This window comes from Vitis riparia, chromosome 3 (assembly GCF_004353265.1).
Source record: "Vitis riparia cultivar Riparia Gloire de Montpellier isolate 1030 chromosome 3, EGFV_Vit.rip_1.0, whole genome shotgun sequence".
Classification (NCBI taxonomy): domain Eukaryota; kingdom Viridiplantae; phylum Streptophyta; class Magnoliopsida; order Vitales; family Vitaceae; genus Vitis; species Vitis riparia.
In genome coordinates, this window is record NC_048433.1 from 14,750,252 (window position 1) to 14,802,915 (window position 52,664).

The 52,664-nt window shown below is 37.9% G+C and overlaps 4 protein-coding genes across 4 annotated transcripts in view; all 4 read right to left on the reverse strand.

The window, feature by feature from the left end:
* The window catches only part of LOC117910977 (disease resistance protein RPV1-like), a 13,783-nt gene extending 8,110 nt beyond the window's left edge, over nt 1-5,673 (reverse strand). The window contains exon 1 of the mRNA XM_034825149.1: nt 5,520-5,673. Within this exon, the coding sequence (XP_034681040.1) occupies nt 5,520-5,673 (154 nt within the window). The remainder of the gene's footprint in view (nt 1-5,519) is intronic.
* A 10,246-nt stretch (nt 5,674-15,919) lies between these two features.
* On the reverse strand, nt 15,920-22,280 carry LOC117911287. Its single transcript, XM_034825592.1, has 2 exons — nt 22,236-22,280; nt 15,920-17,869 (listed from the first exon to the last, which is right to left on the reverse strand). Exon 2 carries the CDS (start codon nt 17,760-17,762, stop codon nt 16,284-16,286), a length of 1,479 nt encoding a protein of 492 aa, XP_034681483.1. The 5' UTR covers nt 17,763-17,869; nt 22,236-22,280; the 3' UTR covers nt 15,920-16,283.
* A 620-nt stretch (nt 22,281-22,900) lies between these two features.
* Nucleotides 22,901-23,656, reverse strand: LOC117911288 (disease resistance protein RPV1-like). Its single transcript, XM_034825593.1, has one exon. The coding sequence runs from the start codon at nt 23,559-23,561 to the stop codon at nt 23,058-23,060; it is 504 nt and encodes a 167-aa protein (XP_034681484.1). The 5' UTR covers nt 23,562-23,656; the 3' UTR covers nt 22,901-23,057.
* A 24,254-nt stretch (nt 23,657-47,910) lies between these two features.
* Nucleotides 47,911-48,803, reverse strand: LOC117910978 (putative 12-oxophytodienoate reductase 11; the record flags this gene model as incomplete). Its single annotated transcript, XM_034825150.1, has 3 exons — nt 47,911-48,083; nt 48,328-48,458; nt 48,637-48,803. Coding segments are annotated over 3 exons (471 nt in total), but the record flags the coding sequence as incomplete, so codon positions are not given.
* Between the last annotated feature and the right edge of the window lie 3,861 nt (nt 48,804-52,664).

A 52,664-nucleotide genomic window follows, 5' to 3' on the forward strand; every position in this document is an offset into this window, starting at 1 on the left:
GGCCATAGCCTCGATCGGTTGAGCCTTTTGGCGTCGAAAACCTATCTTTTTCAATTCCTTTCTTTTCTAACACTTAGGCAAGGTCTTTAGGTGAATTATTATGTCAATTTTAAAACATTTTGCCTAAGGTATTTTTGTTAAAACTCGGGTTTTAATGAAATTGAAGTTTTAAAGGATAAACCAAGTTTTCTAAGTTGCATGAAACGGTATGAAAATCCTAAGTGCACTCATGCATTCATCTCACATTCATTTCCTATGATCACAAGTCTTCCAAAAGTCTCGATTTTGTATCAATTTTGTCATTCGATGAATTTTCGAGTTTATGCCTGAGATTCTTAACCATTAAATCAATTAGTCACTTAACCATAGTTTGTTATCATCAAAACCCGATTAGGAGAACCCTTGGGCTAACGGACTTCAACATTACAATGAAACAAATTTAAAATCCAAAGACACTATAAAGAAAATCAAATAGCAATAAAAAAGGTTTTACATTTTCAATAATATATTGTTTAAATATTTCTATTTCTTTTTTTTTTATCATAAAAAAAAAATAAATTATGTCCTCTCTTGCCTTTATCCCAAAACTACTCCACTAGCAATGTCACTAGCATCACATATCAACTTGAAAGGCAACCTCTAGTTATGTAGGTGTGAAAGTGAGTTTCTCCATTAGAGTATCAAAAGTTTTCTAACATCCATTAAACCATTCAAATTTGACTTCTCTAAGTAGAAGTGCACATAAGGGTTGAGCGGCTTTAGAAAAATCTTTGATGCAAATTTTATAGAACTTTGCATGGCCAAGAAATTGATGAACTTCCTTCAATGTAAAGGGATTTGGAAACTTTAATATTAACTCACTTTTATCATGATCCACCTTAATTCCTCTTTTAGAAATTATCATGCCCCATTACAATTTCTCGATTCACCATGAAGTGACATCTATCCCAATAAAGTACTATGTCTTACTCAATACATCTATGAAACACTTGGTGTTAGGATATAACCTTTGAAACATAGCATAATGTAACTAAATAAGTTTTCATTAATACATTTATATATTGTGATTTTAGTTTCCACTGTCTATCAATGATTGCATTATTATTTATCTAAGCACTCATGTCTATATTAATTGCATTGTACATGACTTGAGTGTATTAGAAGTACTTGCATATAAGTTTTGAGTCATGTGTTCCTTATAAGATGATAAGTTGTTCACAGTTGGTTTGTGGAATTAGGCAATCCATATGGGTTGTAGTGCACTATCTTCTAATTAGACGGATGATTTGTCTTGGTCATAAAGATGAGATTCCCATGGTAACTACACTTGTGTGTATGGTTGCACATTGGACAATACCTATGGTGAGTCATGACATTGGCTATTGGATTGTAATGACTTTATGAAACTACTATATATGTTGTAGGAGCTATCAACTTCAAGAGAATATTGAGCTAGCTTTAAGGTCTTCTTTGGCTTAGACCTATGGTGAGACCTTAAGATGGTCATGTATTCCCTATAGATTGGGCCACGATTGATAAGACAGGTGGGAACAATAATTCTTAAGATACACACCATGATATCTTATGAGATTGAGATTGTGTGTCCCCTTAGGTGATTCTAATGACTTGTGAAGACGTAATTTGTGGCTAAAGTGATTCCATAAGTAGAAATTGAAATAAGCTCTTTGTGGACAAGAATATGTCAATTGATCACAAAATAGGAGGATTTGAGACTCAAGGATTATAGAGGTAATCTTGAGAGGTTGATAGCATCTATCTCGTTAGATTACGAACATCGGTCCATGTAGAGTCTACATGTTGCAGATAGGAGGATTTAAGACTTGAGGATTATTAGTTTCTTAATGATTGAGATTGTGATATTTCACATTGGATATGAGAAAAAATTATTGTAGCTCTATATATATGAGTTTCTCTTAACTACGCAAACTTATTTTAAAGTCATGAGGACCTATCAAGCCCTAGCGAAAAAGATTTACATAGTTGAGAGTTAGGTCATTACAAAGAATTTTTAAAATCTCATCATTAAGACACTAATAAGGTTCTTCCACATTATACATTAACACTCTTTACTAGTTGTAGACCCCTTTATGGGGGGGGGGCCGGGGGGAGAGTTTAGCTCTTCTGGGCATTTCTCTTTGAAACAAAGAGGGGACCAGCTGCAGAGGGCAGAGGAGAGGGATGGTCATAATTTCAGAGGGGCCATGCCTGCTGATGAAAGCCACAGGAGAGTGAGTAAGGGAGGGGGGAGCAGGTCCATGACTTGCGGGAGGAGTTTTGACCCAGTGAAGAGGTTGGTTTTGAGGAGGAGGAAGCAACGCCAGGAGAAAGGAAAGGAAACGGAGAGAGAGCTGGTGCAAGAAGGAGAGGGGACTCTTTTACTCGGAGAAAAAATAATTTTTGCTTGAGAGGATTCACGCAGGTTTAGCATTCTTACGTCTTAAGTTTCTCCATTATTACCGTTTTGCTATGCTTTTTTTGCTGATATCCAAATACCTGCTTTGATCATCTAAGATGTTAAACTCACTTTTCATGGTTACTTGTTGAGTCTCTGTTCTTCTTCTAAGTGTACTGTATGATGGTTGCGCTACTTATTCATGTGTTAGGATCCCCCACTAGCTTCTTTTGAAAGCTTCTTAATCTTCATTAAAATAGGTTTTGGAGTTAAAGGCATCATCCTCTCCCGCATGCTCTGTTTCTTCATTCTATTTTCCTCTGTTTCTATTCTCTTTCTTTTTTTGAGTGTTGGGCATCTCGTTTGAGTTTGGCTGTCTGGATTGGGGTGTTCTTTGAGGGGGTCCCATACCTATTAGCTCACTTCCAGATGCAACAACGGAACCTCCTCGGCAAGGTAGCAGAGAGCTATTACTTGACAGCGGCATCAATGGGTTGAGAGCAATTGAAAATCTGAAGAACAACCCATCAAGGTTGATGTGCTGGTGCCCCTGCAGTCAAGCCTGCAGTAGTGAAAGTGAAGCCTACTGTGAGTGCCCCCAGGAGATTGCATAATTTATATTAAAGAGTACAGTAAGTTCCCATACAAAATATTAGTTTTCTTCAAAGTTACTTATTCACTTTTTTTTACTTTGATTCTTTATTAAAGTTGATGCTGACATATAAATAATTTTTTATTGGTAAAAGGGCATTCACACTCTCAAACTTACCCAAAGCCATATGTTACATGTCATATAAATAAAAAAAGGCCCGGTTTTCACTAACCCAAAGCCATATGTCATTTTATTTATTTATTACTATTATTATCTTCTTCACTTTTTGATGCCAAAATTTAATTTTAAAAACTTTAGTATTCAAATAATTTTCCTAAACTCCAATTTCTTCTAAATTTAAATTCCAAATTCCCAAATTTTAATTTTCACACCAGTTTATTTAATCATTGTCATTTTATTCATTTATTTATTTGTTTATTTTTAAAATCCCATCTTTAAACAAATTCTTCAAAATTCCGGCTTTCGAATTTAATTTTCAATTTCGAAAATTCCAATATTCCCATTCATTTATTTAATCATTATTTTCGTCCTTATTATTATTATTCCATTTATTTATTTATTTTAAAATTTCATTTTTTTTAACATTTTTTTCAAAATTCCAATTTCCAAACTTAATTTCCGTTTTTCAAAATTCTAATTTCTTTCTAATTTAATATTCAAAATTCCAATTCTTAAATTTAATTCCCAAAACTTCAATTTTCAAATAATTTTCGAGACTTCAATTTCCAAATAAATTTCAAAATCTAATTTTCTCCCGAATAGTTTTAATTCCGCTCTAGCTTTCAAACAATCTTCTGCTCCTCTTGACTTTAATAAGCAAGAACGAATTTTCCGTAATTCCGAATAATGGAATTTATGGGATTAATTCATGCAATATAAATCGGGCTTTGGTGGGGGGCCCAACATATGTGATTTCCCTATGATTGATTGATTGTTTGTTTGATTTAATTGTCATGCATGATTGATTTTATTCTACTCTATGACATGCTCGAAATTATTCCTTAATTGTGCACTAACCTCACTTCTTGATAGCGCTTTATGGATCACTGCCCAGGTACGCATCCACACCCACTCGGGTCATTTTCTGTATGCATGTTTAGATTCTCATATGTGCATGATTGCTCTGGGTATTAATTGATTCCCTCATCAATTGCCATGATTGCTTCATTTTATTAGTAGAGACCCGACTTTAGGGACTTAAAGGGGTGCTACGGTCTGTACCGTACCTTCCCGATAAGTAACCTGACCCCCGAACCCGATCCGGTTTCTTGCAGACCGCCTTTTCCAAAATAAGGAGTCACACTTAGGGTTTTTATTTCTTATTTTGTTTACCCTTTTAAAAACAAAACAAAAATAAGTGGCGACTCCAAGTCATTTTCAAACAATAAATAAAATCAATTTTTCAAATAAAAATCGAGCTCGCCATCGAGTGGTGAAACGCATTGAGCTGAAATGCGGAGTCCACACTAGTCATGATCTACTTCATCCAAATCATTACCCATCACATTCTTGTGGTTTATAATATAATTCATAAAAATTTCTCTTTATTTTTTTTCTTGATAAGAAATTTTCTTCTATGTAATCTTGTGCTATTGATGATTTTTATGAGGTTAACTTTCACTCTCTTTCATTAAATTTTCCTTTGTACTTTTTATTTGTTATATTTATAGTGAAGGGAGGGATTATTCCTTTACTATAAATATAACAAATAAAATATTAATTTATCTATTTGCTTAAATTGATAAAAACTCAATAGAAATTTTGGGGAAAAAAAAAATAAAATAAAAAGATAAAACAAACAATACAACAGATATTGAAGAATTGTTTTATTAAAAAAGAACAACATGTATGATAAAATTTGTGATGGTAGATCATAATATTTCATAATTAAAAATTAAGTACATTTACTACTAAAATGATGATCTATTTATGTAGTTTGGATGTATTTAAGAATGTAAAAAATGGTGTTATATTTATGATAATTTTTTGTTTAAAAACGTCCATAATTTTATATACAAGTTTTATTTTTTGTATTATATTTTTTAAATATAAAACTAATGTTATGACATAAGTTAATATATATTTATATCGCTTCATACAAACAAGGCCAAAGATGGCTTGGTGGATGAGGTCATATATTTTGCCTTTCCCTGCTAGCCAAAAGACGAAATGTTCTCATCATCTGAACAACCCTTATGTTTCTCCCATTTCTTGCCTTGGGCAACTAACCATGGTGTTGCGGTTCAATGTTTCCTTCTCTCCAGTAGTGTCAAAACTGTGGATGTTGATCTTAGACTTTGGTAAAAAATTATGTAAGATAAAAATTTCTTTATTTACCGGAGAATTTTATACAGTTCTTGAAATATTATAGTTGAAGTAGTGAATTCACAAAATAATGGCACCCATTTTTATATCTTTCTCAACAAATTTTTTTTTTGGACTTTAAAAATTTGTCTTTAAAAAAAGAGTATAAAATAAAAACTTTCCTTTTACCTTTCCCCTCTTGTGCATGAGGAATCGTCTCGTCAGTGACCATGCCAGCCGGATGAGGATCCTGGCGAGAACTCTCTATCTGATCCAAGCGTCTACTGACTCCGGCCATGAACTCCTGAAAGGAAGCAAGTGTGGAAGCTAGCTCGTCCGACATCTCAACTGAACTGTCTGAACTCGGATATGAATCTGCTCTGATCAATCGTCCTCCAACTCTCCTCCAAGAATGTGACTCCAGACTCAAACGACTCCTAAACTGACTCCCTACAATGCAAACAAAACGGATGAAGGACACGAGATAAAACTCTAAAATACGACAATACAACATGCAAGTAGATGGTCCTGAGATGGCAATCTGAAATCTGGATGTATGACGAAAACTTTAGAGTCATAAAGGTGTCCATTGTGAGATGGCTACAAATGTGACCAGAGAATTCCTATCAATAATCCGAGATAAAAAAGGTGTGAAAAAAAAACACGCTATCACGAGATCAATACTCCATCTATAACCACATATCCTTGAATCAACCTTCAACTCGAGCTCCATAAGAGAAAAATAATAAGGTGATCAAGGCAATTCTCTCGAAAAAAGTGTGAATATCAAAACGTGTCTTTCACCTTTCTGTAATGAAAATATGAGCATCGAGTCGAAAATCGAACTAAGGATCAAACAAAGAATGAGGTATCGGGCTCGTGATAGGTGTACAGTGCAAAAACAAGACGATCATGATCGATGAACATATCCCGAAGCATCCAGTAAGTGACAACAAAGTGAAAGAATGTGTCCAATCAAGAAAGAAAGACGAAAGCCCTAGGGGGTAAGCATGACAAACTCATTGAGTGAAAAACGTAATCCAAGGTGACACAATAAAGGTGATCCGACTGATACTCAAACTCAAACCGATCTCTGAGCACTCTCGACTGGAGACTAAAAAGAAGGAGTGTCGAATCCGAACTATGACTATAGAGGCTATGAAGGCCCTCAGATGCACCCATGTGTAGGGAGGAAGTCCTAATAGAAGGATCTATAGCTCAACCTACGAGGTCAAGGCGGCTCTAAATGGATATGGGCGGACTTTAAAAGATCCCTAACAGAAGCGATCGTACCCTCCGGCGGTACGCAACCCTCTGCACGCCTCCGAAGAGACGGGGCGCTTCCATGCAAGGTGGTCATCACCTCCACACATGCACTACCTCGACATCCCAGGGGGGTTCCTATGGTGAAACCTCTCAAACTCTCAACACTCAACGGTCGACTAAAGTGCACAGTGAATGGTGTGGGTGCATCCGAAAACCCTAAGAAGCTAAAACAAGAGAGAAAACACACTGGTCGCACAATTATCCATGAAACCTAGCTCGGGGCTATACAGGTCTTCAATGATCGGACTCCAATCAGCATCAATATGTCGGTCTCCTCCAGAACGCTCCCAAACATCAGTATAGCCTGTCGCTAGACCCTATTCCTAACCTCTATCTCGGTCAGAGTACAAGCACACACGAGGCCTCACACTTGCAAAAGTGAGAACCGAAATGAAGGAAATGACCGAAACTAGAGGGTCGGAGATAAGGGGATAGATGTGCTACCCACACGGACAAGCAACACGCAATCACACAAAGGAAGGGTAGTCATGCACCATACAGTCAAGCAGAGTATAGGTATATCACTCAAGTCCACACAAACTATGATGATCAAGACGAATAGTGATACAGACATCATGCTCAAAAGACAATCAAGGCAATATACAAGCCAGAGAATCAACACATCAAGTCAAATGATATATACCAGTGAATCCATGCATGTGAGGTGAATAGAACAATCATGGCAAAATCAGAATGACTATGCTAAGCAAGGCAAGATGATCGATCAATATAATCAGCATGTCAATGTACTCAACAAACATGGCAATGAAGCACAGAAAAATTGCCACAATCGGAATGCTCAATCAAGATAAACAAGCATCATAATCAACAATGACCATGTCCCAAGTAAAAAAACAAACACCCCAAACATGCATCCAATAGTATCGGGAACTCTCAATGTGCAATCAAGAAATAGGTACTCACTGATCGACTCATCAAACGCCACATTTGCTTCATCTTAAGTTCAAGCTTGACCCTCTAGTGATCCCCAGCGGAGTCGCCATTTTGTGGACCCCGCATTTCAACTCATGCGTTTCCCACTCGATGGCGAGCTCGATTTTCATTTGAAAAATTGATTTTATTCATTGTTTGAAAAAATGACTTGGAGTCGCCACTTATTTTTGTTTTATTTTTAAAAGGGTAAACAAAATAAGAAAGAAAAACCCTAAGTGTGACTCCTTGTTTTGGAAAAGGTGGTCTGCAAAAAACCGGATCGGGTTCGGGGGTCAGGTTACTTATCGGGAAGGTACGGTACAGACCGTAGCACCCCTCTAAGTCCCTAAAGTCGGGTCTCTACTAATAAAATGAAGCAATCATGGCAATTGATGAGGAAATCAATGAATACTCAGAGTGATCATGCACACGTGAGAATCTAAACATGCATACCGAAAATGATCAGAGCGGATGTGGATGCGTACCTGGGCAGTGATCCGTGAAGCGCTATCAAGAAGTGAGGTTAGTGCACAATTAAGGAATAATTTCGAGCATGTCATAGAGCAGGATAAATCAATCATGTATCATATCAAGTCAACCAATCAATCAGTCAATCATAAAAATCACGTATGTGGGGCCCCCACCAAAGCCCGATTGATATTGCACGAATTAATCTCACAAATTCCATTATTCTGAAATTATGAAAATGACATTCATGCTTATATAAAGTCAAGAGGAACAAAAGATTATTTGAAAACCGGAATGGAATTAAAATTGTTCGAGTGAAGACCGGATTTTTGAAATTTGTTTGAAAATTGGAGTATTAGGAATTAAATTTAATAATTGAAATTTTGGAAATTAAATTTAAAAGAAATTAAAATTTTGGAAATCGGAAATTAAGTTCAGAAATTGGAATTTTGAAGAATTGTTTAAAATGGAATTTCAAAATAACTAAAATAATAATAATTAAATAGATTAATGGAAATATTGGAATTTTCAGAAATAGAAATTTAATTCGGAAATCGAAAGTTTTAATGAATTGTTTAAAATGGAATTTTTAGAATAAATAAATAGAATAAAATAATTAAATAGATTAATGGAAATATTGGAATTTTTGGAATTTAATTCGGTAATCAGAAATTTTAATGAATTGTTTAAAATGGAATTTTAGAATAAATAAATAGAATAAAATAATTAAATAGATTAATGGAAATATTGGAATTAGAAATTAAAATCGAAAAGTCGGAAATTTCAATAAATTGTTTTAAAATGGAATTTTGGAATGAATAAATAAAATAATAATAATAATTAAATAAATTAATGTGAATATTGAAATTTTGAAAATTAGAAATTAAATTTGAAAATCGGAATTTTAGAAAATTATTTGAAAATGGAACTTTTGATAATTAAATTTGAAAATAATTAAAATTTGGAAAGTTAAAGTTTTTTTTTTTTATAAAAAAAATAAAAAAATTAAACTTAAAAAAAATGGAGTTTTTGAAAAATTAAATTAAAAATTGAAGGTTTAGAAACTTATTTGAAAAAAGAATATTTAGAAAATTAAATTTGGACGTCAAAATATGAAGAATAATAAAAAAAAAATAGATTAGTAGTGGGTAGGTTTTGCTGGATGATGGAAATTAAAGTATGAAATGCAAGGAAAGTGACTTTTCATATCATGGCTTTTACGGGTAAAAGAAATAGAGAAAATAAAATAAAATAAAAAGCAATGATGAAAATTGGAAATTGAGACTTGATGGCATTCTCGTTAAATGCTATAATATTTCTTTTCCTCAATATATGCAAATGACATTGCCCCAATTCCTTCAGTGGCGTGTCCACCTGGAGAAAAACTCCCTAACACCATCACCCATGCCACTGCTCTCATTGGTGCCCGACTGATTAGCCCCACCACTGGCAAAGCCGCTGCCACCACCACCATGGGCGAGGCCGTCTGCTTCACCCTCAGCGCCTCGTACAGACTGGAAGGCTAAGGAGAGGAGAGTGATTAGGACCCAGCAATGGCGGCGCTGGAGGCGTGAGGACTGAGTCTGAGCGAAGAAAGACGAGAGAGAGGAAGATGAAGAAAAACTAAAAGAGCTTCCAAAGCTCCTTCTTTTGGAGGTTGACAACTCTTTTCTTCTCCAGGATTTTCTCGGAGTGGAGTTGGATGATGATATTAAGGGCTTGGAGGGATGTTTATTTTAGGATTATCTCAGCCATTGGAGGTGATCTGAGCGCTTTTAGAGAGATAAAAGACAATGGTAGAGAGTAGTGATGAGTGGTGGCCAAAGTGGTGAAGTTAGACCATGGGTATAGGATAGAAAAAAAAAGCTTGTGGGAAACGGGTAATAGAGTGAAATCATCTTTTAGCAAAATCCAAAGGAATAGCAGATATAAAACAATAACAAGCAGCCTATAATCACCTCAAATAGCAACAAGTAGATCAAAAGCATAGCCTCAAGTCCACACTCAACCCAGACAATGTAAAGAAGCTAGTGAAAAGCAAAGTAAAGTAATGAAGAAAATGGAGATGCCCCCGCTCACACTTACCTTTTGATCTGCCTCTTAAAAGAGTTTGTTTTTGCTTTGAGCTGGCTGTGTCTCCTTTGGAAACCAGTTCCCAAAAGCTCCGCCACCCCTAGGTCTCCTGCCTCGTTTTCTTTTTTTCTTCCTCCCCTCTACAAGGAGCTCCTCCCACCCGAAAAATCCGCACCTGTTCTTCTGTTCACCACCTTAGCAAGCATGGGCTCCTCAACAAACAGCATGGTCGCCCTTGCCTCTTGCCGTGTCCATGCGTCCAATGCAGCTTCTTCATGGCAAAAAAAGGGGGCCACCTCCTCACTTAAAAAAAAAACATCCGAGTGGCCCCTCAAACCAACTGGAAAAACCCTTAGTCTTTTAAGGGGTCTACAAATATGCCCCTCTTCGGTAGAGCTCACGAGTGTAAGGAATATGAACACTAGATTGAAAAGTAAGTGCAAATAATGAGTGGGATGAAGTGAGCTCTATCGAAGAACAAAGGAGACCCCCAAAAGGACACCCAGGGAAACACGGACTTACTCAGGTCAATGGATGAACATAGAGGTTCTAATCCTAGAAGAAAATGACGTCCCCAAAAATGACTCCAAAGCCACACTAAAGATCCAGACTCTCTCTAAAACGTCTCCATAAGTGACTCGAAAAACCATATCAAAGACGAGTAACGGTCGAACCACTCTGGAGTACAAGAAAGAATGTGCCCGAAGGAGACTGCCCTATGTGAACTGTATGAGAATGCCAAGTATAAGGTGCCCAACAACATGATCGAAACATGCGTCACGGACTCAAAGAACTATGTCATGTGTAGTGAAAGGGGAAATCTAGAAGAGCCTGATGAATAAGCAATAAGCTCCAGAGTAGCCAAGTGAGGAAAGTGACTCTAAATGTCATACTGAAACAAAGACCTGGTCGTCGAACTGACCTGATAGGAAGAATGAATGACCGATCTATATGGGTGCGGTCTCGACTCAAACTAAACACAAACTGATAGGAAAATGGCTGATCGATATGGGTGCGGCCCCGACTCAAACAGAACTCGAACTAACACGATGAATGAAAATGAACGATCGATATAAGTGCGGTCCCAGAAACTGCACTGACATGACAAGGAGATCGTCGATCGATATAGGTGCGTCCCCGACTCAAACTCAAACTGATAAGATGATGACCGATCGATATAGGTGCGGTCCCAGAAACACAAACTGACATGATAATGACATGGCCGATCGATATAGGTGCGGCCCCGACTCAAACTGACACGATAATGACCGATCGATATAGGTGCGGTCCCAAAAACACAAACTGACATGACAAGGAGATGGCCGATCGATATAGGTGCGACCTCGACTCAAACAGAACTCGATAATGACCGATCGATATAGGTGCGGTCCCAGAAACACAAACTGACATGACAAGGAGATGGCCGATCGATATAGGTGCGGCCCCGACTCAAACTGACCCGATAATGACCGATCGATATAGGTGCGGTCCCAAAAACACAAACTGACATGACAAGGAGATGGCCGATCGATATAGGTGCGACCCCGACTCAAACAGAACTCGATAATGACCGATCGATATAGGTGCGGTCCCAGAAACACAAACTGACATGACAGGGAGATGGCCGATCGATATAGGTGCGGCCCCGACTCAAACTGACCCGATAATGACCGATCGATATAGGTGCGGTCCCAGAAACTGAACTGTCATGACAAGGAGATCGTCGATCGATATAGGTGCGGTCCCAGAAACACAAACTGACATGACAAGGAGATGGCCGATCGATATAGGTGCAGCCCGACTCAAACTGACAACATAATGACCGATCGATATAGGTGCGGCCCCGACTCAAACAGAACTCGATAATGACCGATCGATATAGGTGCGGTCCCAGAAACTGAACTGTCATGACAAGGAGATGACCGATTGATATAGGTTCGGCCCCGACTCAAACTGACACGATAATGACCGATCGATATAGGTGCGGTCCCAGAAACTGAACTGTCATGACAAGGAGATGGCCGATTGATATAGGTGCGGCCCCGACTCAAACTGACACGATAATGACCGATCGATATAGGTGCGGTCCCAGAAACTGAACTGTCATGACAAGGAGATGGCCGATTGATATAGGTGCGGCCCCGACTCGAAGTGAACTGACATGATGGTGATCTGATCAAGTGGCCCAAAGCCAAAGGATATCCAAGATAACGATGCAAGCAAATTCAGAAGGAGGGGATATGCCCCAGTATGACAACTCATGAGGATCGACAACTAGGTCAAAAGATAGTGAAGCATGTGAAAGGTCCGATGATCCTAAGGAAGGCTAGAAAATGAGGGTATGCCCCAGTATGGAACTCACAGGGGTCAACAACTAGATCAAAAAGGTGAATGAAACCTGTGAAAGGTCCGGTGCTCTCGGAGAAAAGGGGATATGCCCTAGTATGCAATGATGAACAGACAGAGAGGCACAATGTCTCAAAACTACTGTACTCTGAAATATGCTCATCCATCATGTAATGAAAATGTCCAACCTCAGATAGGTAATGCCAAACAAGACCATGTATCGTGACACCATGCTGACAAAACAAAACTAACTGGTGAATAACAACAATAGTGATCAGTGTTCAAAATGCAAAGAGTAAGCAAAACAATACTCAACATGCCAACTGTCAAAGTGAAAACATCGTCACTAATAAATCAGCAATCTGTCAGGCCCTGCCATCATGGAAGATGTTGAACCTAAAGTCCGAAAGATGTATGAAAACACAACCAAAGCGATCAAGGACTGATCCACGTCTCCTCCTAATCAAGAAAAGGGTGAGGTCATGTGTCACGGTGGGATGTGTAGGATAAAAGAAGGTGATGATCAGACTCTGGTATGATAGAAAGCATGAGAGTATCAAGGGTGAAATGTCTGAGTATGAAATGAAAGGTAGGGAGATATCCAAGATCATCCAAGTATGCCAAGAAGACTAGACCCAAGGCGTCAATAACTCTATAATCCATCGGAAACAGCAATCACAAACAGAAAGTCAAATCTCGGTGTCGAAACATCCAACTAGGTGGCTATGCCCCAGTATGCAATGAGGACAATATGAAATAGTCCAATGTAAAGAACCAATCTGATCTCTCTCCAAAAGATGGATATCCCCCAGTGTATGGGATCCAATAGGGTGGCGATGCTCCAGTGTAAATCAGTGCATCCAAGTCAACAACTGCTGAAAATGACCGCGTATAGTGCATATCAATAAATCAATCGATCTCTACTCCTGACGCCAAAAATGGAAACATCTCATCATAATCCATATGAATAAGAACCCCCGGGCTCTATGAATGTGAATGAGGTGGCTATGCCTCAGTATAAACCACCTGAAGTGACTATGCTCCAATGAAAAAAATCAAAGTCCATCACTGATGAGAGGGCTATGCCTCAAAATAAATCGTCATCTCAAAAATCAACCATTAATGAGTAGAGTGTGTCCCAATGCAGAGTATCGAGTAGAGTGACTGTATCTCCAATAAAAGCGCTCTCTGAAATGGCTATGCCCCAGTGTAGGGTCATCCCACAACTCCTAATCCATCATAATCCACGCGAAGAAACGAACTGATTATGCCTCAGTGCAAAGCATCATCCCAAAAGAAAACGTCATCGATGAGTGGGGTATGCCCCAGTGTAGATAACCGCGCCTCTGAAAATCCATCACTGATAATAGGGGTATGCCCCAGTGTAAATCATCATCTCAACTCCCCATCCATCATGCTCTGAGAGATAATCTCCGACCAAGCTCGAGTATTGCCCACGTGGGAGCTGTCAAACATGATGTAAAGTAATGGCCTCAGGGTGGTCTTCAGACACGGGACGTAACGTAGGCTAAGGTAATAGGGTGAAAGAAATGAAAGGAAACTAGGCTCAAAGATCCCAATGATATAATCCCCCATACCCCTCGTGCATGAGATGCAATGCATAGAAAACGTCATAAGTCCCGGACCTAGGGGTCCCCACACGAAAAGTGATGATAAATGAATGGTCACATCGAATGAACAAATATGATGTGTGGATGCTGAACCCAAGTCAAACATCAAGCAAGATGAGAAAAGAAAGAAATCAGATGAGGTAGAGTGGAATGGAGGTGATAGAAGAAGACGAAGAGATAGAAAAGTGAGTGATGGTCAACCTGCATCAAAGCATGAAAAATAGTCACATCCGAAATAGACGGAATGATGGATAGAGCAAGGATCCAGAGATACTAAAGAAAGGTCACTCGACTCTCTCACAAAAATCGAATGGGTGACTCATACTCTCACCCAAAATATGCATCAAGATGAATCTCAGAAAGAAGCTCTCATACGAACTCTCTCTAACACAGGAACTCAATGAAGCAACCTGACACGTCCATACACATGCCCAATGAAGAATGATATAATGAACAATGCGCTCTTCTTCTTTTTTTTTCTTTTTTTTTTCTTTTTTATCTTTTTTTTTTTTTTTTTTTTTTTTTTTTTTTTTTTTGCGCATACCCTGATCAATAATGAATGAACTCCCATGAAAATGCATACCCAAATAACCAAACCCTCTCCACATACGAATGTAACATGAATCCTCACCAACAAGACAACCTCTCAAAATAACATCTCTGAACCACTGCCCATGGGGTGAATGATAGGAAAGAATGTGACAATCCTCCATGCAGTGACGTGTGAAAAACCACCACTCAAGGTGAAAACGAGGATAATGTGGAGTAAGCAATGATGAAAGAAAAGACAGAGAGCGAATATCACAAGAGGTGATATGTGATATCGGAAAAATAGTGATGAAATGATGTCCAAGTGGAAAATATCACAGCGAAGAGTGAAGAATGAGGCTCGAATATGTATGTCAGTTCTGGAACTCATGACGCATCCAAACATAGCATGCAAGCACTACAGGGTCCCCAACCCGGTGTAATAGGTAAATGAGGTGATGAAAGAAAAGGCTATGTGCTCGTGTGAGGCTCAAAGGGCTAGCAACGGGTAACTCTATATGTGAGGGTGATAAAGTAAATAGGCTTAATGAAATGATGGCCACCCATCCTTTGACCAAAACCTCGAACATTGTGCTTTCGAGATCTCACATGGCTAATACTAAAGACTGGCATCCATCCAACATAGTCATGGCGACTCCTCTGAAATCGTGCGAAAGCTCCCACTGATGCTTTATGATAACCATCAATGTACTCTGAAAATCAACTCACTCTGTCATCATAAGCCACTCACCATCATCTCATAAAATCACCATGTCTAATCATCCCGACTCTCTGAAGTCATGTGCAATGGCCCAAATCTGGATGCTCCATGATAACCCCTCTATCTCAACAACATCATCAAATAGTCAAGCCACTCTCTCATCACAATCCATCTATCATCGTGTAAAACTCACCTCGGGTCTAACCATCTCGGACTCTAGCTAGTCAGATCAAGGAAATGATGGAAAGGAAATGCAATAGTACTGTAGCGTGATAAGGCGAACAAAGGTAGCAAAGTCGTGTAATGGTACCAAGGGGTGGTGTCATGTCAGGCTCAAAATGGGTAGGTCGCCAAGTCCATAGAGCCAGGGTATGGATACGGATATGGATATGGTACTGCTCTAAGCAGAAGGTGAAATGGGTCACAATCTCAAACCCCCTAGGTCGATCTCCTGATCCTAGGTCAATAGGCTCAATATCCTCCATGATAGGTCAGGCCAAAGTGATCATGATGTATAAGTGAAAATGTCTCAAATCAAAAGCATAGCACACATCAACGCAAGATATGCAAAACATACTCATTAGAAAAGAGAATAACACATACTCAAAGTAAAAAGATCATATCACTAAATGAACCAAATGAGTACATCATGTGTGAAGCGATAGAGGACTACAAAAGACTAGACTCTCAACATGAACTACAAACAACGACTCTGAACCAAACTGGCCTCGACAAAACAACTCTGATGAGCTAAACACTGGACCCGACAGAATGGGAACGACTCTGATGACGACCAGAAATCAAAATGAAAGGTGCTCTGAGCTAAATCGCTGCAAAATGATGTGCCCATGCCGGCTGACCCAAGTCCTCAACCTGGAAGATCCCAGAACACCATATGCCATCAGTACCCTCAATATCCAAATCAATCTACTGATGACCAGGAGGAGGAGGAACTGCATGTGTAGAATGTGTAGGCAAGGGATTGGTGGTCACACTTGGCCTAGCCAAGTCAACCACCCCTGAATCGATCAAATCTTGTATCGCATGATGGAGTGCTGAACAACGCTCAGTATCGTGCCCTGGAATCTGATGATACAAGCAGTGCTCATGTGAACGGAAATGAGGAGGAATAGGATGGGGCAAAGGCCTCGGCACCAAAGGAACAATCACTCCAGCGTCCCTGAGCTTCTCAAAAACTCTAGTCAAAGTCATGCCTAACGGAGTGAACTGTCTCGTGGCTCTCTGTGCATATGGTCTAGGCGGTGGGTGAATAGCGACTCTCGGATGTGGTGGTCGCGGCTGCATGCTAGTCTGAGCAATGTAAGGCTCCTGAGCATAATCCAGCTGATACTGATACTGTGGAAGAGAGAAAGGAGCTCTGACTGGAGGAGGTCTGTAAGGCGAGTGATGTGCGGGCCTCCGATACTGATAGCTAATAGCGCCAACCTCTCCAGATCTACCAAATGATCCAATCGGCTTCTTCCCCTTACTGTCAGGGGAAGGAGTAACATCCGTCCATAATCCTCGAGCGATGGCCTCCTCAACACTGAAAGCTGCCTGAACCAGACTCTTGAGATCCTGAAATGGGACGCCCACAAGACGTCTCGCGAACCTCGGCTGTAGGTTCCGAAGAACCATATCAATCTGATCCTGCTCCTTAGGCCGGTCTATCATACCAGCCACCTTTGCCCTCCAACGAGTGACAAAGGAAGAAATAGACTCGTCTGGCCTCTGCCTGGTGGCCTCCAACTCTCGTCTAGATACGTCAATATCAGCACTGAAAGCAAACTGAGTCAAGAACTCATGAGCCACATCCCCCCAGGTGCGGAGTCTCGAAGGCTCAACCGAAGCAAACCACCTCTGAGCTGCTCCACTAAGTGACATAGGGAAGAGGGCCACCAACTGCGCATCATCGATACCATGTGCCCTCATGACCGTGCTGAACAGTCTCAAGTGGATCTTGGGACAACCAATCCCACTGTAACGCTCGATGTCTGGCATACGAAACTTGGCGGGCAAGCTAGCCGCCGGTATGCCGTCTCTGTCATCCCAAGTCAAACCTCCGTCCTGCAATCTGATCCGTCTCATCATGGACTCAAGCCTCTCAACCTTGGCCTCCTGCTCGGCTAATCGAGTATCCTCAATAGTGGGAACCATGGGAGGTGGCACTGTGACAGTAGGTGGTGGAATGGTCTCATAATGATCTGCCAGATGGAATGGAGTACCAAGTGAAACCCCAGGTGGACGAGTCTGTGCTGTCTGAGATGCATGAGGAATCGTCTCGTCAGTGACCATGCCAGCCGGATGAGGATCCTGGCGAGAACTCTCTATCTGATCCAAGCGTCTACTGACTCCGGCCATGAACTCCTGAAAGGAAGCAAGTGTGGAAGCTAGCTCGTCCGACATCTCAACTGAACTGTCTGAACTCGGATATGAATCTGCTCTGATCAATCGTCCTCCAACTCTCCTCCAAGAATGTGACTCCAGACTCAAACGACTCCTAAACTGACTCCCTACAATGTAAACAAAACGGATGAAGGACACGAGATAAAACTCTAAAATACGACAATACAACATGCAAGTAGATGGTCCTGAGATGGCAATCTGAAATCTGGATGTATGACGAAAACTTTAGAGTCATAAAGGTGTCCATTGTGAGATGGCTACAAATGTGACCAGAGAATTCCTATCAATAATCCGAGATAAAAAAGGTGTGAAAAAAAAACACGCTATCACGAGATCAATACTCCATTTATAACCACATATCCTTGAATCAACCTTCAACTCGAGCTCCATAAGAGAAAAATAATAAGGTGATCAAGGCAATTCTCTCGAAAAAAGTGTGAATATCAAAACGTGTCTTTCACCTTTCTGTAATGAAAATATGAGCATCGAGTCGAAAATCGAACTAAGGATCAAACAAAGAATGAGGTATCGGGCTCGTGATAGGTGTACAGTGCAAAAACAAGACGATCATGATCGATGAACATATCCCGAAGCATCCAGTAAGTGACAACAAAGTGAAAGAATGTGCCCAACCAAGAAAGAAAGACGAAAGCCCTAGGGGGTAAGCATGACAAACTCATTGAGTGAAAAACGTAATCCAAGGTGACACAATAAAGGTGATCCGACTGATACTCAAACTCAAACCGATCTCTGAGCACTCTCGACTGGAGACTAAAAAGAAGGAGTGTCGAATCCGAACTATGACTATAGAGGCTATGAAGGCCCTCAGATGCACCCATGTGTAGGGAGGAAGTCCTAATAGAAGGATCTATAACTCAACCTACGAGGTCAAGGCGGCTCTAAATGGATATGGGCGGACTTTAAAAGATCCCTAACAGAAGCGATCGTACCCTCCGGCGGTACGCAACCCTCTGCACGCCTCCGAAGAGACGGGGCGCTTCCATGCAAGGTGGTCATCACCTCCACACATGCACTACCTCGACATCCCAGGGGGTTCCTATGGTGAAACCTCTCAAACTCTCAACACTCAACGGTCGACTAAAGTGCACAGTGAATGGTGTGGGTGCATCCGAAAACCCTAAGAAGCTAAAACAAGAGAGAAAACACACTGGTCGCACAATTATCCATGAAACCTAGCTCGGGGCTATACAGGTCTTCAATGATCGGACTCCAATCAGCATCAATATGTCGGTCTCCTCCAGAACGCTCCCAAACATCAGTATAGCCTGTCGCTAGACCCTATTCCTAACCTCTATCTCGGTCAGAGTACAAGCACACACGAGGCCTCACACTTGCAAAAGTGAGAACCGAAATGAAGGAAATGACCGAAACTAGAGGGTCGGAGATAAGGGGATAGATGTGCTACCCACACGGACAAGCAACACGCAATCACACAAAGGAAGGGTAGTCATGCACCATACAGTCAAGCAGAGTATAGGTATATCACTCAAGTCCACACAAACTATGATGATCAAGACGAATAGTGATACAGACATCATGCTCAAAAGATAATCAAGGCAATATACAAGCCAGAGAATCAACACATCAAGTCAAATGATATATACCAGTGAATCCATGCATGTGAGGTGAATAGAACAATCATGGCAAAATCAGAATGACTATGCTAAGCAAGGCAAGATGATCGATCAATATAATCAGCATGTCAATGTACTCAACAAACATGGCAATGAAGCACAGAAAAATTGCCACAATCGGAATGCTCAATCAAGATAAACAAGCATCATAATCAACAATGACCATGTCCCAAGTAAAAAAAACAAACACCCCAAACATGCATCCAATAGTATCGGGAACTCTCAATGTGCAATCAAGAAATAGATACTCACTGATCGACTCATCAAACGCCACATTTGCTTCATCTTAAGTTCAAGCTTGACCCTCTAGTGATCCCCAGCGGAGTCGCCATTTTGTGGACCCCGCATTTCAACTCATGCGTTTCCCACTCGATGGCGAGCTCGATTTTCATTTGAAAAATTGATTTTATTCATTGTTTGAAAAAATGACTTGGAGTCGCCACTTATTTTTGTTTTATTTTTAAAAGGGTAAACAAAATAAGAAAGAAAAACCCTAAGTGTGACTCCTTGTTTTGGAAAAGGTGGTCTGCAAAAAACCGGATCGGGTTCGGGGGTCAGGTTACTTATCGGGAAGGTACGGTACAGACCGTAGCACCCCTCTAAGTCCCTAAAGTCGGGTCTCTACTAATAAAATGAAGCAATCATGGCAATTGATGAGGAAATCAATGAATACTCAGAGTGATCATGCACACGTGAGAATCTAAACATGCATACCGAAAATGATCAGAGCGGATGTGGATGCGTACCTGGGCAGTGATCCGTGAAGCGCTATCAAGAAGTGAGGTTAGTGCACAATTAAGGAATAATTTCGAGCATGTCATAGAGCAGGATAAATCAATCATGTATCATATCAAGTCAACCAATCAATCAGTCAATCATAAAAATCACGTATGTGGGGCCCCCACCAAAGCCCGATTGATATTGCACGAATTAATCTCACAAATTCCATTATTCTGAAATTATGAAAATGACATTCATGCTTATATAAAGTCAAGAGGAACAAAAGATTATTTGAAAACCGGAATGGAATTAAAATTGTTCGAGTGAAGACCGGATTTTTGAAATTTGTTTGAAAATTGGAGTATTAGGAATTAAATTTAATAATTGAAATTTTGGAAATTAAATTTAAAAGAAATTAAAATTTTGGAAATCGGAAATTAAGTTCAGAAATTGGAATTTTGAAGAATTGTTTAAAATGGAATTTCAAAATAACTAAAATAATAATAATTAAATAGATTAATGGAAATATTGGAATTTTCAGAAATAGAAATTTAATTCGGAAATCGAAAGTTTTAATGAATTGTTTAAAATGGAATTTTTAGAATAAATAAATAGAATAAAATAATTAAATAGATTAATGGAAATATTGGAATTTTTGGAATTTAATTCGGTAATCAGAAATTTTAATGAATTGTTTAAAATGGAATTTTAGAATAAATAAATAGAATAAAATAATTAAATAGATTAATGGAAATATTGGAATTAGAAATTAAAATCGAAAAGTCGAAAATTTCAATAAATTGTTTTAAAATGGAATTTTGGAATGAATAAATAAAATAATAATAATAATTAAATAAATTAATGTGAATATTGAAATTTTGAAAATTAGAAATTAAATTTGAAAATCGGAATTTTAGAAAATTATTTGAAAATGGAACTTTTGATAATTAAATTTGAAAATAATTAAAATTTGGAAAGTTAAAGTTTTTTTTTTTTTTATAAAAAAAATAAAAAAATTAAACTTAAAAAAAATGGTGTTTTTGAAAAATTAAATTAAAAATTGAAGGTTTAGAAACTTATTTGAAAAAAGAATATTTAGAAAATTAAATTTGGACGTCAAAATATGAAGAATAATAAAAAAAAAAATAGATTAGTAGTGGGTAGGTTTTGCTGGATGATGGAAATTAAAGTATGAAATGCAAGGAAAGTGACTTTTCATATCATGGCTTTTACGGGTAAAAGAAATAGAGAAAATAAAATAAAATAAAAAGCAATGATGAAAATTGGAAATTGAGACTTGATGGCATTCTCGTTAAATGCTATAATATTTCTTTTCCTCAATATATGCAAATGACATTGCCCCAATTCCTTCAGTGGCGTGTCCACCTGGAGAAAAACTCCCTAACACCATCACCCATGCCACTGCTCTCATTGGTGCCCGACTAATTAGCCCCACCACTGGCAAAGCCGCTGTCACCACCACCATGGGCGAGGCCGTCTGCTTCACCCTCAGTGCCTCGTACAGACTGGAAGGCTAAGGAGAGGAGAGTGATTAGGACCCAGCAATGGCGGCGCTGGAGGCGTGAGGACTGAGTCTAAGCGAAGAAAGACGAGAGAGAGGAAGATGAAGAAAAACTAAAAGAGCTTCCAAAGCTCCTTCTTTTGGAGGTTGACAACTCTTTTCTTCTCCAGGATTTTCTCGGAGTGGAGTTGGATGATGATATTAAGGGCTTGGAGGGATGTTTATTTTAGGATTATCTCAGCCATTGGAGGTGATCTGAGCGCTTTTAGAGAGATAAAAAGACAATGGTAGAGAGTAGTGATGAGTGGTGGCCAAAGTGGTGAAGTTAGACCATGGGTATAGGATAGAAAAAAAAAGCTTGTGGGAAATGGGTAATAGAGTGAAATCATCTTTTAGCAAAATCCAAAGGAATAGCAGATATAAAACAATAACAAGCAGCCTATAATCACCTCAAATAGCAACAAGTAGATCAAAAGCATAGCCTCAAGTCCACACTCAACCCAGACAATGTAAAGAAGCTAGTGAAAAGCAAAGTAAAGTAATGAAGAAAATGGAGATGCCCCCGCTCACACTTACCTTTTGATCTGCCTCTTAAAAGAGTTTGTTTTTGCTTTGAGCTGGCTGTGTCTCCTTTGGAAACCAGTTCCCAAAAGCTCCGCCACCCCTAGGTCTCCTGCCTCGTTTTCTTTTTTTCTTCCTCCCCTCTACAAGGAGCTCCTCCCACCCGAAAAATCCGCACCTGTTCTTCTGTTCACCACCTCAGCAAGCATGGGCTCCTCAACAAACAACATGGTCGCCCTTGCCTCTTGCCGTGTCCATGCATCCAATGCAGCTTCTTCATGGCAAAAAAAGGGGGCCACCTCCTCACTTAAAAAAAAACATCCGAGTGGCCCTCAAACCAACTGGAAAAACCCTTAGTCTTTTAAGGGGTCTACAATATCATTAAATGCTTTGAGGCTAAGCAATTGAGTAAGATGATTTAGTATCCCAATATTTAATTCACGTTGAAATTGAAATTGAAGTGCTGAGAAAAGGAAATGATGGTTGGTATTAAATAATATATTTTAGAATATTTATTGAAATTTTTGTCAAAATAATATAAATATTAAATTATTTTTTTATAAAAAAACCCTTTTATTTGTTTAGCATTAAAGGAAACAAAATAGAAGTAATTATAATAGGAAATCTTCAGACCATGTTCGGCAACAGGGACTGAAAATGCCAAATCCATTTATTTTTCATTCAATTGTTTATTAGATATGAGAATAAAAAATAAGGTGTCTAAATAAGGTGAATGGAAATTATGAAAACTTATTATTGATAACAGGAGGACGAGATCCATCTTCCTGGATGAATCAGCTTAATACATAGAAAGGAAAAGGATGCAGTAAGAAAGAATCACCTATTTCGTGAATCCCATCCAGAAATTGTGGCTGCTTCAGTCAAAGCATCTCTCCACTTCACCACCTGCTCCATCTTATCCTTGTAAACTTGTTCATGCTTTGCAAATGCTTTCGCAAAACTCCCTTCTTGCTTTCTTACATGGGAGGGATCCACATTGTGGAAAACCGGTAGAGCTGTTTGCCTCCTCATTTTGACACACTCAAGAATCTTTGTAAGTTCATCCAAACACCAACTTGAAGACGCATAGTTTTCGGAGAAAATGATGATGGAACACCTCGATTCTTCAATTGCCTGTAGGAGAGCTGGAGATATTTTGTCGCCTCTCCTGAGTTGGTTATCTTTGAAAGTGTTGATTCCCTTTTGACAAAGCGCCGCGTGAAGATGGGCAGTAAAGCTTTGGCGGGTGTCTTCACCTCTGAAACTAAGGAAGACATCGTACTTCCAGCGATGGGTGGAAGAGGAAGAAGGTACTGAGAGACTGGTTGAAGAAGAAGCCATTGCAAAATTCAAAGAAGGGTTTGGAAGACCGGTAGCTTGACTGAGAGAATTGTAACTTGAGAGGGTAGGGGTGGATGAAGACTAAACTAAAGCAAGAAACCACTGTATAACAGTAGATAAAAACATAAAGGAAAGGGAAAGTGAGAGGCCAGACCATGAAACAAATATATTTTTAGATCTTCACCGTGGCATTTGTAGGGTTTACGCGGTCCCAACGGAAAATCTACGCGGTTGAAATTTATCTATTAATTATATATTTAAATTTTTTATTGTAAAATGAATAACAATTAAAAAAAAGAAAAAAAAAAGAGAGAGAGAATAAATGAAAATAATGAATCTTGCTATTAATATATTGCTGATATTTTACTGATTGTTTGACAATTTTTCGTTAAAAACTGGCCACTAAAAAATTGAATAAAAAAATCCATAAGAACCTCAAATCGAACCTGAGCAATTTTTAAAGAATTAAAAATTTGCCCAAGTTTTTAGCTATGAATTTGCCTAAGAAAAACATCTAACGTTGCATGTTATTCAAAGAAAAAAAATTTGTAAGGAAACCTCTGTTGGTTTTTTTCTTTTTCTTTTATGGACATCATTTACTCTATGTGTTCCTTTTTGTCTCTGAAGAGTAAGAGGGAAACTATTTTAGTATTTCTTTGATAATACTTTTAAAAATAATTTCATAAATACTTTTATAAAAAGGCAATTTTTAGTTGTTTTAAAAAATTAGATTCTGAATACCCAAACGTAAAAAAACAATTTTAAAGATGGTCTAAATTTGTTCTAGAAAAAACAATTTAATTTCAAAATAAATTCTTTAAAAATTGTTTTCACAAAAAATAAAAATATCAACATTTTTTTTAGTTAATAAACTATTTTTCTATTCTAAAGTATAAAAAAAATTATTTTAATGAATAGTTTCGAATAGACCTTTAGATTATGTATGGTTCTTGAAAATTTTAAAAGAAAATGGGAGGAAAAGAAAATATTGAAAAAAAATAGAAGAAAAGAAAAAAAAAATTTTAACTCAATAAATTATTTTTATATGTTTTTATAAAAGCATTTCATTTGTTTCTCTCGATTGATTAATTTGAAAATACGTAAATTTTTTAGGAATTTTAATTGTATTTTATTTTTTTTTGTGTTTTTATGATAAAATTAAATATGAAAAAACTATTTTTTAAAACATTTTTTTTTCTCTTTAATATCTTTTGGGATCCGAATATAGTCTTAATCTTCTTTTATTTTTCCATTATTTTTCATGTTATTTTTCATTTTATTATGATACAAGCAAGTGATTTATCTCTCTTTCTTTCTCTTTTTTCTTTCATTTTTTTTAAGTTCCCAACATGCCTTAAGAAGGGCAATGGCAGGTTCAGGGTTGAGATGAACAGGAGTGAGAAAAGGAGAAGGCTACCAAACAAGAATTTTTGTGAAGCATAATTGCATATGGATACACGTTCGAAGCACCATTGCATTCTGGGGGGCCTCCACTGCTTTTCCTAAGAAAATTACTGTATCAACATTTGGCTTCACATGGATGAGGCAAGCATCTTCAACCATCGGCCTCGGTCAGTCGGAAATCATAAGGCCTGACCCCAGACCTGGACGAATCAAGAAGCCCATTGATTGGTCAACAGGTCCGGGAGCCTAGCAAAATGTAATGAGAAGAGAAAATATGTTAATTTATATTTTCATATATAGTTTAATGTGATTGAAAGAAATTAGAAGAAATTGGAAAATGAATTGAAACATTAATGATTTTAGAACACTAAATTTATTTGGAATTTCTATTTTCTACGATTTGATAACATTTTTAGTGTCATTCAATTGTTATATTTTAAGCATTGATGATAACATTTTTAGTTGGAATTGAAAAATATAGAGTAGAGAGTAAGGTCATGGCATTTAATGTTTATTTATTATCTTAATGAAAAATAAATAGAAAATTTTAATTTGAATGTTTGCAACCTTATTATCACTTTAGATAAAAATAAATAAAAATAAAAATAAAAATTTACCAGTCTCCTAGTATAAAATAGAAGCTTTCTAATCATTTTGGATTAAAATTTTCTTCATTTTTCTCCATTAATTATCTCTTCGTATGTACGAACGTGTGCATTTTCAACCTCTCTTATTCCAACATATACCATCTATTAAAACTAAACATTGTTCTACTTGTGAGTGTTTAGTTAGGTTGGCAATTCTTGATAAAATTCATAAGTGTCCCCTAACTCGGCTTTTCAATTCCTCTTCAAACAACTTGACTTTGAAGACTAAGACTTTGCTAAGAGGTTAAGGTATGTAGCCAAATGTGTGGTGATTGAATGTAAATCAACCCTGTTTTAATCTTTAAAAGTATTGGAAAGCGGACAACAATGGTTTTTGGTGCAAGACTTTTATTCTCCTTTTTCTGGATCGATCAAGGTGTAGGGGCAGATCGATCCAACTAACTTGTTTTTTTTTTTATTTTTTATCAAATCTCAGCCATTAGATTAAGGGCTTCTTTTTACACTTTAAAAGACAATCTTCTCTCATTAATAGGGTAGAGACTGCAGAAAACGTGGAGAAAGTTGCAACCACTCCATGTGTTCTTCATTTTCTCATATCTTTTCCTAATTTGGGGGTTTTTGGTTGCAAAGAAAATCCAATTCTCTTAATGTTTTCCAAACTAATTTTTAATGGATTTTCTTGAGTAATAAATGGGTTGATTCCTTCCTTCATTCATATCTCAATCTCTCATTCTATTTGGGTTTGAGTACAAACCCATTTTCTTCTTGTGTGGATTCAAGAAGAGGTTGAGATTGAACTTGGTACGAACTCCAAGTGTGCTTCGGCAGATGAAGGTGAGAAGCTAAAAGTGAAGGTACTAGTCAAGTGGTCCGGGAAGGATTGGTTGGTTTGAGATAGGTAAAACCTTGTACTCAGTTTTTATTTTTCATAGTGGAGTTTTTCAATCGGTGGTAGGCCTATGGTTTTTTTTTTATCTCTTTGGAGGTTTTCCACGTTAAAATCTGGTGTTAATTGTCTCTTTCTCGAACTCTACACTTTGATTTATTTTCTATTTTTGATATCATTGATTAATTGGGCATATATGTTGAATGGAAGAAATATGAGGTGATATAAATGTGATGATCCATGGAATATCCTTAATATTTTTTTTGCTCATTTTGGTTAATGATATCATGGAGTAAATTGATATGAGTTGAGGAGATAATTATTCTTTTGATTTATTTTTGAGGATTGTTGAAGCATTTGCATGTGTATTGCATTTATAAATTGTTGGGAGAGTGTTGGTGCATACATTATTGCTTGTGGATGTTGTGCTTTGTTGAAAAGTTGTTGGAAGAGAAGTTTCTTGACATTGATAAGGTCTAAGGTTAGGTAATCTTTGTTGGGAGAATTTTTAAATTGTTCTACAACACCTATTCACCCCCCCTCTAGGTGTAGTCCATTATTGAGATTCACATTTTCAATTGGTATTAGAGCAGGTTTTTAAAGAAAAAAAAATCATTTTCGGTCCTTGAATCTCAATCATGGAACCTCATCAAGAGGGAGCTTCCATTGGGAGACCACCATTTTCAACGGTGAAAATTATTCTCATTGGAAAGTGAGAATGCGATATTTTCTCAAAATGCAAAGTGAAAAAGTTTGGAACGCTATTGAATTTGGTTGGTCTCCACCTAAGGTGTTGGATAGAGAAGATAGACCAACTAATGTTATCAAGCTTAAGTTGGAATAGGATAGAGGTGATAATGAAGCTAGTGAGAACAATGCTAGAGCCATGTATTCTATCTTTAATGCCATTAGCAAGGATGAATTTCGTAGGATAGCCACATGTACTTCGGCTAAGGAGGCTTAGGATATCCTCCAAGAGACTCATGAAGGCACTAATGTTGTGAAAGTGTCCAAACTTCAAATGTTGACCTCTAGGTTTAAGACAATTAGGATGGAAGATCATGAGAATTTTGGAGAGTTTCATCCAAAATTGATGGACATTGTGAATTCTAGCTTTAATCTAGGTGAGTCCATCCCTAATTCTAGAGTGGTTAGAAAAATTCTAAGATCTCTACTAGAGAGATTTAGAGCAAAAGTCACCGCCATTGAAGAGTCCAAGGATGTAGATTCCTTGAAAGTGGATGAACTTGTAGGTTCACTCCAAACTTTTGAAATAACTCTTGGATCACCTAGGAAATCAAAGGGCATTGCCTTGAATGCCATTAAAGAAGAGTTCTTAGGTTTCGAAGGTGAGGGTGATGAGAAAATATCGGATGGAGAAGTTGCTATATTTGCTAGGAAATTAAAAAAATACATGAAGTTCAGGAAATATAAGAAGTCCAAGGAAGATGCTAAAAAATGGAATAATTCAATGGGAAAATCAAATGTGAAAGACAAAAAGAAAGACAAGAGTGTCAAAAAGGACCTTGAGGTTGAGTGCTTCAAGTGTGGGGGAAAAGGTCACTATGCCATTGAATGTCCCTCAAAGAAAAAAGGAAAGAAAGCCATGCAAGTCTCTTGAAGTGACACAGAATCATGTCAATCTAGTGAAAAAGAATCCAATGCCAATGAGGAATGCACTAATTTCACAACCTTTATGGCAAGTGTCATTGATGAACCACTAAAAAATGAGGCACTTAGTGAGTCTTGTGAGTCAAGTGACTCCAATGGTGATGAGATGAGTTTTGACTCTGCATATGAGACTTTGTACAAGGAGTGCTTAAGTCTCAAACAGGAACAAGTTAAGTGGAAGACTTCTAAAAGGAGTTTAATCAATGAGATTAAAACTTTAAAGGGAAAAAAAAGTCTTTGCTAGATAAAATTGCATTTCTTAAGGGTGAACACTTTGACATGAAGAAAATGTGTGATGAATTGAAGAGTGAAAATCAAGTGTTTAAGAATGAGTTGAGTCTTAGGAAAGAAGAGTCACATCCTAACTCTAAAAGACTTAGTGATTTGGTCAATTCAGGGAGAAAATCATTTGATAAAAGAGGCTTAGGTTTTGTTGATGAAACTAACACTCCAAGTAGTGGTAAAACAATTTTTGTCAAGCCTTGTGAAGGAGTGGTCCCTAAGAAAATTCCTCATAAACTGAAACTTCATTACACTAATTGCACTAAAATGGGACACACTGTTGATAGATGTTATACTAGGATGTTTGAGAGTTTCCAAAGAAAGTTGACCAACCTAATGAATGAATCATTCACTTTGAGAAATAGGTTGTTACAAGGAGGCAAGAAAGTGTTTAAGAGGGATTCAAATGTCCCTCATCATAGTGGCTTCCAAGGAAGCACTTCAAATGGAATGACTAAAGTCACAAATGTAAAACAAATATGGGTGAAAAAGAATGAGCTTAATTACTTTGTTGTTCACACTGCACTTAGAGTTAGTGAGTCACACTCATGGTACTTTGATAGTAGTTATTCACATCATATGACAGGTAATATATCACTCTTCACTAATTTCACTGAATTTGCAGGAGGAAATATGATTTTTAGTGATGACAATGTTGCCAGTGTGAAAAGGAAATGCAAAATTTGTGCTCTCCGGATCCCTAACCTTGAAAAGGTCTTGTATGTGGAAGGATTGAAAGCTAACTTGATTAACATTAGTCAAATATGTGACAAGAAGTTTAATGTTCAATTTTCACAAAATTTATGTAAAGTGTTTGATTTGAATGAAAATTGTGTGATGATTGGTTTGAAAACTTCTGATAATTGTTATGTCGTTTGTCAAAATTCTTTTACCTATTCTTCTTCTTCCCTTGTGTGTGGTAGTTCAAAAGTTGAATCAATCGATTTGTGGCACCGTAGGTTAGGTCATTTAAACTACCGTGACTGGATAAAGGTTGCTAATAATGAAGTCATCAAAAGGATTCCTAAGCTTGGAAAACCCTCTAATCCTATTTGTGGTCCTTGTCAAAAAGGAAAACAAATAAGGAGTACACATAAGAGATTTGATGAAATTTTGACCTCTAAACCTTTAGAACTCTTACATATGGACCTCATGGGACCAATGAGAATTGAGAGTTTAGGGGGCAAGAAATACATTTTAGTGATGGTTGATGACTATTCTAGGTATGCATAGGTTGCATTCCTAAGAGATAAGAATAAGGCATTCATAAATTTCAAGGACATTGGTTTGAAAATTCAAAATGAAAAAATGTATCCCATTGAAAGAATTAAAAGTGATAGGAGGAGAGAATTTGACAATTATGATTTTTTAGAATTTTGTCATTCTCTAGGAATCAAACATGAGTTTTCTGCTCTTAGAACACCTCAACAAAATGGGGTAGTTAAGAGAAAGAATCATGTCCTTCAAGAAATGGCCCAAACAATGCTAAATCAACATGAACTTCCTACACATTTTTTGGTTGAAGCCATCAACACCGCTTGCTATACTTCCAATAGAACTCACATGCATCCTCATACTAGGAAGACTTGTTATGAGCTGTGGAAAGGTAAGAAACCCAGTGTGAAGTTCTTTAGGGTGTTTGGAAGTAAATGTTATGTCTTGAAAGATCATGAAAATCTTGGAAAGTTTGAATCCAAGAGCGAAGAAGGGATATTCTTAGGATATTCCTCCAAAAGTTAGGCATATAGAGTATACATATTGAGTTCAAAATGTATGGTGCATTCAATCAATGTGATTGTGGATGATCTAGGATCAAGGTCAAGAGAGTGTGATGAGGATAGAATTGATGTGTTAAAAGATATTGAAGTAATTGAAGAAAAATCTTAAGATAAAAAATTAAGTGAAGAGGAAGAAAAGAAAGAAGAGTAAGGAAAGAAAGGAGATAAGGGGAGAATTGAGCCATCAAAGAAAAATAAGTCAAGGGTACCTAAGAACTATCCATTGAGCAATGTGATTGGGAACTATGAAGATAACATGGTAACAAGAAGACAATCCAAGCTAAATGAGGTAAGTTATGTTTGCTATACCTCCCAAATTGAACCAAAAAGTGTTGAAGAAGTCTTGAATGATGAAGCTTGGGTAGAGGCTCTTCATGAAGAGCTAAATTAATTTTCTAGAAATGAAGTTTGGTTCTTAGTGCTTAGACCAAAAGATGTGAATGTCATTGGAACAAAATGAATTTTCAAAAATAAGATGGATGAAAATGGTGTGATTGTGAGAAATAAAGCTAGGTTGGTTGCTCAAGGGTTCAAGAAAATTGAAGGAATTGATTTTGATGAAACCTTTGCTCCAGTTGCAAGACTTGAATCCATTCGAATACTCTTAGTTGTTGCTTGTGTATGGAAATTTAAATTGTTTCAAATGGATGTCAAGAGTGCCTTTTGAATGAGATCCTTAATGAAGAAGTGTATGTGGAGCAACCCAAAGAGTTTCAAGACCCTATGTATCCAAATCGTGTCTATAGACTTAGAAAAGCTCTCTATGGTTTAAAGCAAGCTCCTAGAGCTTGGATGAAAGACTCACATCCTATCTTCTTAAGAAAGAATTCATGAGAGGAGGAGCTAATCGAACATTGTTCACTAGAAGAAATGATGAAGTGTTCTTGGTAGCACAAATCTATGTGGATGACATAGTGTTTGACTCTATCTCCAGTGAGTGTGCTTTAGATTTTTCCAAAGAGATGAAAAGTGAGTTTGAGATGAGCAGGGTAGGAGAATGACCTATTTTCTTGGTTTCCAAGTGAAACAACTCAAGAATGGGATTTTCCTATCCCAATCCAAGTATGCAAAGGAACTTGTCAAAAAGTTTGGGCTTGAGTCAACTAAACATTTTAGGACACCAATGCCTACCAACCTAAAGCTAAGTAAGGATGATTTCGAGAAAGGGGTAGAGGAAACATTGTATAGAAGCATGATTGGTAGCCTCTTGTACCTCACTACTAGTAGACCAGACATAACTTTTAGTGTTGGAGTGTGTGCTAGGTATCAAGCATGTCTTAAGGAATCTCATCTCATAGCTCTTAAGCGTATCATTAGGTACATTGCTGGTACTTTAGAGCTAAGTCTTTGGTATCCATTTGACACTAATTCTGATGTAACTTGCTACATTGATGCTGATTGGGCAGGAAATGTGGATGATAGGAAAATCACTTCAGGTGGTTGTTTCTATATTGGAAATTGCTTGGTTGCTTGGATGAGTAAGAAGCAAAACTATGTTTCCCTTTCCACAGCTGAAGCGGAATACATTGCAACCGGTAGTTGTTGTTCTCAGCTTTTGTGGATCAAAAAAATGTTGAGAGACTATGGAATAGATCAAGGAACCATGGTAGTGTTTTGTGACAATACTAGTGCAATCAACATCTCAAAGAACCATGTTCTTCACTCTAAAACAAAACACATTGACATTAAACATCACTTCATTCGTGACTTAGTTGAAGACAAAGTGGTGTCATTGGAATATGTTCCAACTGAGGATTAAATTGATGATATTCTCACTAAACCTTTGGATGTGTCTAGGTTTGAATCACTTAGAAAGTCTATAGGTTTATGTATAGTCAATTAACTTCCTCTAGAATCTGTCTAGGACATCCTCTTGCATATTCTTGAGTCTTAGTTGTCTTCCTAAGTTCCTAAATTTCATCAAGTTGATGTTCTTTTTGTTTTGGTTCAATCTCTTCTTCACTTTTCATAAATTTTCAACATTTGCTGAGTTCATGAAAGTGACATGCTCACACTTTTGTTTAAGGGTTAGATTGACTCATAATGATCTTAAAAGCTTCAAGAAGTTTTTATCTCCATGGCTTGATTGATAAACATGATATTGAATCTTTGCTATTTTGATTTGTTTAGATAAGCCACAAAAGGTTAGTGATTCATGCCTAATTGGTGTCTCAGCTGATTCGTGTCCAGCTGGTGCTTCTTGATGGCAGGTGTAGTCAACAAAATTTTTAACCTATAACACCATGAACTAGGGTAGCAAATACAAAGCTACTATAGCATAGTGGCTCTAGGATCGTTCCACTGGGAAGGATACTCAAGAAAAAAATGATACCAATTCAAAGTGAATTGGTGTTGTTTCATTTCAAGATTAACTAAAGAAATAAAACACAAACTTTGGTAGAAAAAGGTTTGGACTTAGATCAACAACACAACAAGTGATGAAAATAACTTAAGAAGAAAAGCATTCCTTGGAGATTCAGGTATACAGGGGAGGTTTCTCATGCAAAATCATAGCTTCGGTCAGTTAGTTCACTTCCTCACATTAGAGAATTAACATTAAGTCAATTCTCTAACATGTGCTGCATAAATGCATCCCTCAATTGGATTTCAGCTCTAATTCTCTCACTGATGCAACTTGCAATGGTTTGAGCCTCTCACTTAGCTTTTACCATTCAAGGTGATCTTTAACCTTGGATTACCCGTCAAAAGCTCGCAAGAGGTAACTAATGGATGTCTCCTAGGAGTCCAAAAGCTTACCAAGTGTTGGCTATTCTAGAAAATCCTACCTTCAAGTCACCTACCAGAGGCTCGCAAGGGGTAAACTAGTGCATCTCCATGGTTAGAGATCACTTGCCTTACCAAGTGTTGGCCCAGGTGACTCCAAGGTGTTTTAAGTTAACTAAAAACATTAGAAACCATTCACGGGACACACTTACTCTTCATTCATAGCTGAAACCACAAAGCTTCTGATTGAAGCACTTGGAACCTTTCCCGGCAACCTTAACTCCAAGGAACTAAAAGATTTAGTTACTCATTCTCTGGGGAAAACTCCTCAGAGAGTGCATAACTTAGTAAAATAAGTAAAAACACAATCAAAGAGAGAAGGTAAGGTAAGGAAAGAGCTCAAGCTCTGCGTATTTCTGCCTTTTTCAGCTTACAAAAAGTTCAACAACCAGCCCCCCTTAATAGGCTCCTCGGGCTTCATTTTAAACCAAAATTACAATGACAGCTATCCCATGATATTTTGCCAAATTCCTAACTTAAAAGCTAAGGAAATCTATCATTGGTGACTTACAAGGAGAATTTGGCCATTTGGGCAACAAAAATCTAATGAAAAATATCTCCAAGCGTCGGTTACAAATATCGGGGAGCACTCAGGATCACTTCGCAGGCGACAAGTGAGGTCTGCGGAATTTCGCAGGTGCACAAGAGGAGTTGCGAAATTTCTTCATAGCAGCCAGCTGCTTCAACACTTCAACAAAAGGACTTCCATCTTGAGGTGTTTAGCTTTCATCGCGGCGTGAAGCTTCAGGGGGAGTCCATAGCACTGTGCTAAAGTGCTGCGAAATATCTTGCAACATAAGGCTGATTCCGCAGCACTACTCTGAAGCCTCCTTCAGCTTGGAGCAGTTGTCTTCCAAAGGCTGTAACTTCCTCATTTCAGCTCCAAATTGCACACGGTTTGAAGCATTGGATTGTTGACTTCCTAAGCTTTCAAATGACATATTGTATGTATAATTTGGACTTCAGGAAGTGCTCCAAAATTGGCTGCAGTGGCTGTCATCAAGAATGCTCCATGACTGATTCCTCTTTTGCTTTTCCTTGCATTCCCACTTTGCTTATGGCAAAAGTGCTTCAAAGCTTGGCTTCTTCATTCTTCTTAGCTTCCCATTGCTTGCCAAGGATTCCATATAACTCTCCTCAATTACATAATGCTTTGGTGGTCAAAATGCTATCAAAACACCAAAACTTAAGGCAATTTGATTATAATTGATTGCAAGGAGCCTTAACATGCTAATTGGGTTAAAAGGCTCTAACTACTACTCAAAAGTGTTTAAAAGGATTAATTATAAGCTATCAAATAGCACTTTTTGAGTAGTAATCACTCCCCCCAACCGACATATTGCTAGTTCCTTAGCAATGAAGGAGAGAAAAACAAAACAAAATACCATAATTTACAACATCATGCTGATCACTTCCAAAAAAATATTTAAGTGGCATGACTGACAAACTCTCACATGGAACATTAAAGGAATATAACCTCAAATTTCAACAAGAGAAATCAGCAATCTTGCTAAATACCACTGATCAAGGGAAAGCATTATGCAAATTGAAGTTTTAAAACCATTTTCACTTCCAAAGAACCAAACTTTATTCTTCCACAAAAATCTAAGTGTAAGATGATAGCTTCCGAATATAACATGCTAAACTAATCTCTCCCCCCAACCTATCTCTTTTCAACACTTTAGCAAACTGATCAAATTCAATAAACAGAGAACACACTTTTCTCCTTTTTTTTTTTTTTTAAGGTAACAGGCTTAAGGGGCATTCTTTTCTGTTTTGTCCATGTAACGGGGGGTCCATCGATGACTCCCAACCAATTAAGGTTTAGGGCATCAAGCTTTAAGGATCTTTCAACCACTAACTCCTCGGATTTCACCCCGGACTTTTTCATATACCCTTTTAGACCTTGCTCGGGTTTCAAGGCAAGCAAACACTTTGCTTTCTTTCTTCTTTTTTTTTTTTTTCAAAGGCTCATTGGCCTTTCTTAAGGTGTCTCAATATCATTAAAATGAGGTCAAAGATACCAAGTCCCAAAATTTTCTAAGTCAAGGGGGAAATAGTTTCTCATTTTATAAAAGGAATCTATTGTGCACAGTGTGTGAATAGCTTAAAGTGGAAGGACTAAACTTGATTTCAATAGAAGTTTCAACAATTGAACCACTTTAGCAAGCATAATCCAAACTCTAAGTTAGATGAAAAGCAACAGTTCAGTTTCTCCTATTTTAGTTCGAAAATTCTTCCTCAAAATCCATGGAGATTATAGTAATAAGCAAAAAACTACAACTACTTTACTAAACAAAACTAAAATATCAAAATAACTTAGCATACTTCCTTCAACTTAGCAAACTTCCTTCCTCATTTCTCCCCCCCAACCGAGCTGAGCATTGTCCTCAATGTGATATGGTTGATCGAAAATAAAGGGAGGAAGTGGTACCTCCTGATCGATTTCAATTTCGAATATTGAATGGAGAAATCACATGTTTCAAAAAGAATAAAAGGTGTGAGCAAAGGGAGAAAGAGTAAATTGATGCTAAAAGTTAACAAAAAATTAGATTTTGTATTACTTTACTCATTTGTGATCAGCTGGAAAAGAAGTAATACAAGCAATCCAAAGAATCTCCATATATATTATCAAAATGTAGGAGATTTCATAAAAGATTAACCAAAACAAAATACAAAAAAGTAATATATCAAAGATATAAAAATGTTCAGAGGAAGGTAGTGCTAGAGCTGATGGCCTATGAAGATGGCTCTGCCTCTGGAGTAGCTGACTGATGAGGGGCAGGAGGCTCTGTGGTGATAGGAGTGGCCTGCTCATCAGCTGCTTGGAGGCCAAGATGCTGCTGAAGCTGCCTCAGGATAAAAATATGCTGAGCCTGAGTAGCCATCATCTGCTGCTGGTGAGATCTCAAAGCTGCCATCTCTTGAGCAAGTCTGCTTTGAGAGGCTGTCAATGTCTCCAATGCCTGGCATAGATCCCTATACTCAGAAATAGGGATGGCCATCCTAGGCTCGGCTGATGTGGAAGGCTGTGCTGAAACAGGGGCTGCTGGAGGAACTGGAGATGCACTGGCCATGGAGGAGAGGCTGCAGGCATACCCTCAGGTATGAGGCGTGGGGATGCTCTCTTAGCAGGTAGAGCCTGAACTGGCTGTGGAAGTTCCGGTTGCTCCATCTTGTAAGCTGTCATGTTGCTCCATTTTTCAAAAGTAAAAACATCCCTACAGACCTTCTTTTGCTCCTGCTGAGGCTCTGCTGGATATCCCAGGCGCTCAAGGATTTGGCATAACAGTCGTGGGAAGAGAAGATGGATGGAATCAGCCCTTTGCAATTTTTTTCTATGCACCTTCTCTTCAAAATAGATAAGAGCTGCCAAGATCAAATGGTGAGGGCCAAATAATAGCCCTCTGACATTCTATACAGGGTCTCCAACATAATTCCCCTTCTCTGAGTCCAATGTTGAAGGGGATAGATACTATGCCTCAACAGAGCATCAATAAGGAACATCTTTGGGGGAAGTTCCCCTCTCAGCAGATACGGGTTTCTGGATGCTCCTCCAGACAAAATGTGCACCATCTCCAGCTGAGATGGATTGGCCCAAGCTTTAAAGTCATCGAAATGACTGGGCTCATATGGAATATTCAAAGCTTCAGCTATTTGCCGAGCTCCCAAGATGCCATGCCTACCATCAATAACGAAATGAATTAAGGTAGGATCCCTGACCTGTCGAGTAGTCATGGATTGATAGAAATCCATTGCTATTCTGGGGTAGAAGAAGTCTCGCGGGGTCAGAAACTGCTCCATTCGGTATCTTCGCAGCAATTGGAATGTTTCTTCAAGCTCCGGGCGCAGTTGGAAAGCAGCTATGTCAAAGTATAGCTCCGAATGGAATGGCCGGTCTCGGCAATCCAAATTGCCCTCAATTGGAGGCTGAGCTAGAATTGGCCGCCTGATTATCGCTTCCGAAGCTGGTTCGGATGGGATTTGGGGCTCAGCAGGCGGCGGCTGGATTGCTGGAAGCTTCGCAGGCGGTGCCGGAGATGGCATCGAAGATGGAATTGGAGATGGGGCAGGAGACGCAACAGGGGATGAAACAGGGGATTGCCCTGTTAAATCGATAGGCTCCGAGCTTTCCACCCTAGCTCGCTTTTGGAGGGGCCGGCCCCCTGACCTGGTAAGGTAGCGCCTCGCGCGGAGGGGTTTGCAATGCTGGCTTGGCCTGGCACTTTTTTGGCGAGGGCTTTGCCGGTGGCGGGACGGCTTCTGGCCGCGGCGGCTCAGAGACGAAGCTTGTACTGGTGCCTCGCGCGGCGTTCGCTTTCGGGTGGAAGGGGATGAAGACTTCGCGCCCCTGGTTCGTGCCATTGCGAGCAAATGAGGGCTAGGACGGCGGCGATAAACGGAGGGGGCAATCGGAGTTGCTAGCGGCGTCGGACTAGGGAGAGGAGACGAACGGTCTGCTGCTGCGATTTTTCCCCTTTTCTGAAATGGATTCGCAGCCCAAATGACCGGTATTTATAACGGTTACAAGAATATGAAGGTCATTTGGGGTTTGCAGAAGAAAAACGGCTTCGCAGCAAAATTGGGCGTTTCGAATTCAAAAATCGCTTTCGCAGCTCACTTCGCAGCTGCGAAATTGGAGTACTATGCTCGGAATGGCGCTCGTGTGCCAAAGACCGGTTTCGCAATTGCGGAACCGTCTTCGCAAGAGAGAAATCGCTGAGAAACGCTGCGGAATGGCGTTTTTTTACGCCTTAGTGGTTCGCAGAGCATTCGCAGCTGCGAAAGGGGTTCCTGTGCTGCGAAGTGGCACTCGTGTGCCAATACCGGTTTCGCAGTTGCGGAACGTTTCGCAGAGGGTTAAAAGTGTTGCGAAGTGGTTTCGCAACAAAAAACCATTTTCGCAGAGAAATCCTCTTTGGCTGCGAAATCTCGCAGAGCTCTGCTTCTCCCCTGTTTTTGCTCTGTTTCAGCTCTGTTTCGGCTCCAATTTCTTCTCGATTTTTTTCTTTTCATTTCTTCCCATCTGAAATCATTCAAAAAGATGAAATTACAAAAACATCAATTTAAGATCAAAAACTAAGATCAAAAGTAAAATTTTACTTTAAAATTTACAGAATTTACAAAATTTTGGACTTTGGTAAAACCAAGTCAGCAAACCTTCTTTGCTTAGGCTTTTTGAGGCTCAAGGAGGTTGATCTCCTCCTTGTCTAATTTGAATGGCTCCATATATGGTTGAGACGATATCCATTAACTTTAAAGGTTTCCTTGCCATCGGAATTCATAATTCCACTACTCCATGATTAAGTACTTGATGGATAATGAATGGACCAATCACCTGGACTTGAGCTTTCCAGGAAAAATATGAAGTCTTGTGTCATAGAGTAAAACTCTTTGGCCTTTTTGAAATTCCTTGGTAGAAATCAGTTGGTTCATGCCACTTCTTCATCCTTTGTTTTGCAACTTTGGAGTTGATATAAGCATCATTTCTCAATTCTCCATCTCATTAAGGTCTAAGCACCTTTTTGCCCCAGCCCTAATCAAATCCATATTCAGCTTTTTGATTGCCCACCAAGCCTTGTATTCAACTTCCACAGGGAGATGACAAGCTTTACCATAGACAAGACGATAGGGGGACATGCCAAGAATAGTCTTATAAGCTGTTCTATAGGCCCACAAGGAGTCATAGAGCTTAACAGACCAATCTTTCCTGCTTGTACTCACCACTTTCATCAGTATATTCTTTATCTCCCTGTTTGCTAGCTCAACTTGCCAGAAGTCTGTGGATGATAAGGTGATTACTACCCAAAAGTGCCATTTTACACCTTTAAGTCATTATGTTTTAAGCACTTTTGTGTAGTAATTCTTCACCTTTATTCCAATTGGCATGTTAAGGACCTAGCAATGACTTCTAATCATATTTGTGGCTAGTTTTAGTGTTTTGACATCTTTTTGGATCATTAAGACAAGCCAACCAAAGAAGAAAAGCAAAGAGAAGCAAAGAAAATCAAAAGAGAAGCAAGGAGGAAATCTGAAGTGAGCAGCTGCAGTGTTCTTTGGCACTTTTGGAGCACTTCCCGAAGTCCATTTTTTACATGCTATATACCGTTTCGAAGCTCAAGAAGTCAAGAATCCAACGCTTTAAACTGTACACGATTTGGAGCTGAAACAAGGAAGTTATGACTTTCGGAAGAGAACTGCTCCAGGTGTGCGAAAATTTCGCATACCTTCTGAAGGGTGTGCGAAATTCACACACCTGTGCGAAATCCCTCTTGAGGTGTGCGAAATTCGCACACCCCCTCCCCTGTTTTGCCGACTCCACTTTAGATATTTTCTTAAGTTCTTTTGATGTAATTTCCTTTCTTCTCCTTGTAGCAAGCCAATGAAAAGCTTTGCTTTTGTAAAAACTATATAAGGGGTGGAAATCACCTCTTGAAGACATGTAACACGAGTGTTGAGCTAAACACTTAGCAATATACAGAGCACTCTTATTTTCTATTCTCTCGTTACTATTTTCTCTTTCTTGGAAGCCAAACAACCTCTGAGGATGTTTTCTCAGAGGATGAGAGGCTAAACTCTTGGTTTCTTGGAGTGAAGGAAGCTAGGTGAAAAGTCCAGATGAAAAGTTGGAAAATGCTCGTGCATTAAATTCAGGTAGTTGAAGTTCATAAATGGCTTTTTAATCTAAAGTTTTGCTTTAAATCCCTTAGAATCACTTTGAATGGCCAATACATGGTAAGCTTCAGGTCTTTATGGATGCTTATTGCTAGATCCATATTAGTCCATTAGTTATCATGTACGAGCCATTGGAAAGTGGTTCAAGGTGAAGACCTATATAGTATCTAAAGCCATTAATGGACCTTGACTACCATTTCTATTGATTTTTATGGATTAAATCTTCATTGTCAAACCTACACCGGTTCGGGAAATAACTATAGGTTAAATCCCCAATGCGAGGAGAAAAATCCGGAATTTTCCACTTTGCATTTTAAACTTGATCCTAGCAATCCTTAGCTCCGAGAAACTTTCTTTCTTCCATTTTTAATTAGTTTATGTTAATTTAGTTTCAAATACTTTCAAAACAAATTTTATTTTCTTTTTAAGCTTTAAGTTTTTGATAAAGGAAATCATTAAATTTAATTTCTAATCATGAGTATATCACTGGTAGAATGAAAACCCATCCCAGAGTTCGACCCTAGAGCCACTATACTATAGTAGCTTTGCTACACTAGTATGAGGTCATAGGTTTTATAAATGTTTTTGATTAAATGACCCGACTGGGAATCCATGCGAATCATAAGGTGTAGCTACCTTATGCTTCACTCCATACTTGGCTAGCAAACTTTCAAAAGGCTTATTGCAAAAATGAGAACCTCCATCACTGATTATAGCTTTGGGCACCCCAAATCTTGCAAAATGTTCTCTTCAAAAACTTGAGAACCTCTCTATGATCATTTTGTTTACAGGGGACTGCTCAACCCACTTAGAAACATAATCTACCCCACCAGGATGTAAGAATTACCAAAAGACATTGGAAAAGGTCCCATAAAGTCAATACCCCATACATCAAATAATTCAACTATCAGTATAGGGTTCATGGGCATTTGATTTCTTTTTGTCAGCTTGCCAAGCCTTTGGCATCTATCACAATTTCTACACATGATGTGCGCATCTTTGAACAAAGATGGCCAAGTAAACCTGATTGCAACACCTTCATAGCTGTTTTCTGAGAGGCAAATGACCTCCACATGCATTCTCATGACAATGGGTTAGAATTCCTGTTGCTCTTCCTCAGGCACACACTTCCTTATAATCTGATCTGCACAATATTTAAAAAGGAAAGGCTCTTCCCAATAATAAGCATGATTTTTGCAAAGAAGTGCTTCTGTCCTGTGCATTCCACTCATTGGAATTTCACCAGTGACTAAATAATTAGCATATGAGCATACCAAGGAGTTTTGACTAGAACATAAGTGATTCCTCAGGAAATTCATCATTAATAGGCAAGGAATGAGAATTATGTGCTATAGCTAACCTTGAGAGGTGGTCAGCTACCAATTTTCCACTCCTTTCTTATCTCTGATTTGAAGATCGAATTCTTGTAACAAAAGAATCCATCTTATCAACCTTGCTTTTGCATCTTGCTTGTCAATAAATACTTCAAGCTGAATGATCAGTAAAACAATGATGAAAGACCCTACCAAATAAGCACGAATTTGTCCAAGGCAATACCACAGCTAACAATTCTTTTTCTGTAGTTGTGTAATTCCTTTGGGCTTCATTCAATGTTTTGCTTGCATAGTAGATCACATAGGCTTCCCATCTTCTCTTTGACCAAGCACAGCTCCTATAGCAAAGTCACTGGCATCACACATTAGTTCAAAAGGTAGTTGCCAGTTAGGGGCCCTCACTATTGGAGTTGTTGTCAAAAATTTCTTCAGTTGATCAAAGCTATCTTGACATCTTTCATCCATACAAACTTAGCATCCTTAGCTAACAGCTCACAAAGAGGTTTGAAAGCTTTGAAAGTCTTTTATAAACCTCCTGTAAAACCAGCATGGCCAAGGAACTGCCTTACTCCTTTACAGTTGTTGGGGATGGCAATTTGGAAATAAGCTCCACCTTTGCTTTATCAACTTCAATGCCCTTTTCAGATATGATATGACCAAGGACAATTCCTTGACGTACCATAAATGGCATTTTTCCCAATTAAGCACCAAGTCTTTTTCAATGCATCTGTGAAGAACTGCTTCCAAATTGCTAAACATCCTCAAATGTACCTCCATATACGGTGATGTCATCCATGAAAACCTCCATAATTCGCTCCACCATATCACTGAAGATACTCAACATACACTTTGAAAGTGGCAGGTGCATTACATAAACCAAAAGGCATTCTCCTATAAGCATAGGTTCCAAATGGACATGTAAAAGTAGTTTTTCCTGATCTTCCACAGCAATTTCAATCTGAAAATACCCTGAATACCCATCCAAAAAACAATAGAAAGGTGGCCAGAGACTCTCTCCAAAACTTGATCAATAAATGGCAATGGAAAATGATCTTTTCTGGTTACTGCATTCAACTTTCTATAATCAATACACACCTCCACCCTGAAGTGAGACGTGTAGTGATTTCTTCCCCCTCTTCATTCTGAACTACAGTGATCCCTGACTTCTTTGGTACCACTTGAGTAGGACTCACCCAAGAGCTGTCTGAAATAGGGTAGATAATACCTGCTTGAAGTAGCTTCAGCACCTCAGCTCGCACAACTCTTGTAAATGAGGATTCAATCTTCTTTGAAATTGACGAATTGGCTTAGCTTCCTCCTCCATATATATATGATGTGTGCAAACTAAAGGACTAATGCCTTTCAAATCAGATATTTGCCATCCTATTGCTTTCTTACACTTCTTGAGAATTTCTATTAAACACTTCTCTTGATGATTGGTCAGAGATGAAGATATTACAACAGGGCATTGGTTATCTTCTTCAAGATATGTGTATTTCAGCTCCACAGGTAGAGGCTTCAAATTGAGTTTTGGGATTTCTTTTTCAGCATCTGCTCCCTCTTCTTTATTGAACAAAGGTAGAATTTCTTCTATCCTCCTCCAACTTTGTAAAGTAGCAAGCTCCTTAGGAAGTTCAGACAAACCTTCCTCACAATCCTCAAAACTTTCATTCAGCTTGTCTTGCACATTCTGATTACATGTTCCTCAACCAGAGTATCAATAATACACACTTCTTCTGGACCTCTTCTTCTTCCGGAATGATTTGCTTTTTAGACATATAAAAGATATTGAGATCAAGTGTCATATTGCCAAAAGTGAGTTGCATGAGCCCATTCCTACAGTTGATGATTGCATTGAGGTAGCAGGAATGGCCTTCCCAGGATGATAGGAACTAAATTAGCTTCCTTAACAGTAGGATCCGTATCAAGAACAATAAAATCCACTGGATAGTAGAAATTATCAACTTGAACCAAGACATCCTCAATACTCCTCTGGGAATTTTTACTGACCTATCTGCTAGAGATAGAGTAATTGCTGTTGGCTTCAACTCACCAAGCCCATTGCTTATAGACAGTATATGGAAGCAAATTCACACTTGCTCCCAAGTCAATAAAGCTTTTTCCACTACCTTTCCTCCAATCATGACTGAAATGGTAGGACTTCCCGGATCTTTGTACTTCAAAGGAGATTACACTGTAAGATTGCACTTACTTGCTCAGTCAAGAAGGCTTTCTTATTACAGTCAACCCTCTTTTGATAGTACACAATCCTTTAGGAATTTGCATATGTTGGGACTTGCTTAATCATATCCAACAGTGGGATATTGACTTTAACTTGTCTCAATACTTCAAGATTTCAGCTGCATTTCTAACCCCCTTCTTCCATGCAATGCTTGAGGAAAAGGTGGAGAAGTTGATTTCTTCAGCCTTTCTTCCTTCAGAAGTTCCTTCTCTGGATTTGCATTCATTGTTGACTCAGAGTCCTCTTTCTATCACTGATCTCTCCTTCTTTGTCTTTCATTTCCTCCTCCTTCTTTGTCTCTTCTTCTTCAACAGTGCTTAGGTGGTGGCTGCTCAATTTTTTTACCACTCCTTAGAGTGATCAAGGCTTTGACATCTTTCATCTGTGATGATTCCCCCTCATGGCTTTCCACTTCTTGGACACCCTTGGGTTTTGGTGGGGTTGGGAAGGAAATCTTCCCTTTCTTGCACTGTATTCAAATTTGTGAGCCTTGATATTGAGTACTGGAGATTATCAAATCTTTGAGTCATATCATTTTGCATTCCATCCATCCTTTTGTTCAGATATTCTCTACTCTGTCAATTCTTTGATTAAGCTGATTATTGATGGCTTTTTGTTCTCCAACAAAGTCTCCCACTACCTTGCTGAGATTCCAATGGCTTGTTCAAGACTTGAAGATTGCTGAGATGGTTGATCCGGCTGTTGGTACTGAGGTGCTCTAGGCTTCCATGAAAAATTTGGATGATTCCTCCAACTTGAGTTGTAAGTATTTCCATAGGGTGCATTGTTATTGGGCTTAAATGTCCAACAACATTTGCTTGATCTCCAAAACATTTCCCTTCAGCTGAAACTATAGGGCATTCCTCCACCAAGTGTTCATAGGATTGACACTTAGGACAAAGCTTCACTTGCACTGGTGATTCAGCAACAACTTGTACTTCATGCATTTTTTTCAATTCCAGCTCCTCCAATCTTCTTGTCACAGCTGCAAACTTTGCTTTTGTATCATCCTCTTCTTTCAAAGTATACATCCCAGCCTTAGCATTGAAAACATTCAGTTGAGACTTCATCTTTCCCACTTCTCCTTTGGTTGGCTCATCCCATCCCCTTGAAACTTCAGCTACATAATTCAAGAAATCCATAGCTTCCTCCGGATTTTTGCTCATGAAATCTCCTCCACACATTGTCTCCAGGAGTTGCTTCATTGAGGATGACATCCCATCATAAAAATAACTCACCAATAGCCAAGTATCAAAACCATGGTGAGGGACATGCATTATAGCTTCCATATATCTTTCCCAACACTCATAGAATTTCTCATTCTCTTTAGCTGAGAATTTGAAATTTGCCTTTTCAAGCCATTTGTTCTATGAGTGGGGAAAATTTCTTAAGGAATCAGCTTGTAAGTCAGTCCAAGTACGGATACTCCTTGGCCTTAAAGAATTAAGCCAAATTTGGCTTTATCCTTTAAAGTAAAAGGAAATAACTTAAGCCTCATCAAATCAATTGAAGCTCCTCCCTCTTGGAATGTATTACAAACATCTTCAAATTCCTTAATATGTGCATAGGGATTCTCACTTTCCATTCCATGGAAAGTTGGTAGAAGTGGAACAATATATGGTCTGATCACTAGCTGCTCTGTAGGAGGTATTATACATGATGGTGCACTCATACGAGGTGGATGCATACGGTCCCTCATTGATCTAAATTCATTGAGATTGTCTTGACGAACTTGGTGACTATGCTGATCTTCAGGGTAGTTCCATGATATTCAAGCTCAATTCCAATTCCTTAGTATGAGGTGATTCAATTCTAACAAGCCTTCCTCACTCCTCGTATCCACTTTGGCATACACAACTAGCAACTATTGAAACTAAAATGAAATACAGGACAACAAAAGAAAACAAAGCTACCAAAACAAAATAAAACTAAGCTGAATTTAAAAGCTAAATTTAGATTATGAGTTAGTAAAACGAAAAATGAGAATTAATAAAGCTAAAGAAACTTTACCACACTTGTGATGAAAATCACAAGTACACTGAAATAGTATCACTGATTCTTGACACCTTCCCCGGCAACGGCGCCATTTGATTCATGCCTAATTGGTGTCTCAGCTGATGTATGTCCAGCTGGTGCTCCTTGATGGCAGGTGTAATCAACAAAATTTTTAACCTATAACACCATGAACTAGGGTAGCAAATACAAAGCTACTATAGCATAGTGGCTCTAGGATCGTTCCACTGGGAAGGGTACTCAAGTTGAAAATGATACCAATTCAAAGTGAATTGGTGCTGTTTCATTTCAAGATTAGCTTAAGAAATAAAACACAAACTTTGGTTGAAAAAGGTTTGGACTTAGATTAACAACACAACAAGTGATGAAAATAACTTAAGAAGAAAAGCATTCCTTGGAGATTCAGGTATACAGGGGAGGTTCCTCATGCAAAAGCATAGCTCCGGTCACTTGGTTCACTTCCTCACATTAGAGAATTAACATAAAGTCAATTCTCTAACAGGTGCTGCACAAATGCATCCCTCAATTGGATTTCAGCTCTAATTCTCTCACTGATGCAACTTGCAATGGTTTGAGCCTCTCACTTAGCCTTTACCATTCAAGGTGATCTTTAACCTTGGATTACCCGTCAAAAGCTCGCAAGAGGTAACTAATGGATGTTCTCCTAAGAGTCCAAAAGCTTACCAAGTGTTGGCTATTCTAGAAAATCCTACCTTCAAGTCACCTACCAGAGGCTCGCAAGGGGTAAACTAGTGCATCTCCATGGTTAGAGATCACTTGCCTTACCAAGTGTTGGCCCAGGTGACTCCAAGGTGTTTTAAGTTAACTAAAAACATTAGAAACCATTCACGGGACACACTTACTCTTCATTCATAGCTGAAACCACAAAGCTTCTGATTTTGCACTTGAACCTTTCCCGGCAACCTTAACTCCAAGGAACTAAAAAGTTTAGCTACTCATTCTCTGGGGAAAGCTCCTCAGAGAGTGCATAACTTAGTAAAATAAAAAATACAAAGAGAGAAGGTAATAGTAAGAGCTAAGCTCTTGTATTTCTTTTTTGAAACTTTACAAAAGGTTCAACTACACCTCAGAACAGGCTCCTCGGGCTCCCTTTTAACCAAAAATACAATTACAGCTATTACATGATATTTTGCCAAATTCCTAACTTAAAAGCTAAGGAAATCTATCATTGGTGACTTACAAGGAGAATTTGGGCATTTAGGCAACAAAAATCTAATGAAAAATATCTCCAAGTGTCGGTTACAAATATCGGGAAGCACTAAGGACCACTTCGCAGGTGAAAAGTGAGGTCTGCGAAATTTCGCAGGTGCACAGAAGAGGCTGCGAAATTTCTTCATGCAACAGCTGCTTCAACACCTTGCAAGTGACTTCCATCTTGGTGTTTGGCTTCCATCGCGGCGTGAAGCTTCAGGGGAATCCATAGCACTGTGCAAAAGGTTGCGAAATCATTCGCAACAAAAAGGGTGATTCGCAGCACTTTTCTGAATTTCCTTCCTTCAGCTTGGGAGCAGTTCTTCCAAAGGCTGTAACTTCCTCATTTCAGCTCCAAATTGCACACGGTTTGAAGCATTGGATTGTTGACTTCCTAAGCTTTCAAATGACATATTGTATGCATAAATTGGACTATCAGGAAGTGCTCCAAAATGCTGCAGTGACTGTCATCAAGAATGCTCCATGGCTGATTCTCTTTGCTTCCCCTTGCATTCCACTTTGTTATGGCAAAAGTGCTTCAAGGCTTGATTCTTCATTCCTCTAAGCTTCCCATTGCTTGCCAAGGATTCCATATAACTCTCCTCAATCTCATAATGCTTTGGTGATCAAAATACTAACAAAAAACACCAAAACTTACACAATTGATTAGAATTGATTGAAAGGGCCTTAACATGCTAATTGGGTTAAAAGGCTCTAACTACTACTCAAAAGTGTTTAAAAGGATTAATTATAAGCTATCAAATAGCACTTTTTGAGTAGTAATCACTCCCCCAACCGACATATTGCTAGTCCCTTAGCAATGAAGGAGAGAAAAACAAAACAAAATTACCATAATTTATAAATCATGCTAATCACTTCCAAAAAATATTTAAGTGGCACAATTGACAAACTCTCACATGGAACATTAAAGAACTATAACTTCAAATTTCAACAAGAGAAAACAAAAACTTTGCTAAATACCATTGATCAAGGGAATGCATTATGCAAATTGAAGTTTTAAAACCATTTTCACTTCCAAAGAACCAAACTTTAATCTTCCACAAAAATCTAAGTGTAATATGATAGGTTCCGAATATAACATGCTAAACTAATCTCTCCCCCCAACCTATCTCTTTTTAACACTTTAGCAAACTGACCAAATTCAATAAGCAGAGAACACACCTTTTTTTTTTCTTTTTTTTCTTTTTTTTTTTTTTAAAGAAGGTAACAGGCTTAAGGGGCATTCTTTTCTGTTTTGTCCATGTAACGGGGGTCCATCGATGACTCCCAACCAATTAAGGTTTAGGGCATCAAGCTTTAAGGATCTTTCAACCACTAACTCCTCGGATTTCACCCCGGACTTTTTCATATACCCTTTTTGCCTACCATATGCTAACTCCACCTATCCACCCTTGTAACGAGCATTGAGGCCGGTGACTCACCAGCTTTAATTGAAAATATCACATACCAGCTTCAATAGCGTTCCTTGCAGCAAGTCTAAAATCCTTTACAACTCGAGGGATTTCATCTGTTGTTAGCGACCGGGGAGGTGAGAACTGGTCAACATCAATGCCATTGCTTGTCAAGGGCTTGTCTGTACAAGAGATTGGAGCTTGCCCGTTTGGCTGGAAATCCGTGTTTGAAAAAGATGATAGGATGGATACATCAGAGGAGCTAGAACCAAACAGAAAATAAACCTTATTTCTCAATAAAATCAGTTGATTCCATCATATAAGCTTGAAAAAAAAAAAAGGAACTAAAAGATTCCATGTCGGCTGCATCCCAACAATTCAAGAACTCTTCAATATTCATTTGCATGCTGTAAGCTAAGGAATGCCTTTCAAATCTACAGCAAATGGTAAGTAAAAAAAACATACCCGTGTTTGAAACCCTCCCCACATGCCAAATCTGACAAAAAAAGATACCGCCTTTAGCATGAACAGCATCTACAATAGGTTTCCAAGCTTCAACTTGTTCTTTTGTCCATATGCCTGGTGTATCTGGATACCTAAAAATATGGAAAATTCCAAAAATAAAATAAAATAAAATAAAATAAAACAAAAACGACAGGGCCAACATCAATATCAAAACACTGGAAAGTATGTGCTCGAGCACATTTTGCTTTTTTTTTTTTTTTCATTTAGAAAATGAATGGAACTTCAGAAAATGACTTCTTCTACAATTACCCTTGAGCAGTGTCCGAAACTCCCGTTGCTTCAGCTATGAGAAGACCCCCTTTGCTGGTTCTTTGAGAGTAATGTAAGATAGCATGTGGTTGAGGAACATTGTTCCAAGATCTCTGCCTAGTTAATGGTGCTAGAACAACCCTGAAAAATATGGAGCACAAGGAAATTTAGCTATTTGAGCACTTTCGGCCAAAGAAAACAGTGAATGAACTACTAAAGCTTAACCAGCAGGAAGCTTAAGACTGAACAGATTGATTAATTAGATCCCTTTAATTTTACTGGCTGGATTTCTCAGAAACTGAAAACCCAAATAAAGCATTGTTGAATCTCCAAATTTAGAAGCCATGGATTCAATAGTTCAAACCAAATCCCACAATCACAATTTCTTTTTCTCCTTAAAACCAAGCACAGAACATCAATCATACACAGCCTATGTCCACTTCTCAAAAAACAAAATTAAAATCAGAAATCCAACATATGCATTTAATCATTATATATATTTATTTAATCATTTTTTAAAATAACCATGAAAAAAAAGTGAAAACAATTTAAAGATATAATACGAAAACACCCAATTTTATATTTTAAGAACAGAAAATATAAAATAACTTTTTATTATTAAACTTGTTTCCGAATTCTTTTACTCTAAAAAATAAAAAACTGTTGTCAAATAAGAAGAAAAACTCTAAATCTTAAAAATTTTCCATCACCCATGACCCAAAGACATAAATTTCCCCACACATTCCATCTTTCCCTCAAAATACCCAAAATCCAGCAACACCCAACAAGTAGAAACAGAAAATATGAAAGAAAATGGGAGAAAATCTGGCGAGCAAGTGGAGACTGCACCTGTGAGAGAGCTGGAACTTGCCCAATTTGTATGGAGTGATAAGAGGGATGGGGGTTCAGCAGAGACGCCATTTATTCCTTGTACTTTCCCGTCCATCAGTGTTTGGTTTCTCTCTTTCTTTTCTTTTCCTGGAAAATAATCGTTGAAGGAATCTATGAAACAATGAAAACATCCGAGTGGGTTGAAGCCCATTTATAGAGAGAAGATCCAAGGGCGTGTTCTGTTCACATCTGCGGGTGATGAGATCATCCCACATGTCAGTCAAACTCAAATTGACGTACACAAAATGAATCATTCGTGAACTTTTTTCATCAGCAATGAGGTCATCATGTCGGTGGATGACAAAAGAACATACGAGAAAATAAGAAAAGGAAAAGTCGTCTTCATTTCATTCTCACATTTAAAAAATAATACTAAAAAACAAAATCAAATTTATAGAAAATGACGAATATTTCCATGGGTCTTGCTACGGTACCGAAAAGCACTTTTCGGTACCATACCCACTTTTTTAGGCTAATAAGATCAAGACACGTGGCATGCAAAAATAATAAAAAATTATACACAACCAATTCTTCATGTCACCCAACCGGTTGCCATGGGAATTAATCCCATGCAACACACATTTTTACATTCATTACAATAACCAATTAAAAATTCCTGTTTAATGTAATTATTTTGTTTGGTGAATTTTTTTTATGAAACAGAAAAATTAAGAGAAATTTGAAAAAATAAATTACAGTTTTTTATTTTTGTACTATAAAGTGATTAAACCCCACATAAAAATTAAATTTAAAATAAATAAATAAAATTATAAAGAATTTGGTGATATAATTTAGAAATTAAGGAAAAGTAAATTTAATTTATTTTAACATCAAATAATAAATAAAGAAATTTTTGAAAAAATAAATTACAGTTTTTTTTATTTTTGTACTATAAAGTGATTAAACCCCACATAAAAATTAAATTTAAAATAAAAAAAAAATTATAAAGAATTTGGTGATATAATTAGAAATTAAGGAAAAGTAAATTTAATTTATTTTAACATCAAATAATTTGTTGACAAAAAATTGACGAATATTTGAAGTGTGAAAAGCAATATAATTGGTTTATGAAGTTAAAAAAATAGGAAAACTAGAAACTAAATTTTATAAAATATATATTAAATTAAAATTAATTTAGTTGTGTACTAATTATTAATTGAGAATATATGATTAAATTATTTCTTAGCTTTTCAAAAAAATTGGTTGAAATATTGAAAATACGAAAAATGTATAATTACTAACAATATGGAAATCCACACCCCTCACTTATTTTTTCGGTAAATTTCCATTTTGAATTTTTCGATCCATTTCACACCCTCAAAATGTATTGAAATTTTGAGTATTTTTGGATTTGGATTTTTTCCGGAAATCATTTGACCACCTTCTAAGTGTAATGAACTTATTTAAACAATATCCAAGTCATATTAAGTTTCCAAAAAAGTTTAAAAACTTCAAACAAGTGGAGAATCTGGAGGGTACGAAGCATATGAGAATTCCTCACATTCTTCGTACCCTTGTTAATTTTTAATATTTTTGGATTTCGATTTTTTCCGGAAATCATTTCACCACCTTCCAAGTGTAACGAACCTATTTAAACAACATCCAAGCCATATGATGTCCCCAAAAATTTTAAAAACTCCAAAGAAGTGGAGATTTGGGAGGGTAGGAACAATGTGAGGATTCCTCACATTCCTTGTACCCTTGTGAATTTTTTAGTATTTTTGGATTTGGATTTTTCCGGAAATCATTTTACCACCTCCTATGTGTAAGGAACCTATTTAAACAATATCCAAGTCATATGATGTCCCAAAAAATTTTAAAAACTTCAAACAAGTGTAGAATTGGGAGGGTACGAAGAATGTGAGGATTCCTCACATTCTTCGTACTCTTTTGAAATTTTTAGTATTTTTGGATTTCGATTTTTCCGGATATCATTTGACCACCTTCTAAGTGTAACGAACCTATTTAAACAACATCCAAGCCATATGATGCCACCAAAAATTTTAAAAACTCCAAAGAAGTGGAGATTTGGGAGGGTACGAACAATGTGAGGATTCCTCACATTCCTCGTACCCTTGTGAATTTTTTAGTATTTTTGCATTTCGATTTTTCTGACTATCATTTGATCACCTTCTAAGTGTAACGAACCTATTTAAACAACATCCAACCCATATGATGCCCCAAAAAATTTTAAAACCTCCAAAGAAGTGGAGAATTGGGAGGGTACGAATAATGTGAGAATTCGTCACATTCTTCGTACCTTTTTGAAATTTTTAAGTATTTTTGGATTTGGATTTTCCGGAAATCATTTCACCACCTTCCATGTGTAACGAACCTATTTAAACAACATCCAAACCATATGATGTCCCATAAAATTTAAAAAACTCCAAAGAAGTGGGAGAATATGGAAAGTACGAAGAATGTGAGGGTTCCTCACATTCTTCGTACCCCTTGTGAATTTTTTAGTATTTTTACCTTTCGATTTTTCCGGATATCATTGACCACCTTCTAAGTGTAACGAACCTATTTAAACAAAATCCAAGCCATATGATGGCACAAAAATTTTTAAAAACTCCAAAGAAGTGGAGATTTGGGAGGATACGAACAATGTGAGGATTCCTCACATTCTTCGTACCCTTGTGAATTTTTTAGTATTTTTTGATTTCGATTTTTCCGGAAATCATTTCACCACCTTCTAAGTGTAACGAACCTATTTAAACAACATCCAAGCCATATGATGCCACAAAAAATTTTGAAACCTCCAAAGAAGTGGAGATTTAAGAGGGTACGAACAATGTGAGGATTACTCACATTCTTCGTACCCTTGTTAATTTTTTAGTATTTTTGGATTTCGATTTTTTCTGATATCATTTGATCACCTTCCAAGTGTAATGAACCTATTTAAACAACATCCAAGCCATATGATGCCACAAAAAATTTTTGAAACCTCCAAAGAAGTGGAGATTTGGGAGATACGAACAATGTGAGGATTCCTCACATTCTTCGTACCCTTGTTAATTTTTTAGTATTTTTCGATTTGGATTTTTCTGGAAATCATTTCACCACCTTCCAAGTTGTAACGAACCTATTTAAACAACATCCAAGCCATATGATGTCCCCAAAAATTTTTAAAAACT

Bases quoted from the DNA above. Each gene is read 5' to 3' on its own strand.
- LOC117911287 (XM_034825592.1), bottom strand. From the start codon at position 17,762: ATGTCGGACGAGCTAGCTTCCACACTTGCTTCCTTTCAGGAGTTCATG.
- LOC117911288 (XM_034825593.1), bottom strand. From the start codon at position 23,561: ATGGCTTCTTCTTCAACCAGTCTCTCAGTACCTTCTTCCTCTTCCACC.